Source organism: Cherax quadricarinatus, unplaced genomic scaffold (assembly GCF_038502225.1).
Source record: "Cherax quadricarinatus isolate ZL_2023a unplaced genomic scaffold, ASM3850222v1 Contig979, whole genome shotgun sequence".
Lineage (NCBI taxonomy): Eukaryota > Metazoa > Arthropoda > Malacostraca > Decapoda > Parastacidae > Cherax > Cherax quadricarinatus.
In genome coordinates, this window is record NW_027196005.1 from 36025 (window position 1) to 108113 (window position 72089).

Sequence of the window (72089 nt, forward strand, 5' to 3'; positions counted from 1 at the left end):
AGAACATAAGAAAGGAGGAACACTGCAGGAGGCCTGCTGGCCCATACTAGGCAGGTCCTTTACAATTCATCCCACTAACAAAACATTTGCCCAACCCAATTTTCAATGCCACCCAAGAAATAAGCTCTGATGTGAAAGTCCCACTCAAATCCAACCCCTCCCACTCATGTACTTATCCAACCTAGATTTGAAACTACCCAAAGTCCCAGCCTCAATAACCCAACTAGGTAGACTGTTCCACTCATCAACTACCCTATTTCCAAACCAATACTTTCCTATGTCCTTTCTAAATCTAAACTTATCTAATTTAAATCCATTACTGCGGGTTCTCTCTTGGAGAGACATCCTCAAGACCTTATTAATATCCCCTTTATTAATACCTATCTTCCACTTATACACTTCGATCAGGTCTCCCCTCATTCTTCGTCTAACAAGTGAATGTAACTTAAGAGTCTTCAATCTTTCTTCATAAGGAAGATTTCTGATGCTATGTATTAATTTAGTCATCCTACGCTGAATGTTTTCTAACGAATTTATGTCCATTTTGTAATACGGAGACCAGAACTGAGCTGCATAATCAGGGTGAGGCCTTACTAATGATGTATAAAGCTGCAGTATGACCTCTGGACTTCTGTTGCTTACACTTCTTGATATAAATCCCAGTAATCTATTTGCCTTATTACGTACGCTTAGGCATTGCTGTCTTGGTTTAAGGTTGCTGCTCACCATAACCCCCAAGTCCTTTTCGCAATCTGTATGGCTAAGTTCTACATCATTTAATTTATAAGTACTAGGGTTATGGGCACTCCCAAGCTTCAGAACCTTGCATTTATCTACATTGAACTGCATCTGCCACTTTTCTGACCAAGAATAGAGTTTGTTTAAATCCTCCTGAAGTTCCCTAACATCTACGTTTGAATCAATTATCCTACCTATCTTTGTGTCATCGGCGAATTTGCTCATATCACTAGTAATTCCCTCATCAAGATCATTGATATATATTATAAACAACAACGGGCCCAAGACTGATCCCTGTGGAACGCCACTTGTTACAGATCCCCACTCGGATTTAACCCCATTTATGGACACTCTCTGCTTCCTGTCAGTGAGCCATGACTCGATCCACGAGAGCACTTTTCCCCCAATGCCATGAGCTGCCACTTTCTTTAACAGTCTATGGTGCGGAACTCTATCAAAAGCCTTACTAAAATCTAAGTAAATAATATCAAATTCTTTATTGTGGTCAACAGCCTCAAAAGCTTTACTGAAGAAAGTTAATAAATTAGTTAGACAAGACCGGCCTCTTGTGAATCCATGCTGAGTATCATTAATCAAGCTATGCTTATCGAGATGGCTTCTTATAATCTCAGCTATAATTGACTCTAGTAATTTGCCTACAATTGAGGTCAGGCTTATTGGGCGGTAATTTGACGGTAACGACTTGTCCCCTGTTTTAAAAATAGGAGTTACATTAGCCATCTTCCACATATCAGACACTACACCTGTTTGAAGAGATAAATTAAAAATATTAGTTAATGGTTCACAGAGTTCCATTTTGCATTCCTTAAGAACCCTTGAAAAAACCTCATCAGGACCCGGCGACTTATTTTGCTTCAGTCTGTCTATCTGCCTCACAACCATCTCACTAGTGACTGTGATGTTACATAATTTATCTTCTTCTAGCCCACTGTAAAAATTAATTACTGGAATATTGTTAGTGTCTTCCTGTGTAAAAACTGAGAGAAAATAATTATTTAAAATCAAGCACATTTCATTCTCATTGTCAGTAAGGTGCCCATAGTTATTTTTAAGGGGACCTATCTTATCTCTAACTTTTGTTCTATAGACCTGGAAAAAACTTTTTGGGTTAGTTTTAGAATCCCTAGCAACTTTAATTTCATAGTCCCTTTTAGCTTTTCTTATCCCCTTTTTAATGTCCCTCTTAATGTCAATATACTGATTCATAAGATGACCCTCACCTCTTTTGATACGCCTATAAATTCCTTTCTTATGCCCTAGTAGATATTTGAGCCTATTATTCATCCATTTTGGGTCATTTCTATTTGATCTAATTTCTTTATATGGGATAAACGCTCTTTGAGCAGCATGTATAGTGTTCAGAAAACTGTCATATTGATAGCTCTCTTCGTTACCCCAGTCAACAGATGATAAGTGTTCTCTAAGCCCATCGTAATCTGCTAAGCGAAAATCTGGGACTGTTACTGAGTTATCGCTACTATCGTACTTCCATTCAATGCTAAATGTAATTGATTTGTGGTCGCTAGCACCCAGTTCCTCTGAAATTTCTAAATTATTAACAAGGGATTCATTGTTTGCCATAACTAAGTCAAGCAGGTTATTTCCCCTTGTAGGTTCTGTCACAAACTGCTTCAAAAAACAATCCTGAAATACTTCTAAGAAGTCGTACGATTCTAAATTCCCAGTCAAGAAATTCCAATCAACATGACTAAAGTTAAAGTCTCCTAGAATTACTACATTATCGTGCCTTGTGGCCTTAACAATTTCCTCCCATAGTAGTTTCCCTTGGTCCCTATCTAAGTTAGGGGGACGGTATATCACTCCTAAAATCAGTTTTTCATGCCCCTCTGAAAATTCTATCCAAACAGACTCTGTATGTGTTACTTCAGACTTAATACCCGTTTTTATGCAACAGTTCAAGCGATCTCGGACATACAATGCCACCCCACCCCCCCTCCCAATACTTCTATCTTCTTGGAACAATTTAAAACCCTGAATATGACATTCCGCAGGCATGTCCCGACTTTTTGAATTAAACCACGTCTCAGTTAAGGCAAATACATCAATGTTACCTACACTAGCAACTAATCTCAACTCGTCCATCTTATTCCTAGCACTACGGCAATTAGCATAATAAACATTGAAAGACTCTCCTTTCTCTTTACCCTTCCTGCTCATTTCTATTTTTCTACTAAACCTATTACTGTCCTTATCACCCAAGGTCCCTGGCTTTTCAATATCTATCTCGTTCTTATTATTACTAGTTCCCCTAGAACTCGTAATATTACTACACTGGGACTTCACTGTTTTCCTGCCAAAACCCATACCACTAACTATTCCTAGTTTAAAGTCCTAACTGCTCCCTCCACTGCAGTTGCCAGTGCTCCCACCCCACACCTAGATAAGTGAACCCCATCCCTAGCATACATGTCATTTCTGCCATAGAAGAGGTCCCAGTTGTCAATGAATGTTACCGCATTTTCCTTACAGTATTTGTCCAGCCAGCAATTGACACCAATTGCCCTGGACAACCATTCACTTCCAACTCCCCTCCTTGGCAAAATACCACATATGAGAGGGTTCCCACCCTTACTTCTAATTATTTCTATTGCTGACCTATACCTGCTAATCAGGTCCTCACTCCTACGTCTGCCAACATCGTTGCCTCCAGCACTGAGACAGATAATAGGATTGCTCCCATTACCTCTCATGATGTCATCCAGACGGCTAACAATATCCTCCATCCCAGCCCCAGGAAAGCAAACTCTCTGTCTCCTACTCCTGTCCTTCAAGCAGAACGCCCTATCCATATACCTAACTTGGCTATCCCCAACAACAACAATATTCTTACCTTCCTTAATGTCTTTCGTCGTGTCGTTCCCAGTAGTCAACTCACATTCGTCGGGTAGCACTGAGAATGTATTGGATGTTTCCACAACAGTTTCCACGGCAGTCTCTTTCTTCTTCATCGTTTCTACCTTTCCATTCGTCTTCTTGATCGTCAACTTCTTTCCCTGCTGTCCAGCCACTGACCAGTTTCCCTTCTTGACCTGAGGACTCAAAACAGGAGGACTACTACGAATCTTCTTGTTTTCCTCGGTCAATCGCCGAATTTCCAAATTCGCCAACCTCAATTCTTCCTTAAGCTGTTGGTAAAGTTGCTCGATGGAGGGCATCTTGCTTCAATTCTAGAGAGCGCGCAAACAGGTCTTCACAGAGCCAAGTACACGTCAACACTGCGCAAATGCCAACTCAATCAGGAGCTACTGCGCAGCACGTCCGCACGGCCCAATAGCGATGCGAACACGAGCCTCAGAGTACATGATGAGAGTGGCAGACAATAGCAGTGTAGGTTAATACTTTTATTATGCACCTCATACCCATTGTGTGGGTGATAGTCACCATAAATCCATGGATGGAGTGGTACTCACCCCATACCCAAGAAGTGGGATTTCGTCACACCACACCCATAGTGTAGGTGCTGGTCACCCAACATCCCTGGTGTGGGTGGTAGTTCGCTCATTTCCATGGTATCAGCGAAAGTCACCTCAACCCATGTTGAGGGCGGTGGTCACCCCTTACCCATGGAGTGGGTGGTAGTCATCACATTAATCATAGTGTGGGTGGAAATTTAATGAGTAAAGTGGAACATAATGGGTCCAGTGAATGGGCCACAAAATTGTCATAGCTAAAAAATTTACAGTGGTAATGAACATATTTATATCTGGTTACCAGTGAAGTGCCACACTACGCCAGAGGAAATATTTGATGTACCGACACATGCAGGAGACTCAGAAGAATAAACAAAGGGACACCAGTGGAAAAAGTGTCTTTGTCTGACTTTCTTTTTTGTTACCCTAGACGATTTACACGTATGTTACTATGTGTGATAATTATACGTTTGTTTACCTGTACCTAAATAACTAACTAAACATAGATTGACCAGCACGAGAAGAACCTGAGCTAAGACAGGTGAAACTGAATGCAAAGTAAGTATATTTAGGCACTGGTACACATCAGTACAGTTATCATACATACTGTAAATTACATAGGAAAAACCATAAAAGTCAGAGTGACTTATTTCTATTGGTGTCCTTGAAGCGCAAGACTACAGTTCTACAACCTCACAGAGGTAGAGATCGTGGATCACATTATAAATCAACACAGCAGTCAGCACACGAGAAGTTGATGCGAATCCCAGAATTAAGGCACAAAATGTGAAAGCTCAACAAAATAACTTCAAGTAGATAATCGCACACTGTTATTGCTAAGGGGGTGTAGCTCAGTGGTAGAGCGTTCGCTTTGCCTGTGAAAGGCCCCGGGTTCGATCCCCTGCACCTCCAGTCACGGGGATGTAGCTCAGATGGTAGAGCGCTCGCTTAGCATGCGAGAGGTACGGGGATCGATACCCTGCATCTCCAGATTTAAAAAAAAGATTAAGCACTCAGGAGGCTGAGCATCAGTTGAAAATGGTTTACTGAAGCTATGCTAATTTAAAATGCGTACAATTTTAATTTTGCACCAGAACTACCCAAACAACCAACCTAAGTTATCGTAAGTCACGCTGGCGAATCCACAGGTAACACACAACACTTAAGATAATAACTCTGCTTCTGTGACTGAAGAACAAATATTTATTTACCCAAATAAATGCTTGAAACAGGTTAAGTATCACACACTCAAGTTGGTATTGATGAACCACTGGAAGAAAATATTGTTTCTCAAAGATTAAGTAAAAACTCAAGACATCTGCATTTGTTGCAATGCTTGAATTGGGCCACTAATGCTGATCAGATAACTTATTCCAAGGAAGCTGTTGAACAGCAAATGAAAGAATGGAGGGAATTAATCACGAATTAGCGGTCATTTTTACAGAGGGTATTAGAAGGTACGAAAACCTGAATGTTCAAGTCTGGGACTCCGATGCTCGCACGATTCCAGTTTAATAAGATGATTTTTTTTTCTTTGGCAGGTGAGAATGATTGTGGAACAGGTGGAAATATTGATCTGTACATTGAAGAATATCTCCAGAAGAGTCTCAGAGTAAACGATAACGGTGGCAGAGACACCAGCAGTTTAGTTTAATATCTTCATTATGCACCCTGTACCCATGATGTGGGTGGTGGTCACAACATACCCATGGTGTGGGTAGTGGTCACACCATACCCATGGGGTGGGTGGTAGTCACCCCATACCCATGTTGTGGGTGGTAGTCACCACATACCCATAGTGTTGGTGGTGGTTACACCATACCCATCCTGTGGGTGGTAATCAAACCGTACCCATGGTGTGGGCGATAGTCTCCACATACCTATGGTGTGGGTGGAAATATAAAGAGTACTGTAGTACGTAACACTATATAACAAAATTTCACTTTTGTGGTGTTCCTGGGAAATAATCATCATTTCCCAACTCTTTATAGCTAAACAAATTTAAAAAATACAATTTTGATCCCAGAACTTTGTTTTTTTTGGTCAGGACACTTCTGGAACACTGTCAAGAAAGATTTACATAAAACTATTATGTTCTAGGGTTTTGCTTGGCTAATATGAAAACAGGAGCTTACGAACCACCAGTCAGTTCAGCTCTGGCTACGTGAGACGACATATCAGAAGAAGTGAAATGGCATCAAGAGGATGCAATTATTCTCCAGATGGATTCTGATATATATATATGTGTGTTGTACACACTGTAGGGCTCAGTGTTTTATTTTGAACATTGCAAACTGTAATGAAACATTCACTTAATATTATATCTCCAGCATCGTCATTAAATAGCTAAAATGAAGATGGTCGGCGATATATTATCAGTTCATCATCATCATTATCTTTATTATAATTAGCTAAGTATTATAGGTAGGATGTTTCCTTGGTTAAATAAGGAAAATAACTATTGACGGTAGGGAACCGTCTTGCCAACAACTGTTATGAGTTTTAGTGGTCCAGCCATCACAATCACGTGAGTCACGTGACCCTTACCTGACGTTTGGGTTGGAGAACGTGTGATCAGGCAGTCTGGTTCAGCCTTGAGCTGGAAAAACATCTCTCTCTTCTTGAGTGGTCTCATAGAAGTCTCAAAGATCTTTAAAGGACAGAGTCTTCCATGACTCTTGTTATACTGGGTTGTCTCACAAGAAGTGTCTTGTAGACTTTCTTTCGCTGTAAGACACAGGTCTTCATATTGGTTTTAAGTCTGCTAAGGCTTAAAACGTCATACCAGTATTGTGTTTAAAGACTCGGAGTTCTATAGAAAGATGTATAGTTGCTTTCGTTAATTTCTTCTGTTGTTGGCTTTCAAGAGTTTTGCTTGACTCATTACCCGAGCTTAGGATCTTTTGGATCACGGTTGAACTGTATTATTAGATTTACCAGGATAAGGATAATGTGAATTTTCTAGTATAATTATCATGTATGTAAATTCATATACCTTAAGTTGTTTACGAAGTCAATCGTGAACTTGTACTTTCTGTATATAGCTCCTGTCATATAAATTAATAAGAGAGAAGAAAAGAAAGTATTGTAATAAATATTTTATATTAAAGATCGTAAATATTTTACATGTTGGATTTTGTCTTCTAAGTGGATTAAACCTGTGATACTCTGAAGACTTTCTAAAGTCCCGCTTGTAATCCAACGTCTTGTTACGAAGAAGCGATCTTATACTCTTTACCCGGAAAAAAGCTTAAAAGCACAAAATAAACCCGGACTCGTAACAATGTGTTCAGTTCATTAAGACAAGAGCAAAGAAGTTCTCTGTAACAGCATCTAAAAAAAAACATATTATGTCATGCCAGTTGGGCACCAAGACAAGACCTGGGCATCTCATGTTGCTTGTCAACATCGTAAGAAAACATTGGAAGGTAATAGTCATTAGTTATGTGAAGGGTAAAATCTTGAATAGCAACATTTTTTTAAATGAAATGTATGTAACAGAAACTAATTCTTTTGTTCTTTTACAGGATGGAATAGAGGAAAAAATAAAATGCCAGGAAGTTTGCTGTTCCTAGAATATGACGTGAACCCACTGATCACTCAACCAACTGTTGCTTCTGTCTGGTGGATCCTTCCAAACACCGAACTGGGAAAAATGCACCTACTATTTATTATCCAGACCTTCTTCTCTTCTATTGCACCAGTACCACACAGTGTTGATCTTCCTGTACCTACACCTCCAGAAAGAAGTCAACCATCAGAAGAAATCAGCAAATCAGAAAATGAGGAGTACGGTGAACAAGACTATGATCTCACAGACGTAGCTGTTGAGAGGAATCCTTACTACCCACACCAGACTTCAGTGACCTTATCAGAGATCTTAGTTTGACAAAGTCAAATGCTGAGCTTTTAATTTCAAGGCTCAAGGAGTGGGACTTGGTGGATGAAAGTGTGCAAGTGACAAGCCAAGGAAAACGTAACCAACATTTTTCAAGCTTCTTCACTAATGAAGAAAGATTGTCCTACTGTAATGATGTATCAGGCCTGTTTTATGCAACTGGAATTGCATGCAATCCAGATGAATGGAGACTCTTCATTGGCCACAAGTCAGGAAAATCATGGAGCGCTCAGAATTTCCAAAGAAGCTCACAGAGAAGGAAAAGGAAGCCTGGGAGAGTTTTGTTGCTGTAGCACAGGACTTTCTGGGCAACAACAAGGCTCATAATTATGTGGAACTTGCTGAGACCTTGGTAAAAAAAACTATGGTCAGATGGCCTGTAGGATGTCCCTTAAGGTCCATATCCTTGATAATGATCTTGACAATTTCAAGGAGAATATGGGAGCATACTCAGATGAGCAAGGGGAGCGCTTCCACCAAGATATAACGGACTTTGGACACAGATATCAAGGATCTTATAATGAAAACATGATGGGATACTGCATTTGGGGGCTTAAACAGGAAAGTGATTTGTTGCTGCTCGCAAAATTAGAGAAACTGCTCATTTTTGTCTTTTTAAGTGTTTTTTTTTATTCTTCTTATTGGCCGGTACTCTCCCGGCCCGGGTCTTTTCCAAGTAGTGGTGACCCGGCCTTGGCTCCCTATCTGGGGAGTGTCTCGAGACCTAAGTCTACCATGTTTCAGAAAGTTTAAAATAAAATGTGTGTAAATTTTATTTTATATAAATTTTATTTATAATTTTTTTTATTATTTTCATGTAAAAACTAGCAAAAAATATTGAAATTTAGCCATTTTTTTGTAATAAATTCAAACTGTAAGCCACAAAAAGCAAAGTTTAAAAGGAGTAATGGGCATTTTTAATTGTTTTGCCATAAAAGGAGTTGGAAAATAACACAAATTAGGCAGGAACAAAAATTTTGTTACATACTGTATGGGGCCAGAGACTGGGCCGCAAAATCGCCATAGATAAAAAATTTAAAAGTGGTAATGAACATATTTATATCTGGTTACCAGTGAAGTGCCACACAACGCCAGATGAAATATTTAATATGTTGACACATACAGGAGACTCAGAAGAATAAACAAAGGGACATTGTGGAAATAAGTCACTTTGACTTTATTTGGATTATCCTAACTAATTTACACATATGTTCCTATATATGACAATTGTTCTTTTGTTTACCTGCACCTAAATCACTTACAAAACATAGCTTGACCACCACGACCAGAACCAGAACTAAGACACGTGAAACTGAATGCAGTGAGTTTATTTAGGCATAGGTACACATAACTACAGTTATCATACATAGTGTAAATTACAACGGATATCCGAGAAAAGTCGGAAAAAGTGAGATTTCCATTGGTGTAGTTGAAACATTAGATAACAGTTCTACAACCTCACAAAGGTAGAGATCGTGGATCTCATAAGTCAACACAGCAGTCAGCACACAAGCAGTTGATGCGAATCCCAGAATTAAAGCGCAAAATGTGAAAACTCAAGAAAATAACTGAAGTAGAAAATCGCACACTGTTACTGCTATGGGAGTGGAGCTCACTGGTAGAGCGTTCGCTTTGCGTGTGAAAGGTCCTGGGCTCGATCCCCGGCACCTCCAGTCACGGGGATGTAGATCAGAAAGTAGAGTGCTCGCTTAGCATGCGAGAGGTACGGGGATCGATACCCCGCATCTCCAGATTTTATAAAAAGACTAAGCACTCAGGTGGCCGAGCATCGGTTGAAAATGGTTTACTGAAGCTATGCAAATTTATAACTAGTACAATTTTAATTTTCCACCAGAACTGCCCAAACAACCAACTTAAGTAATTCTAAGTGATGCTGGCGAATCCACAGATAACACACATAACACTTAAAATAATAACGCTGCTTTTGTGACTGAAGAACAAGTATTTATTTACCCAAATAAATGCTTGAAACAGGTTAAGTATTACACATTCAAGTTGGTATTAATGGATCACATGAAGAAAATATTGTTTCTCAAAGATTAAGTGAAAATTCAAGAGATATGCATTTATTGCAATGCTTAAATTGGGACACTATGGCCGATCAGGAAACTTATTCCAAGGAAGCTATTGAACGCCAAACGAAAGAATGAGGGAAAATAATCATGAACAAGAGGTCATTTTCCAAGAGGGTACTAGGAGATACGAAAACCTGAATGTGACCACCATGTTCCGACAATACGAACATAATTCGGCGAAATTCTTATTCTTTGGCAAGTGAGGATGATTGTGGAAAAGGTGGAAATATTGATCTGTACATTGACAATACCTCCAGTAAATGATGAAAGTGGCAGAGAAAATAGCAGTTTATGAAATATCTTAATAATGCACTCCATACGCTGGGTTCGATTCCCAGGGAGGGTAGAAACATTGGACGTGTTTCTTTCCACCTGTTGTCTATGTTCCCCATCAGTAAAATGGGTACCTGGGTGTTAGTCGACTGGTGTGGGTCGCATCCTGGGACACTGACCTAAGGAGGCCTGGTCACAGACCGGGCCGCGGGGGCGTTGACCCCCGAAACTCTCTCCAGGTAAACTCCTCTCCTCTCCAGGTAAACTCCATACCCATGGTGTCGGTGGTGGTTGCAACATACCCATGGTGTGGGTCGTGGTTGCAACATACCCATGGTGTGTGTGTGTTGGCCACAACATACCAATGGTGTATGTGCTCACAACATACCCATGGTATAGGTGGTAGTCACACCATATCCATAGTGTAGGTGGTGGTCACAACATACCCATGGTGTGGGTGGTGGTCACAACACACCCATGGATTGGGTGGTGGTCACAACATAACCATGATGTGGGTAGTCGTCACAACATAACCATGATGTTAGTGGTGGTCAAAATACAACCACGGTGAGGGTAGTGGTCACAACATAACCATGGTGTGGGGGGTGGTAATAACATATCCAGTATGAGGGTGGAGATCACAACATACCCAAAGCGTGGGTAGTGGTTGCAACATTTCCATGGTGCAGGTGGTGGCCACAATATACCCATCGTGAGGGTGGTGGTCAGAATACAACCTTGGTGTGGTTGGTGGTCAGAACATAACCATGGTGTGGGTGGTTGTCACAACATAACCTTGGTGTGGGTGGTAGACACAACATAACTATAATGTGGGTGGTGCTACTAATATAGCCATCATATTGGTGGTGGTCACAACATAACCTTGGTGCGGGTGGTGGTCACAACTTACCCGTGATGTGGGTGGTGGTTGCAACATACTCATAGTGTGGGTTTTGGTTGCAACATACACATCGTGTGGGAGGTGACCACAACATACCCATCGTGTAGGTGGTGGTGGTCACAACATAACCATGATGTAGGTGGTGGTCACAACATAACCATGATGTAGGTGGTCACAACTTACCCATGGTGTGGATGGTGGTAGCAACATACCTGCGGTGTGTGTGGTGGTTGCAACATAACCATGGCGTGGATGGTGGCCGCAACATACCTATGGTGTGGGTGGTGGACACAACATATCCATGGTGTGGGTGGAGGTAGTAACATATCCATGGTGTGGGTGGTGTTCACAACAAACCCATGGTGTGGGTGGTGGACACAACAAACCCATGGTGTGGGTGGTGTTCACAACAAACCCATGGTGTGGGTGGTGGACACAACATATCCATGGTGTGGGTGGAGGTAGTAACATATCCATGGTGTGGGTGGTGTTCACAACAAACCCATGGTGTGGGTGGTGGACACAACAAACCCATGGTGTGGGTGGTGTTCACAACAAACCCATGGTGTGGGTGGTGGACACAACATATCCATGGTGTGGGTGGAGGTAGTAACATATCCATGGTGTGGGTGGTGTTCACAACAAACCCATGGTGTGGGTGGTGGACACAACAAACCCATGGTGTGGGTGGTGGTCACAACAAAATCCATGATGTGGGTGGTGTTCACAACATATCCACAACTGGAGAATACACTAGACCTCATCTTCACTAACAATGATGATCCGATACGAAATGTCACCATATCAAAAACAATATACTCAGATCACAACATAATCGAGGTTCAGACATGTATGCACGGAGCCCCAGACAGACATAATGAGATTAGTCACGAGGGAGCCTTCACCAAATTCAACTTCAATAACAAGAACAAAAATTGGGACCAAGTAAACCAAGTCCTAAACGATATAAGCTGGGAAGATAGACTAAGCAACACAGACCCCAACTTATGCCTAGAACAGATTAACTCGGTGGCACTCGATGTATGTTCAAGGCATATTCCTTTAAGAAAGAGGTGGAGTAGATGTAAAATAGAATGAGACAGGCGCTCCCTTTACAGGCGACGGAAAAAAATAACAGCGGCTAAAAGAAGCCAATATATCTGAAATGCGTAGGGAGACACTGGTCAAAGAAATAGTAAACATCTTAAGGAATCTTACAGGAATCAAGAAACGCAGGAATAACTAAAAGCCATAAATGAAATTGAAAGAAACCCAAAATATTTTTTTCCTTATGCCAAATCAAAGTCGAGAGCAACATCTGGTATTGGGCCCCTACTTAGATGAGATGGGTCTTACACAGATTACAGCAAGGAAGTGCGTGAGCTACTCAAATCCCAGTATGACTCGGTTTTTAGTGAGCTGCTAACCAGACTGAGAATCGAAGACCTAAATAATTTTTTTACGAGCGAGACAGAATTTGGTAGACTCAAACCTATCTGATATTATCCTGGTGCCAAATGACTTCGAAAAGGCAATAAATGACATTCTCTTGCACTCTGCCCCAAGCTCAGTCTCATGAAAGTCCGTGTTCATCATGAACTGCAAGAGGCCCTTATCACATGTTTTTAACATCCTATGGAGAGGAAGCATGGACACAGGGGTTGTCTCACAGGTGTTAAAAACAACAGACATATCCCCACTCCATACAAGGGAAAGTAAAGCAATAACAAATAACTACTGACCGAGAGCACTAACATCCCATTTCATAAAAGTCTTTGAAATGGTTCTAATAAGCATGATCGCCACCCATCTAGATTCCCATCAGTTACACAACCCAGGGCAACATGGATTTAGAGCAGTACACTCCTGCCTGTCTCAACTACTGGACCACTATGACAAGGTCCTGGATGCTCTAGAAGACAAGCAAAACGCAGATGTAGTATACACAGACTTTGCAAAAGCCTTTGACACATGCGACCATAGTGTAATATCGCACAATACGTGTGTTAAAGGAATAACAGGAAGAGTTGGTAAATGGATATATAATTTCCTAATAAATAGAACACAAAGAGTAAAGTCTGAGGATGTGAAGGCTTACTCAGCCCTGTAACAACTTCAGACAGTATTACCAAGGCTGGCTCCTCCTCAGGAAAATTAATGAATAGAAAAAGAAATAATAACAGACAAACATAAACACTTTATTATATAGAAAATATAAAATATAAAACACTTAAATATGAAATATTAATCCTACATTAAAGAAAATGAAAAATGAAAAATATAAATGATAACTGAATTCAACGCTAATATATATAGGGGTGTCTGGTGTTGGTGACACTGTGTTGTTGAAATCGTAGCCGTTGCTGATGATGAGGGGGGGGTCGCAGGTTTGGTTACGACCCACTGGCTAGATCTTCACAGTATAGCCTTGAGTATTATATCCCGATGACAGGAAAGCAGGTTCTTTACCGCTGCAATGATGAGGGGTTACGTCCTGCAATTTCATACAGATACACAGGTAATTAAATCCAAAAAGGGGAAGTCTCAGGACGTTAGTCCATATCCATCAGTTCTTCTCGTTGACTGACAGGTGACCCTCTCTGTCATCCAAGCTGAAAAGATAGACAGGTTACCCACTGCTTAAATAATCGCTCTCCATGATAAGGACTATACCTAAAAGATGTGGTGATTATTACAACAGTCAACTTAGAGCAAGACTGAAAGGACTAAGTTTATTATTGGTCAAAAGTGAAGCTTTCAACCCATAAATCCACTAGAATACAAGGCAGGCATGTACTTACAGTAGTGTTGGGAGCTGTGAGTCGAGTGATTTACTGTTTGACCAGAGCCCCACACGTCACCTTTCGGGGGGGGAGGAAGAGGAAGGGGAAGGGATAGCGGGAGCTAGACTGACCCTACCGTAACAAGCAGCCGGCAGTCAAACTATCACTTTCGGGGTGGGGGAAAAAAGGCGGGAATAGCGGGAGCTTGACTTACCCTACCTTAACAAGTAGCCGGCAATGAAACTATTGTTACTATATACTCCCTCGCTACTCCTATCTATTGAACTTTTCCCTCACACTCCCCCATACCAAGACTTATAGTCAAGGAGTATAAGAAGAATAGGCGAGGAAAAAGTTCTAACATGTGGAAGTCGCGTAAGGCAACAAATCTTCTACTGACTGTCACGACTTAACCAGTCAGAGAAATAATTGGATGAACCATTGATATACACAATATGGAACTTAAAAGCCTGGAGTGCCAATGTCCACCTCAAGAGGCGACTGTTGGTTCCCTTAAAAGTTTCTAGGTATATCAAAGGTTTGTGGTCCGTTTCTAAAATGAATTCTTTTCCCAGCAAATAAAATTTAAGTTTGGAGATACCCCACACAAGGGCTAAACATTCCTTTTCTATTGTGGAGTATCTTGTTTCTGCGGGAAGGAGTTTCCGGCTTAGGAAGCATACAGGGAAGGGAGTACCATCATGGTATTGTAGTAACACCGCACCTAAGCCAGTATTGGAGGCATCAGTTCTTAAACAAAATGTTTTATTAATATCTGGAATCTTAAGTATAGGGTCTTTCGAAAAGATACTTTTAATCTCATTAAACTTTTCCCGAGCTACGTCGGAAAGTTCAAGAGGTTCCTTCACAGACTTTTTAAGGAAGTCGGATAAGATGCCTGTAAGATCAGTAAGGTTCGGGATAAACCGTGCATAAAAATTTACAGAACCAAGAAAGCTACGCATGAGCTTCTTGGTTTTGGGGAATTTAAATTCTAATAAAGCTTTGATCTTACTGGGGAGAGGCTGCAGAGAGTTATTAGAAAGTATCAGTCCAAGATATCTAATCTTGTTATACCCAAGGAAGCATTTCTTCGGCTTGGCAGTGAGGCCATGTGAGCGTAACCTACGCAAAACTGATGTTAATGTTTGGATATGTTCGCCCCACGTGGATGTCATTACGTAAATGTTATCAAAATAAACTGAAACATTTGGCATATTACCCAAGACCTTTCTCATCAGTCTCACGTAGGTAGCACAGGCAGTTACCAAACCGAAGGGCATAGTTCTATATTGCATCAGTCCTTGGTGTGTAGGAAAAGCGGTGTACTGCTTAGAAGAAGGATCTAACATTACTTGATGATATGCCTGCGCAATATCAATCTCTGAAAAGAAGGAAGCGTCATAAAATTTGTGTAGATCGCTATCTATTAAGGGCATAGGCTCAGCATCCCACCGAGTTATAGCATTAAGGCCTCTGAAGTCAATAGCAAGTCTATATGAATTATCCTCCTTCTTAACCATGACTACTGGTGAACAATATGAAGATACTGAAGGTTCAATGATCTTTAGTTTTAATAATTTGTCTACCTCTCGGTCAAATGCATCCCTAAGGTGAACTGGAACTGGGTATAATTTTCGTTTGATAGGATTGTCCGTCACTAAGTCAATCTTATGGACTACCGTGGAGGTAACACCTGGAATATCAGTAAAGACGTCTGAAAAGTTACTCACACATTGAAGTAGTTCATGTCTCTTATGGTCATCCAAAGATTCATTAATATTAATGTTGGTTGCGTCCGAGTGGTCAAGAGTCACCAAGTCATGTAGTTCTTCATCATAGTCTAAGTTAGAGGTGTCAATTACGCACACTTTACATTCTTCAGTTGTCTTATCAAGTTCGTGTGGAAAAACTAAGTCAAAGTTATTAAGGCAGTTAACCGAATTTCTTCGGTAATATTTCTTAAGGATGTTGATATGATAAAGCTTAGGTTTCCCCTTGACTTCTATGAGGTAGTCAACTTTCCCACAAATTTTTAATACTTTATATGGACCTTTCCATGCTACTAATAATTTATTTGACTTGATAGGCAAAAGTACAAGAACTTCATCTACTTTAAAACTTCTCCTCTGACTTTTGGAATCAAAATAGGTTTTGTACTGGTCCATTGACAAGCTTAGGTTTTTCGAAACTATGTCAGAGGTCTCCTCAAGTTTGGATCTAAGGTCAAGGAGAAACTGGTAAGAAGACTGAACCTCAGCATTTACCTCCTCATTAGTCCATAAGTCATGAAGGATGGACAATGGGCCTCTGGCCTGTCTACCATAGAGAAGTTCAAAAGGTGAAAACCCCAAAGAGTCACTGGGAACTTCCCTCATGGCAAACAAAGCACAGGGTAGGTAACGATGCCACTCCTTAGGTTTAAGGGAGCAAAGTTTCCTTAAAATGGACTTGAGAATCGAATGCTGGCGCTCAATCCTCCCATTACAGCTGGGATGATAGGGTGTGGTGAAGAGAGGCTTCACTCCCAGAAGTTGGTATAGATGTTGCATTAAGTCAGATGTGAATTGTGTCCCACGGTCAGACAAAATTTCTCTAGGGATGCCCACTCTGGAGAAGATGGACAAAAGGGCTTCAGCCACCTCTGTAGTAGTTATGGTCTTTAAGGGTATGGCTTCAGGGAAACTCGAAGCATAATCAACTAATGTTAATATATATCTATGTCCCCCAGATGAAAGTGGAGATAAAGGACCAACGATGTCAATAGCTACTCTTTCAAACGGTACCGTAAAGACTGGCATTTTGACCATAGGTACTCGCCTGGTACCTCGGGAGGATGACAGTTGGCAAACTTTACACGATCTACAATAGGTAGTGACATCTGAGGACATTTTTGGCCAAAAATAGGTTTCCCTAATTTTATTTAAGGTTTTACGATGCGAGAAATGTCCGGCCACTGGCAGGTCATGAGCCATTTTAAGAACAGTCTCTCTGCATTGACTTGGAACAACTAAGATGGAATAGTCTATCTCATCTGAATTTAATTTGAATACTGACTTGTACAAGATACCTTTTATATATTCAAATTTATATGAAAAGTTTTTCCTTTGGATAACTTGATTTTGTTTAGCGGCATTATGGCAATTCTGAAGAGAAGGGCAATTACGTTGTAAATTGACAAAGGAGTCCTTCGATATATCTAAAGGCTTAAAGTCAGGGAAAATCAAAGGATGGACAGTAGGAGAAGCCTGGGCTTTGGTCTGAGCCCTAGTCAAGACATTTATGGTATCGGAGGTGATATCTTCACTTTCATCTAACAAGTGAACCGGTGATCCTACTACCTCGCTTTCGAGAGTAGCATCACTGGTTTTTAATCCCACATGAATCTCACGAGACATTGTCTCATCTGAACTTTCGAGGGGCTTCTCTGACTCTACAGGAAGAGGATCTGAAACACTTATGTCCATCTTTGGTGATGAAAGGTCAACCTCAGAAGGAAGAATGGCACCTTTTACATTACCTATTAGTACGGAGCAAGAAGTGATGGGAGCTAGTACGGCTTCAGACCAACCTGTGAACCATTTAGACCTAATGTAACAACGGATGGTAGGAAAAGTGTCCGTACGGCCCAAGTAGTCTGAAAGTATAGCAGAGGAATGAGTTTCTTTAAGGTTAGGGAACAGCTTATCAGAAATGACTATACATGTGCATCCAGTGTCTCGTAAAATGGTAGATACATTAAGTCCATTAACTGTTCCTGAACAGAAGGGTGCTTGGTCATTACAGTCTTTAAAACATCTTCCAACTTTTTGGACCTTCTTAGAAGGACAATCTGGACGTTTATGTCCCTTAACACCACACAAATGACAAACAGGAATAAAAGAAGTCATTTTACTTTCCACTAGAGGCTTTGATTTCTTAAGGTCTGATGAACCCTTGCCCTTAGGGTTCGATCCCTTTAGGTCTTTATAGGAATTGTGAGCCTCAGCATACAGGTCAGCAGCCTCAGCAACTTCCTCAGCTTTAATCAGGTTACGTTCTCTGATGAATGTTCGTATCTGATGGGGAAGAGCTGTCAGGAACTGGTCAGCAACCATGAAGTCTCTAAGAGATTCATAACTGTGATCAATTCCTGAACTCTCTATCCAAAAGTCGAACAAACGAAAGAGTGTTACCTGTAACTGCTGAAAGTTCTGGCCAGGCTGTAAGGTGGCATACCTGAAATCTTTCCTGTAAGAATAGTGGTTTTTTGATATGCTTTAAGGATTGCCTTCTTCAGTAGGTTATAATTACATATGATATCCTGCGACAAAGTTGCATAGATATTCAAAGCTGTACCAGAAAATAACATTCCTAACCTGGTAGCCCAGGTGTCAGCAGGCCATTCACAGAGGGTAGCGGTATTTTCAAACTTGATAATGTATGAAGTTATGTCTTCCCCCTCTGTGAAGGGAGGTAAATTAGGTGTTGGAATATGTGCACTAGCTGCACGTTGTTCCATTACTCCTTCCTCTAATTGTTGTTGTGTAAAAGTTAACTTTTTATTCTCTAATTCAAGGCGAGATTTTTCGAGCTCGCGATCCTTTTCTCTCTCTATTAACTCAAGTTCTCTAGCTTTTTCCTCACGTTCTCTAGCTTTTTCCTTTCTCTATCCTTTGCTCTTTCCTCAAGTTCTCTTAATTTAACCTGTTCCTCACGTATCTTCTGTTCCTCTTGTTCCTCACGTACTCTAGCTCTCTCACGATCAAGTCTATCCTCACGATCAAGTCTATCACTCTCTGTCTTTTTGGTCTCTCTCTCAATTCTCTTTCTCCTTTTTCTCTCTCTTTCAAGGTTCTCTCTTCTCCTCTCTTCTCTTTTTCTCTTCTCTTTTTCTCTTCTCTCTCTCTCTCTCTTTCTTCTTCTCTTTCCCTTTCTAACTGTCTTTCTTCTCTCTCAATTCTCTCTCTTTCAAGTCTTTCCTGGATCTTAGCACTAATGAAAGATTCTAAATTTTTCCCTGTTATTCCTAACTTACTTCCAGCATTCATCCAAAACTGGTATTCCTCCATGCTTGCAAGAATAACTTAAACTATCAGGGGAAATGAAACGGGTATTAAAGAAAACGGAGGGTTCAATTCCTGCTCCGCTCAAACTGTAAATAAACCAGAGGGCTCGATCCCTGCTTCAATTAAACAATATGTATTAATTAAAACGAAGGGTTCTATGCCGGCTCCGAGCAAACAGTAAGTAGAATGGGGTCACTTGACCATCCAATCTTCTCACCAACAAATCAAGAGTGTCCTATGACAGTTCCCTTGATATAATAAAGAGCTCAATGAAACAAATTGTCACTGGAAAATCTCGGGTCCCTAGAGTCTAATCCTCCAAAGTGTTTCAAGCTCACAAAAAAGGTGGCAGAATTAACTATTATATCCTGCCTGACTTGACTTACAATAAATTGAGACTATAACAATCACCAAATCTTTTAAATACCTGTACTGTAGTCCTACCATAGAGAATGATTACTCATGGCTGGTGGTAACCGTCTGTGGTATGCGGCGTTGAAGTTCCAATGGTAGATTCGAGATGGAGTTGAATCTTGATTCAGTAGAGTTGATCCTGGCAAGGTCGCCACTTGTGAAGGCTTACTCAGCCCTGTAACAACTTCAGACAGTATTACCAAGGCTGGCTCCTCCTCAGGAAAATTAATGAATAGAAAAAGAAATAATAACAGACAAACATAAACACTTTATTATATAGAAAATATAAAATATAAAACACTTAAATATGAAATATTAATCCTACATTAAAGAAAATGAAAAATGAAAAATATAAATGATAACTGAATTCAACGCTAATATATATAGGGGTGTCTGGTGTTGGTGACACTGTTGTTGAAATCGTAGCCGTTGCTGATGATGGGGGGGGGGGGGTCGCAGGTGTTGGTTACAACCCACCGGTTTGTTCTTCACAGTATAGCCGTGAGTATTATATCCCGATGACAGGAAAGCAGGTTCTTTACCACTGCAATGATGAGGGGTTACGTCCTGCAATTTCATACAGGTGCACAGGTAATTAAATCCAAAAAGGGGAAGTCTCAGGACGTTAGTCCATCTCCATCAGTTTCTCTCGTTGATTGACAGGTGACCCTCTCTGTCATCCAAGCTGAAAAGATAGACAGGTTACCCACTGCTTAAATAATCACTCTCCATGATAAGTACAATACCTAAAAGATGTGGTGATTATTACAACAGTCAACCTAGAGCAAGACTGAAAGGACTAAGTTTATTATTGGTCAAAAGTGAAGCTTTCAACCAATAAATCCACTAGAATACAAGGCAGGCATGTACTTACAGTAGTGTTGGGAGCTGTGAGTATAGTGATTACTGTTTGGACCGGAGCCCCACACGTCACCTTTCGGGGGGGGGGGGAAAGAAGGAGGAAAAGGGATAGAGGGAGCTAGACTGACCCTACCTTAACAAGCAGCCGCCAGTTAAACTATCACTTTCGGGGTGGGGGAAAAAAGGCGGGAATAGCGGGAGCTTGACTTACCCTACCTTAACAAGTAGCCGGCAATGAAACTATTGTTACTATATACTCCCTCGCTACTCCTATCTACTGAACTTTTCCCTCACAGTCGGTACCTGACCAGCCGGGCTGTGGCTCGTACGTTGGAATGAGTGCACCCAGCAGTAACAGCCGGGTTGATCAGGCTCTGATCCACCATGAGGCCTGGTCAAAGACCGGGCCGCGGGGGCGTTGACCCCCGGAACTCTCTCCAGGTAAACTCCAGGTCTCCAGATGTGGGTGGTGGTCATAGCAAAACCATGGTGTGGTTGGTGGTCGCAACATACCCATGGTGTGGATAGTGCTCACAACATACCCATAATATGGGTGGTTGTCACCACATACCCAAGGTGTGGGTGCTAGTCATCCAGAAACCTATGGTGAGGGAGGTAGTCACCACATACTTATGGTGTGGGTGGTAGCCATCCAATACCAATTGTGTGGGTGGTAGTCGCCATATACCCATGATGTGGGAGGCAGTCACCCAATGCCCATGGTGTGGGTAGTAGTCACAACATACCCTTGGTGTGGGTGGAAATTACAGTCACATAATGGGCAGCAAAGTTTGGTAGCTAAAAAATGTAACAGTGGTAATGTACATATTTATATCTGGTTACCACTGAAGTCCCACACTACAGCAGAGGAAATTTTAAATATATTGACACATGTACTCAGTGGAGCGCAGGCGAGAAAGATACATCATAATCTTCACCTGGAAGATTCCACAGGGACTGATCCTTTTATCTGCACACAGAAATCACTCCTTACAAAAGCAAACGACTTGGCAGCCGATGCAACATACTCCCAATGAAAAGTAGGGGCGCCATTACTACACTAAAATAAAACACAATAAGTGTCCGGGACACAAGACTGTTCAAGAGCCTCCCACCAGCCATAAGGGAAATTACCAATAGATCCCTGATTGTCTTCAAGAGGGAGATGGACAGATATCTAAAGTCACTGCAGGATCAGCCGGACTGTGGCTCGTACGTTGGAGTAAGTGCGGCCAGCAGTAACAACCTCGTTGATAAGGCCCTGATCCACAGGAGGCCTGGTCATGAACTGGGCCGAGGGGGCGTTGGTCCCCGGAATACGGAATACCCTCCAGGTAGACTCCAGGTAGTGGAATAGGCCACTTCGTTAGACTTTTTTTATAATTATCCTATCTAATTTAAACATACATTTATGTTACTTCGTGTGATAATTATATTTATATGCACCTGTAGCTAAAAAAATTAGTAAACACAGACTGACCACCACGAGCAGAACCAGAAATAGGACACGTGAAAACTGAAGAATGCAAAGTTAGTAAGTTAATTTAGGCACAGGTACACATGAGTAAAATTATCATACGAGTGGAAATTACTTCGGAAAATCCAAAAAAGTCAATTGTTGTTACAATTGTTGTTCTACAACCTCACAAAGGTAGAGATCGTGGATCCCATTATAAGTCAACAAGCAGTCAGCACACAAGAAGTTGATGCGAATCCCAGAATTAAGGCACAAAACGTGAAAGCTCAGCAAAATAACTTCAAGTAGATAATCGCACACTGTTATTGCTAAGGGAGTGTAGTTCAGTGGTAGAGCGTTCGCTTTGCATGTGAAAGGTCCCGGGTTCGATCCCCGGCACCTCCAGTCACTGGGATGTAGCTCAGATGGTAGAGCGCTCGCTTAGCATGCGAGAGGTACGGGGATCGATTCCCTACATCTCCAGATTTTATAAAAAGATTAAGTACTCAGGAGGCTGACCATCAATTGAAAATGGTTTACTGAAGCTGTGCTAATTTTATATTATGTAAAATTTTAATTTTGCATCCAACAACCAACCTAAGAAAGGTCAAGGACCGGTCCGCGGGGGCGTTGACCACCGGAACACCACCAGGTAGACTCCTCCAGGTAGGTTATCTAGCTAACAATTACCTTCAGTTAGCCGCTTTACCTGAGGAAAGTGATGCTGGCGAATCCTTAGGTGACACACACAACACTTAATAACTCTGCTTCTGTGACTGCAGAACAAGTCTTTATTTACCCAAATAAATGCTTGAAACAGGTTAAGTATCTCAAACTCAAGTTGGTAACGATGGATCACAGGAAGAAAATATTGTTTCTCAAACCTTAAGTGAAAATTCATGAGAACTCCATTTATTGCAATGATTGAACTGGGACACTATTGCTGATCGGATAATTTATTCCAAGGAAGCTGTTGAACGGCAAGTGAAAGAATGAACGGAAATAATCATTAGCTGAGGTCGTATTTCCAGAAGGTATTGGAAAATACCAAAACTGGAAAGTTCAAGTATGGGACTCCGATGCACGAACCATTCCACTTTAATAAACTGATTTTTTCTTTGGCAGGTGAGGATAATTGCGGAACAGGTGGAAATATTAATCTGTACACTGTAGAATACCTCCAGAAGAGACTCAGAGTAAATGATAACGGTGGTAGACACACCAACAGTTTAGTTTAATATCTTCATCATGCAGCTTATGCCCATGTTGTGGGTGGTCACGACGTACCCATGGTGTGGGTGGTTGTGACAACATACCCATGGTGAGGGTGGTCCTCGCAACATACCCATGGTGTGGCAGGTGGTCACAACATACCCATTGTCTGGGTTGTAGCCACCCCATACCCATTGTGTGGGTAGTCACAACATACATATGGTGTGGTTGGTGGTCACAGCATACCCATAATGTCGATTGGGGTCATAACATACCCACGCTGTGGGTGGTGGTCACATTATACCCATTGTGTGGGTGGTAGTCAGCACATATCGATGGGGTGGGTTGTGCTCACACCATACCCATGGTGTGGGTGGTGGTCACAACTCACCCACGGTGTGGGTGGTCACAACATAACCATAGTGTGGATAATCACAACATACCCATGGTGTGGGTGTTGGTCACAGCATACCCATGGTGTGGGTGGTAGTCACAACATACCCTTGGTGTGGGTGAAAATTTAAAGATTACAGAAACACATAATGGGCCGCAAATTTTGGTAACCTAAAAAATGAAACTGGTAATGTACATATTTATATCTGGTTACCACTGAAGTGCCACACTACGCCAGAATAAATTTCAAATATGTTGACACACATGTACTCTGTGGAGCTCAGGCGAATGAGATACATCATAATCTTCACCTGCAATGTTCTGGATTGAATGATCCCTTTATTTGCACACAGAAATCACTCCCTACGAAAGCAAACGACTTTGCAGGCGTTGCAACATATCCCCAGTGCAAAGTAGGGGCGCCATTAGTACACTAAGAGAAAACATAGTAAGTGTCCGGGGCCCAAAACTGTTCAACAGCCTCCTACCAGCAATAAAGGGACTTAGGAATAGATCCCTGAATGTCTTCAAGAGGGAGATAGATATATACCTAAAGTCACTGCCGGATCAGCCAGGCTGTGGTTCGTAAGTTGGAGTGAGTGCGGCCAGCAGTAACAACGTCGTTGAAAAGGCCCTGATCCACAGGAGGCCTGGTCATCAACCGGTCCGCGGGGGCGTTGGTCCCCGGAATACGGAATACCCTCCAGGTAGACTCCAGGTAGTGGAATAAGTCACTTTGACTTTTTTTCAATTATCCTAGCTAATTTACACATATGTTACTACATGTGATAATTATACTCCTATGAACCTGTACCTAAAAAACTTAGTAAACATAGACTGACCACCACGAGCAGAAGCAGAACTAGGACACGTGAAAACTGAATGCAAAGTGAATAAGAGAATTTAGGCACAAATACTCATGAGCAAAATTATCATACTAGTGCCAATTACTCCGGAAAATCCCAAAAAGTCAATTGTTGTTACTGAAGCGTAAGACTATAGTTCAACAACCTCACAGAGGTAGAGATCGTGGATCACATTATAAGTCAACAAGCAGTCAGCACACAAGAAGTTGATGCGAATCTCAGTACTAAAGCAGCCAGCAGCAACAGCCTGGTTGATCAGGCTCTGATCCACCAGGAGGCCTGGTTACAGACCGGGCCGCGGGGGCGTTGACCCCCGGAACTCTCTCCAGGTAAACTGCAGATAATCGCACACTGTTATTGCTAAGGGAGTGTAGCTCAGTGGTAGAGCGTTGGCTTTGCATGTGAAAGGTCCCGGGTTCGATCCCCAGCACTTCCAGTCACGGGGATGTAGCTTAGATACTACAGCGCTCTCTTAGCATGCGAGACGTACGGGGATCGATACCCCGCATCTCCAGATTTTATAAAAAACATTAAACACTCAGGAGGCCGAGCATCAATTGAAAATGGCATACTGAACCTATGTTAATTTTATATTAAGTAAAATTTTAATTTTGCACCAAACAACCAACGTAGGAAAGATCAAGGACTGGGCCGCGGGGGCGTTGACCCCCGGAACACGCTCAGGTAGACTCCTCCAGGTAGTTCATCTAGCTAAAAATTCCCTTTAATTAGCCGCTTTACTAGATGATAGTGTTGCTGGCGAATCCTTACTTCACCCACACAGCACTTAAGATAATAACTCTGCTTCTGTGATTGCAGAACAAATTTTTATTTACCCAAATAAATGCTTGAAACAGGTTAAGTATCTCAAACTCAAGTTGGTATTGATGAACCACTGGAAGAAAATATTGTTTCTCAAAGATTAAGTAAAAATTCATGAGATCTGCATTTATTGCTATGCTTGAATTGGGACACTATTGCTGATTAGATAACTTATTCCAAGGAAGCTGTTGAAAGGCTAATGATAGAATGAAAGGAAATAATCATGAATTAGCAGTCATTTTTACACAGGTTATTAGAAGGTACGATAACCTGCATGTTCAAGTATGGGACTCCGATGCTCGCACGATTCCAGTTCATTAAGCTGATTTTTTTTCTTTGTGGAATAGGTGGAAATACTGATCTGTACATTGAAGAATACGTCCAAAGAGTCTCAGAGTAAATGATAAAGGTGGCAGAGACACCAAGTATAGTTTAATACCTACATTATGCACCATATACCCATGGTGTGGGTGCTGATCACAACATACCCATGGTGTGGGTGCTGATCACAACATACCCATGGTGTGGGTGGTGGTCACAACATACTTATGGTGTGGGTGGTGGTAACAACACACCCATGGTGTGGGTGGCAGTCACACCATACTATTGGTTAGGGTGGTAGTCACACCATACCCATGGTGTGAGTGGAAGTCCCACTATACCCACAATGTGGGTGGTAGTCGCAGCATACCCATGGTGTGGGTGGTAGTCACATCATACACATGGTGTGAGTGGTAGTCACACCATACCCATGGTGTGGGTGGTGGTCACAACATTCCCATGGTGTGGGTGGTTGTCACAACATACCCATTGTGTGGGTGGTAGTCACACCATACGCAAGGTGTTAGTGGTGGTCACAACATACCCTATGCGTGAGTGATAGTCACACCATACCCAAGGTGTTGGTGGTGGTCACAACATACCCATCGCGTGGGTGGTGCTCAAAACATACCCATAGTGTGGGTGGTAGTCACAACATACCCATGGTGTGGGTGGAAATTTAAAGATTACAGAGGCACATAATGGAACGCAAAGTTTTGAGAGCGAGAAAACTTACAATAGTAATGAACATATTAATATCTGGTTACCAGTGAAGTGCCACACTACGCCACAGGAAATATTTAATATGTTGACACATGCAGGAGACTCAGAAGAATAAACAAAGGGACATCAGTGGAAATAAGTCACTTTGACTTTCTTTGGGTTATCCTAGCTAATTTACACATATGTTGCTAAGAATGATAATTATTTTTATATGTACCACCTAAACAACATAGACTGACCAGCAAGAGGAAACCAGATCCAGGACACGTGACAATTGAATGCAAAATCAGTTTATTTAGGCTCATGTACACATAAATACAGTTATTATAAATAGTGTAAATTACGTAGGATAACCCAAAAAAGTCAAGGTGTCTTATTTCCATTGGTGTCCTGAAAACGTAAGACTAGAGATCCACAACCTCACAGAGGTAGACATCGTGGATCACATTATAAATCAACACAACAGTCAGCACACAATAAACTGATGCGGATCCCAGAATTAACCCTTTAGAGAGCACTGTTATTGCTAAGGGAGTGTAGTTCAGAGGTAAAGCGTTCGCTGTGCATGCGAAAGGTCGCGCGTTCGATCCCCGGCACTTCCAGTCACGGGGATGTAGCTCAGATGGTAGAGCGCTCGCTTAGCATGCGAGAGGTACGGGGATCGATACCCCGCATCTCCATAATTTACAAAAATATTAAGGACTCAGGACGCCTATCAATTGAAAATGGTTTACTTAAGATATGCTAATTTATAATAAGTAGAATTTTAATTTTGCAACAGAACTTCCCAAACAACCAACCTACCCAGCTAAAAAAGTTCCTTTAGTTCACCACTTTACTTGAGAAAAGTGATACTGACGAATCCTCAGGTGACACATACAACACTTAAGATAATAATTCTGCTAATGTGACTCCAAAACAAGCTTTATTTACCCATATATATTTAAAACAGGTTAAATACCACACTTCCAAGTAAAGACTTGAAACAACTTGAATGAATGAATATGGACTCACAGGTAATGACTGCAAGTGGCGAGGGGGAAGTGGGCATACTTCGAAGAATAGATGGTGAGAGGGATGTCTTGAGTCGAAGAGAGAAGAGTCAGGACTAAACACAACTGCTAAGCCGGGAGAAACACTGACGAAGACGAAGTAGAAGGCACACGAACTCTGCAGGTGCTGACTGCATCTCTCTTGATGGAAGAAATTGAGACTTGCTGGCGATAGGTGTCTGAAGGCGGCAAGGGAGGAGCTCATCATTGATTAGTCAGTTCATGGAGTTGGGGTTCACTTCGAATTATGTCGTTGTTTTGCCATAACTTCATTCTTGTTGATTACAGCTCCTTTCACAATGCGTTTGAATCGTTGGGTCGGGATGATAATGAAACGTGTTAACAGGGGTTGATTGCAGGGAATCTCAGAGTTACCTTGAATATGCTTTAATATAGATGCAAGTGTATTGATACGAGCTGCTTTGAGTGATCGATGGTAAACTTGACTGTCTTTTTGGTAAGGTGACTGTGTAGTTCAGATAACAGCATATCTTGAGCATAGTGAGCTGTGCTGTAGAAAGTGATTCCATTCCATGGACAAAAAGAATCAACTTCATCAGCTTGAATTGTATCATGTCGAGATAATTATCACATGTTACTACATGTGAAAATTATACTCTAATGAACCTGTATCTATAAAACTTAGTAAACATAGACTGACCACCACGAGCAGAAGCAGAACTAGGACACGTGAAAACTGAATGCAAAGTTAGTAAGTTAATTTCGGTATAAATACTCATGAGTAAAATTATCGTACTAGTGGAAATGACTTCGGATAATCCGAAAAAGTCAATTGGTGTTAGTGAAGCGTAAGACTACAGTTCAACAACCTGAGAGAGGTAGACAACCGTGGATCACATTATAAGTCAACAAGCAGTCAGCACACAAGAAGTTGATGCGAATCCCAGAATTAAGGCACAAAACGCGAAAGCTCAGCAAAATAACTTCAAGTAGATAATCGCACACTGTTATTGCTAAGGGGGTGTAGCTCAGTGGTAGAGCGTTCGCTTAGCATGTGAAAGGTCCCGGGTTTGATCCCCGGCACCTCCAATCATGGGGATGTAGCTCAGATGGTAGAGCGCTAGCTTAGCATGCGAGAGGTACGGGGATCGATACCCTGCATCTCCAGATTTTATAAAAAAAACATTAAACACTCAGTAGGCCGAGCATCAATTGAAAATGGCATACTGAACCTATGTTAATTTTATATTATGTAAAATTTTAATTTTGCACCAAACAACCAACCTAGGAAAGATCAAGGACTGGGCCGCAGGGGCGTTGACCCCCGGAACACCCCCATGTAGACTCCTCCAGGAAGGTTATCTAGCTAAAAATTCCCTTTAACTAGCCGCTTTACTTGAGGAAAGTGATCCTGGCGAATCCTTACTTGACACACACAACACTTAATAACTTTGCTTCTGTGACTGCAGAACAAGTCTTTATTTACCCAAATAAATGCTTGAAACAGGTTAAGTATCTCAAACTGAAATTGGTATTGACGAACCACTGTAAGAAAATATTGTTTTTCAAAGATTAAGTGAAAACTCATGAGATTTTCATTTATTCCATTGCTTGAATTGGGACACTATCGCTGAGCAGATAACTTATTCCAAGGAAGCTGTTGAACGGCTAATGAAGGAATGAAGGGAAATAATCATGAATTAGCGGTCCCTTTTACACAGGTTATTAGAAGGTACAATAACACGCATGTTCAAGTATGGGACTCCGATACTCGCACGATTCCAGTTTATTAAGCTGATTATTTTTCTTTGTGGAATAGGTGGAAATACTGATCTGTACATTGAAGAATACGTCCAAAGAGTCTCAGAGTAAATGATAAAGGTGGCAGAGACACCAAGAGTTTAGTTTAATACCTTCATTATACACCCTATACGCATTGTGTGGGTGCTGGTCACAACACACCCATGGTGTGGGTTCTGGTCACAGCATATCCATAGTGTGGGTAGTATTCACAATATACCCATGGTGTGTGTGGTGTTCACAACATATTTATGGTGTGGATGGTGGTAACAACATACCCGTTGTGTGGGTGCTAGTTACACCATAATAATGGATAGGATGGTAGTCACACCATACCCATGGTGTGAGTGGAGGTCACACCATACACATAGTGTGAGTGGTAGTCACACCATACCCATCGTGTGGGTGGCAGTCACACCATACCCATGGTGTGGGTGCAGGTCACAACATACCCTTGGCGCGGGTGGTAGTCACACCAAACCCATGATTTGGGTGGTAGTCACACCATACCCATAGTGTGGGTGGTATTCACATCATACCGTTGGTGTGGGAGGAAATTTAAAGCATACAGAGGCGCATAATAGAACGCAAAGTTTGACAGCGAGAAAACTTACTATAGTAATGCACATATTAATATCTGGTTACCAGTGATGTGCCACACTACGCCGCAGGAAATATTTGATATTTTGACACATGCAGGAGATTCAGAAGACTAAACAAAGGGACATCAGAGGAAATAAGTCTGACTTTCTTTGGATTATCCTAGCTAATTTACACATATGTTGCTATGAATGATAGTTATTCTTATATGTACCACCTAAATAACTTAGTAAACATAGACTGACCAGCAAGAGGAAACCAGATCCAGGACACGTGACAATTGAACGCAAAATCAGTTTATTTAGGCTTATGTACACATAAGTGCAGTTATTATAAATAGTGTAAATTAGGTAGGATAACCCAAAAATTGTCAAAGTGTCTTATTTCCATTGGTGTCCTGGAAGCGTAAGACTACAGTTCTACAACCTCACAGAGGTAGAGATCGTGCATCACATTATAAATTAACACAACAGTCAGCACACAAGAAGTTGATGCGAATCCCATAATTAAAGCACAAAATGTGAAAGCTCAAAAAAATAACTTCAAGTAGATAATCGCACACTGTTATTGCTAAGGGAGAGTAGTTCAGAGTTAAAGAGTTTCCTGTGCATGCGAAAGGTCCCGGGTTCGATCCCCGGCACTTACAGTCACGGGGATGTAGCTCAGATGGTAGAGCGCTCGCTTAGCATGCGAGAGGTACGGGGATCGATACCCCGCATCTCCATAATTTACAAAAATATTAAGGACTCAGGACGCCGATCATCAATTGAAAATGGTTTACTGAAGATATACTAATTTATAATAAGTAGAATTTTAATTTTGCAACAGAACTTCCCAAACAACCAACCTACCCAGCTAAAAAAGTTCCTTTACTTCACCACTTTACTTGAGAAAAGTGATACTGACGAATCCTTTGGTGACACATACAACACTTAAGATAATAATTCTGCTAATGTGGCTCCAAAACAAGCTTTATTTACCCATATAAATTTTAAACAGATTAAATACTACACTCCCAAATAAAGACTTGAAACAACTTGAATGAATGAATGAATGAGGACTCACAGGTAAGAACCGCAAGGGGCGATGGGAAAGTGGGTATACGTCGAAGAATAGACGGTGTGAGGAATGTCTTTAGTCGAAGAGAGAAGAGTCAGTACTAGACCCAACTGCTAAGCCGGGAGAAACACTGACGAAGAAGATGTAGAAGGCACTGGAACTCTGCAGGTGCTGACTGCATCTCGCTTGATGGAAGAAATTGAGACTTGCTGGTGATAGGTGTCTGAAGGCGACAAGGGAGGAGCTCATCTTTGATTGGTCAGTTCATGGAATTATGTCGTTGTTTTGCCATAACTTCATTCTTGTTGATTTCAGCTCCTTTCGCGATGCGTTTGAATCGATGGATCGGGATGATCATGAGACGTGTTAACAGGTGTTGATTGCCAGAAATCTTAGAATTATCTTGAATATGCTATAGTACAGATGAAAGTGTAATGATACCAGCTCCTTTGAAAGAGGGATCGATGGTAAACTTGACTCTCTTTTTGGTAAGGTGACTGTGTAGTTTAGATAACAGCATATTTTGAGCATAGAGAGCTGTGGTGTAGAAAGTGATTCCATTCCATGGACAAAAAGAATCAACTTCATCAGCTTAAATTGTATCAAGTCGAGATTCATAAGATGGTGTTGTTGGCATATGTGTAACTCTTGGCATGCGGTGATAAAGGTGGTGTAGATTCAATGTTGGCTGCAGTGGACGAATAGGAAGCTGTTCCTGGTGGAAAGGTCTCTGATTGGTTGGTGTCAGTGGGAAGTGATGGAGGTGGAGGCTTCTCATTGGTTGTCGTTGGAGTGACGTCACTAGTTGGTAGAGACGGAGGAGTTATTGGAGAAGCAGAGGAGGAGGTTAAGTCTTTCGTAAATTTAAGAATATCGGCAGATGGTGGAGAGGCTGGAAATTCAAACAATGGCATGCTGTTCAAGGCGAATAGCTCGTTGATGGTGGTGTTAAAGGAGCCAGGTACTGCCATATTGAAACAACTTAAATAACGGCTCACCCAAGGAAAGGCTTCAACGATGTTAAATACCACATACTCAAATAAAGGCTTTCAAAAGGTTAAATAACAAACACCCAAATATGTGCTTGAATCAGGTTAAGTATCACACACTCAAGTTGGTATTGATGGACCACAAGAAGGAAATATTTCTCAAAGATTAAGTGAAAATTCAAGAGATCTGCATTTATTGAAATGCTTCAATTGCGACACTATTGATGATAGAATAACTTATTCCAAGGAAGCTGTTGAACAGCAAATGAAAGAATGAAGGAAAATAATCATTAGCTGGAGGTCATTTTCCCAGAGGGCATTGGAAAATACCAAAATTGGAATGTTTAAGTATGGGACTCTGAAGGTCGCACGATTCCAGTTTAATAAGCTGATTTTTTTCTTTGGCAGGTAAGGATGATTTTGGAACAGGTGGAAATATTCATGTGTACATTGAAGAATATCTCCAGAAGAGTCTCAGAGTAAATGATAACGGTGGCAGAGACACCAACTGTTTAGTTTAATATCTTCATTATGCACCCTGTACCCATGATGTGGGTTGTGGTCACAACATACCCATGGTGCGGGTGGTGGTCACAACATACCCATGGTGTGGGTGGAGGTCACAACATATCCATAGTGTGGGTGGTCACAACATACCCATGGTGTGGGTGGTCACAACATACCCATGATGTGGGTGGTGGTCACAACATACCCATGATGTGGGTTGTCACAATATATCCATGGTGTAGGTGGTGGTCAGAACATACCCATGGTGTTGGTTGTGGTAACATTTCCATGGTGTGGTTGGCGGTAACAACATACCCATGGTGTGGGTAGTGCTCACACCATACCCATGGTGTGGGTTGTGGTAACATTTCCATGGTGTGGGTTGTGGTCACAATATATCCATGGTGTGGGTGTTGATCAAAACATAACCATGGTGTGGGTCGTGGTCACAACATTCCCATGGTGTGGGTGGTGATCAGAACATGCCCATAGTATGGGTGGTGGTAACAACATATCCATGGTATGGGTTGTGGTCAAAACATACTTATGGTGTGGGTGGTGGTCACAACATTCCCATGGTGTGGGTGGTGGTTACTACATATCCATGGTGTGGGTAGTGATAACAACATAGCCATGGTGTGGGTGGTGGTCACAACATAACCTTGGTGTGGGTGGTGGTAACAACATATCCATGGTGTGGGTGGTGGTCACAACAAACCCAAAGTGTCCTTGGTGGTCGCAACATACCCATGGTGTGGGTAGTGCTCACAATATAAACATGGTGTGGGTTGTGGTAACATTTCCATGGTGTGGGTGGTGGTCACAACATATCCATGGTGTGGGCGGTCACAACATGCCCATAGTAAGGGTGGTGGTAACAACATACCTATTGTGTGTGTCGTGGTCACAGCTTACCCATGCTGTGGGTGGCCACAATATATCAATGGTGTGGGTGGTGGTCACAACATACCCATGGTGTGGGTTGTGATAACATTTCCATTCAGTGGTTGGTGGTCACATTAAACCCTTGGTGTGGGTGGTGGTCAGAACATATCCATGGTCTGGGAGGTGGTAACATCATATCCATGGTGTGGTTGGTGGTCACAACAAACCCTTGGAGTGGTTGGTGGTCAGAACATATCCATAGTGTGGGTGGTGGTCACAACATACCCATGATGTGGATGGCGGTAACATCATATCCATGGTGTGGTTGGTGGTCACAACATACCCATGGTGCGGGTGGTGGTCAAAACATACCCATGGTGTGGGTGGTGGTCACACCATACCCATGGTGTGGGTGGTGGTCACAACATACCTATGATGTGGGTGGTCACAATATATCCATGGGGTAGGTGGTGGTCACAACATACACATGGTGTGGGTTGTGGTAACATTTCCATGGTGTGGTTTGTGGTCACAACATACGCATGATGTGATTGGTCAACACATACCCATGGTGTGGTTGGTGGTCACAGCATACCCATGGTGTGGGTGGTAAACACATACCCATCGTGTGGGTGGTCAACGCATACCCATGGTTTGGGTGGTGGTAACAACATATCTATGGTGTGGGTGGTGGTCACAACATACCCATCTTGTGGGCGGTGGTCAGAACATTTCCAAAGAATGGGTGGTGGTAACAACATATCCATAGTATGGGTGGTGGTCACAACATATCCACGGTATTGGAGATGGTAACAACATATCCATGGTGTGGGTGGTGGTCACAACATATCCACGGTATTGGAAATGGTAACAACATACCCATGGTGTGGGTAGTGGTCACAACATATCCATGGTGTGGGTGGTGGTCACACATACCCATGGTGTGGGTGGTGGTGACAATGAACCCATGGTGTGGGTGGTGATCACAACATAGCCATGGTGTGGGTAATGGTAACAACATATTCATGGTAAGTGTCGTCTCAACATACCCATGGTGTGGGAGCTGGTCATAACATACCCATGGTGTGGAAGGGGGTCACAATAAACCCATGGTGTGGGTGGTGGTGATAACATGTCCAGAGTGTGGGTGGTCACAACATACCCATGGTGTGGGTGGTGGCCACAACATACCCATGATGTGGGTGGTAACAATATATCCATAGTGTGGGTGGTCACAACATATGCATTGTGTGGATGGTGGTCACAACAAATCAATTGTGTGGTTGGGGGTCAGAACATATCCATGGTGTGGATGGTGGTAACAACATATCCATGGTGTAGGTGGTGGTCACAACAAATCCATGGTGTAGGTGGAGGTCAAAACAAACCCATGATGTCGTTGGTGGTCGCAGCATACCCATGGTGCAGGTAGTTCTCACAACATACCCATGGTGTGTGTGGTGGTCACCACATACCCATGATGTGGGTGGTAGTTACAAAATGGCAAGGGGTTTGGGTAGTAGTCACAACATACCCATGGTGTGGGTGGTGGTCACCACATACCCATGATGTGTGTGGTAGTCACCCAATGGCAAGGGGTTTGGTAGTAGTCACAACATACCATTGGTGTGGGTGAAAATTTAAAGATTACAGAGTCACATAATGGTCCGCAAATTTTGGTAGCTAAAAAATGAAACAGTGGTAATGTACATATTTATATCTGGTTACCAATGAATTGCCACACTACGCCAGAATAAATTTTAAATATGTTGACACATGTCACTGGAGCTCAGGCGAGTGAGATACATTATAATCTTCACCTGCAAGGTTCTACATGGAATGAATCCATTATCTGCACACAGAAATCACTCCCTACGAAATCAAACGGCTTGGCAGGCGATGCAACATATCCATAGTAAATGGTAGGGGCGCAATTAGTGCATTAAGAGAAAACATAATAAGTGTCCGGGGCCCAAGACTCTTCAACAGCCTTCTGCCAGCAATAAGTGGACTGACGAATAGATCCCTGATTGTCTTCAAGAGGGAGATGGACAGATGCCTAAAGTCAATGCAGGATCTGCCGGGCTGTGGTTCGTAAGTTGGAGTAAGTGCGGCCAGTAGTAACAACCTCGTTGATCAGGCTCTGATCCATCGGAAGCCTAATCATGAACCGGTCCGCGGGGGCGCTGGTCTCCGGAATATGGAATACCCTCCATTTGGACTCCAGGTACTGGAATATGTCACTTTGACTTTTTTTTTTAATTATCCTAGCTAATTTACACATGTTACTACATGTGATAATTATACTCCTATGAACCTGTACCTAAAAAACTTAGTAAACATAGACTGACCATAACGAGCAGAAGCAGAACTAGGACACGTGAAAACTGAATGCAAATTTAATAAGTTAATTTAGGCAAAATACTCATTAGTAAAATTATCATACTAGTGGAAATGACTTCGGATAATCCAAAAAAGTCAATTGGTGTTACTGAAGCGTAAGACTACAGTTCAACAACCTCAAAGAGGTAGAGATCGTGGATCACATTATAAGTCAACAAGCAGTCAGCACACAAGAAGTTGATGCGAATCCCAGAATTAAGGCACAAAACGTGAAAGCTCAACAAAATAACTTCAAGTAGATAATCGCACACTGTTATTGCTAAGGGGGTGTAGCTCAGTGGTAGAGCGTTCGCTTTGCATGTGAAAGGTCCCGGGTTCGATCCCCGGCACCTCCAATCATGGGGATGTAGCTCAGACGGTAGAGCGCTCGCTTAGCATGCGAGAGGTAGGGGGATCGATACCCTGCGTCTCCAGATTTTATAAAAAACATTAAACACTCAGTAGGCCGAGCATCAATTGAAAATGGCATACTGAACTTATGTTATTTTTTGTATTATGTAAAGTTTTAGTTTTGAACCAAACAATCAACCTAGGAAAGATCAAGGACTGGGCCGCAGGGGCGTTGACCCCCGGAACACCCCCAGGTAGACTCCTCCAGGTAGGTTATCTAACTAAAAATTACCTTTAACTAGCCGTTTTACTTGAGGAAAGTGATCCTGGCGAATCCTTACTTGACACACACAACACTTAATAACTCTGCTTGAAACAGGTTAAGTATCTCAAACTCAAGTTGGTATTGATGAACCACTGGAAGAAAATATTGTTTCTCAAAGACTAAGTAAAAATTCAAGCATAGCATTTATTGCTATGATTGAATTGGGACACTATTGCTGATTAGATAACTTATTCCAAGGAACCTGTTGAACGGCTTATGACGGAATGAAGGGAAATAATCATGAATTAGCGGTCATTTTTACACAGGTTATTAGAAGGTACGATAACCTGCATGTTCAAGTACGGGACTCCGATGCTCGCAAGATTCCAGTTTATTAAGCTGATTTTTTCTTTGTGGAATAGGTGGAAATACTGATCTATACATTGAAGAGTTCGTCCAAAGAGTCTCAGAGTAAATGATAACGGTGGCAGAGACACCAAGAGTTTAGTTCAATACCTTCATTATGCTCCATATACCCATGGTGTAGGTGCTGGTCACAACATACCCATGGTGTGGGTGATCACAACATACCTATGGTGTGGGAGCTGGTCACAACATACCAATAGTGTGGGTTGTGGTCACAGCATATCCATGGAGTGGGTGGTATTCACAATATACCCATGGTGTGTGTGGTATTCACAATATTCCCATGGTGTGCGTGGTGTTCACAACATATCTATGGTGTTGGTGGTGGTAACAACATAACCGTTGTGTGGGTGGTAGTCACCATACTAACGGTTGGGATGGTAGTCACACCATACCCATGGTGTTGGACGAAATTTAAAGCAAACAGAGGCGCATAATGGAACGCAAAGTTTGACAGCGAGAAAACTTACTATAGTAATGAGCATATTAATATCTGGTTACCAGTGAAGTGCCACACTACGCCGCAGGAAATATTTGATATTTTGACACTCGCAGGAGATTCAGAAGACTAAATAAAAGGACATCAGTGGAAATAAGTTGGACTTTCTTTGGGTTATCCTAGCTAATTTACACATATGTTGCTATGAATGATAGTTATTCTTATATGTAACCCCTAAATAGCTTAGTAAACATAGACTGGCCAGCAAGATGAAACCAGATCCAGGACACGTGACAATTGAATGCAAAATCAGTTTATTTAGGCTCAGGTACACATAAGTACAGTTATCATACATAGTGTAAATTACGTAGGATAACCCAAAAAAAAGTCAGTGTCTTATTTCCATTGGTGTCCTGGAAGCGTAAGACTACAGTTCTACAACCTCACAGAGGTAGAGATCGTGCATCACATTATAAATTAACACAACAGTCAGCACACAAGAAGTTGATGCGAATCCCATAATTAAAGCACAAAATGTGAAAGCTCAAAAAAATAACTTCAAGCAGATAATCGCACACTGTTATTGCTAAGGGAGAGTAGTTCAGAGTTAAAGAGTTTCCTGTGCATGCGAAAGGTCCCGGGTTCGATCCCCGGCACTTACAGTCACGGGGATGTAGCTCAGATGGTAGAGCGCTCGCTTAGCATGCGAGAGGTACGGGGATCGATACCCCGCATCTCCATAATTTACAAAAATATTAAGGACTCAGGACGCCGATCATCAATTGAAAATGGTTTACTTAAGATATGCTAATTTATAATAAGTAGAATTTTAATTTTGCAACAGAACTTCCCAAACAACCAACCTACCCAGCTAAAAAAGTTCCTTTAGTTCACCACTTTACTTGAGAAAAGTGATACTGACGAATCCTCAGGTGACACATACAACACTTAAGATAATAATTCTGCTAATGTGACTCCAAAACAAGCTTTATTTACCCATATAAATTTAACACAGATTAAACACCACACTCCCAAATAAAGACTTGAAACAACTTGAATGAATAAATGAATGAGGACTCACAGGTAAGAACCGCAAGGGGCGATGGGAAAGTGATTATACGTCGAAGAATAGACGGTGTGATGAATGTCTTGAGTCGAAGAGAGAAGAGTCAGTACTAGACCCAACTGCTAAGCCGGGAGAAACACTGACGAAGACGATGTAGAAGGCACTGGAACTCTGCAGGTGCTGACTGCATCTCGCTTGATGGAAGAAATTGAGACTTGCTGGTGATAGGTGTCTGAAGGCGACAAGGGAGGAGCTCATCTTTGATTGGTCAGTTCATGGAATTATGTCGTTGTTTTGCCATAACTTCATTCTTGTTGATTTCAGCTCCTTTCGCAATGCGTTTGAATCGATGGATCGGGATGATCATGAGACGTGTTAACAGGTGTTGATTGCCGGAAATCTTAGAGTTATCTTGAATATGCTTTAGTACAGATGAAAGTGTAATGATACCAGCTCCTTTGAAAGAGGGATCGATGGTAAACTTGACTCTCTTTTTGGTAAGGTGACTGTGTAGTTTAGATAACAGCATATTTTGAGCATAGTGAGCTGTGGTGTAGAAAGTGATTCCATTCCATTGATAAAAAGAATCAACTTCATCAGTTTGAATTGTATCATGTCGAGACTCATAAGATGGTGTTGTTGGCATATGTGTAACTCTTGGGATGCGGTGATCAAGGTGGTGTAGATTCAATGTTGGCTGCAGTGGACGGATAGGAAGCTGTTGCTGGTGGCAGTCTCTGAATGGTTGGTTTCAGTGGGAAGTGATGGAGGTGGAGGCTTCTCATTGGTTGTCGTTGGAGTGACGTCACTAGTTGGTAGAGACGGAGGAGTTATTGGAGAAGCAGAGGAGGAGGTTAAGTCTTTCGTAAATTTAAGAATATTGGCAGATGGTGGAGAGGCTGCAAATTCAAATAATGGCATGCTGTTCAAGGCGAATAGCTCGTTGATGGTGGTGTTGAAGGAGCCAGGTACTGCCATATTGAAACAACTTAAATAACGGCTCACCCAAGGAAAGGCTTAAACAATGTTAAATACCACATACTCAAATAAAGGCTTTCAATAGGTTAAATAACAAACACCCAAATATGTGCTTGAATCAGGTTAAGTATCACACACTCAAGTTGGTATTGATGGACCACAAGAAGGAAATATTTCTCAAAGATTAAGTGAAAATTCAAGAGATCTGCATTTATTGCAATGCTTCAATTGCGACACTATTGATGATAGGATAACTTATTCCAAGGAAGCTGTTGAACAGCAAATGAAAGAATGAAGGAAAATAATCATTAGCTAGAGGTCATTTTCCCAGAGGGCATTGGAAAATACCAAAATTGGAATGTTTAAGTATTGGACTCTGAAGGTCGCACGATTCCAGTTTAATAAGCTGATTTTTTTCTTTGGCAGGTGAGGATGATTGTGGAACAGGTGGAAATATTCATGTGTACATTGAAGAATATCTCCAGAAGAGTCTCAGAGTAAATGATAACGGTGGAAGAGACACCAACAGTTTAGTTTAATATCTTCATTATGCACATTATACCCATGATGTGGGTTGTGGTCACAACATACCCATGGTGTGGGTGGTGGTCACAACATATCCATAGTGTGGGTGGTCACAACATACCCATTGTGAGGGTGGTCACAACATACCCATGATGTGGGTGGTGGTCACAACATACCCATGATGTGGGTTGTCACAATATATCCATGGTGTAGGTGGTGGTCAAAACTTACCCATGGTGTGGGTTGTGGTAACATTTCCATGGTGTGTTTGGTGGTCACAACATACCCATGGTGTGGATGGTCAACACATCCCCATGGTGTGGTTGATGGTAACAACATACTCATGGTGTGGGTAGTGCTCACACAATACCCATGGTGTGGGTTGTGGTAACATTTCCATGGTGTGGGCTGTGGTCACAACATATCCATGGTGTGGGTGGTGGTCACAACATACCCATGGTGTGGGTGGTGGTCAGAACATGCCCATAGTATGGGTGGTGATAACAACATATCCATGGTATGGGTTGTGGTCACAACATACTCATGGTGTGGGTGGTGGTCACAACATACCCATGGTGTGGGTGGTATTCACAATATACCCATGGTGTGTGTGTGGTATTCACAATATACCCATGGTGTGTGTGGTGTTCACAACATATCTATGGTGTTGTTCGTGGTAGCAACATAACCGTTGTGTGGGTGGTAGTCACCATTCTAATGGTTAGGACGGTAATCACACCATACCCATGGTGTGAGTGGAAGCCACACCATTCACATAGTGTGGCTGGGAGTCAGACCATACCCATGGTAATGGTGGTAGTCGCACCATACCCATTGTGTGGGTGGTAGTCACATCATACACATGGTGTAAGTGGTAGTCACATCATACCCATCGTGAGGGTGATAGTCACACCATACCCATGGTGAGGTGGAGATCACAACATACCCTTGGCATGGGTGGTGGTCACACCAAACCCATGGTTCGGGTGATAGTCACGCCATACCCCTGGTGTGCGTGGTAGTCACACCATACCCATCATATGGGACGAAATTTAAAGCAAAAAGAGGCGCATAATGGAACGCAAAGTTTGACAGCGAGAAAACTTACTATAGTAATGAACATATTAATATCTGGTTACCTGTGAAGTGCCACACTACGCCGCAGGAAATATTTGATAATTTGACACTCGCAGGAGACACAGAAAACTAAACAAAGGGACATCAGTGGAAATAAGTCTGACTTTCTTGGGGTTATCCTAGCTAATTTACACATATGTTGCTATGAATGATAGTTATTCTTAAATGTACCACCTAAATAGCTTAGTAAACATAGACTGACCAGCAAGATGAAACTAGATCCACGACACGTGACAATTGAATGCAAAATCAGTTTATTTAGGCTCAGGTACACATAAGTACAGCTATCATACATAGTGTAAATTATGTAGGATAACCCCAAAAAAGTCAGTGTCTTATTTCCATTGGTGTCCTGGAAGCGTAAGACTACAGTTCTACAACCTCACAGAGGTAGAGATCGTGCATCACATTATAAATCAACACAACAGTCAGCACACAAGAAGTTGATGCGAATCCCATAATTAAAGCACAAAATGTGAAAGCTAAAAAAAATAACTTCAAGCAGATAATCGCACACTGTTATTGCTAAGGGAGGGTAGTTCAGAGTTAAAGAGTTTCCTGTGCATGCGAAAGGTCCAGGGTTCAATCCCGGCATTTCCAGTCACGGGGATGTAGCTCAGATGGTAGAGCGCTCGCTTAGCATGCGAGAGGTACGGGGATCGATACCCCGCATCTCCATAATTTACAAAAATATTAAGGACTCATGAGGCCGACCATCAATTGAAAATGGTTTACTGAAGATATGCTAATTTATAATAAGTAGAATTTTAATTTTGCACCAGAACTACCCAAACAACCAACCTACCCAGCTAAAAAAGTTCCTTTAGTTCACCACTTTACTTGAGAAAAGTGATACTGACGAATCCTCAGGTGACACATACAACACTTAAGATAATAATTCTGCTAATGTGACTCCAAAACAAGCTTTATTTACCCATAAAAATTTAAAACAGATTAAACACCACACTCCCAAATAAAGACTTGAAACAACTTGAATGAATGAATGAATGAGGACTCACAGGTAAGAACCGCAAGGGGCGAGGGGAAAGTGGGTATACGTCGAAGAATAGACGGTGTGAGGAAAGTCTTGAGTCGAAGAGAGAAGAGTCAGTACTAGACCCAACTGCTAAGCCGGGAGAAACACTGACGAAGACGATGTAGAAGGCACTGGAACTCTGCAGGTGCTGACTGCATCTCGCTTGATGGAAGAAATTGAGACTTGCTGGTGATAGGTGTCTGAAGGCGACAAGGGAGGAGCTCATCTTTGATTGGTCAGTTCATGGAATTATGTCGTTGTTTTGCCATAACTTCATTCTTGTTGATTTCAGCTCCTTTCGCAATGCGTTTGAATCGATGGATCGGGATGATCATGAGACGTGTTAACAGGTGTTGATTGCCGGAAATCTTAGAGTTATCTTGAATATGCTTTAGTACAGATGAAAGTGTAATGATATCAGCTCCTTTGAAAGAGGGATCGATGGTAAACTTGACTGTCTTTTTGGTAAGGTGACTGTGTAGTTTAGATAACAGCATATTTTGAGCATAGTGAGCTGTGGTGTAGAAAGTGATTCCATTCCATGGATAAAAAGAATCAACTTCATCAGCTTGAATTGTATCAAGTCGAGACACATAAGATGGTGTTGTTGGCATATGTGTAACTCTTGGGATGCGGTGATAAAGGTGTTGTAGATTCAATGTTCGCTGTAGTGGACGAATAGGAAGCTGTTGCTGGTGGCAAGGTCTCTGATTGGTTGGTTTCAGTGGGAAGTGATGGAGGTGGAGGCTTCTCATTGGTTGTCATTGGAGTGACGTCACTAGTTGGTAGAGACAAAGGAGTTATTGGAGAAGCAGAGGAGGAGGTTAAGTCTTTCGTAAATTTAAGAATATCGGCACATGGTGGAGAGGCTGGAAATTCAAACAGTGGCATTCTGTTCAAGGCGAATAGCTCGTTGATGGTGGTGTTGAAGGAGCCAGGTACTGCCATATTGAAACAACTTAAATAACGGCTCACCCAAGGAAAGGCTTCAACGATGTTAAATACCACATACTCAAATAAAGGCTTTCAATAGGTTAAATAACAAACACCCAAATATGTGCTTGAATCAGGTTAAGTATCACACACTCAAGTTGGTATTTATGGACCATAGGAAGGAAATATTTCTAAAAGATTAAGTGAAAATTCAAGAGATCTGCATTTATTGCAATGCTTCAATTGCGACACTATTGATGATAGAATAACTTATTCCAAGGAAGCTGTTGAACAGCAAATGAAAGAATGAAGGAAAAAAATCATTAGCTAGAGGTCATTTTCCCAGAGGGCATTGGAAAATACCAAAATTGGAATGTTTAAGTTTGGGACTCTGAAGGTCGCACGATTCTAGTTTAATAAGCTGATTTATTTTATTTGGCAGGTGAGGATGATTGTGGAACAGGTGGAAATATTCATGTGTACATTGAAGAATATCTCCAGAAGAGTCTCAGAGTAAATGATAACGGTGGCAAAGACACCAACAGTTTAGTTTAATATCTTCATTATGCACCATATACTCATGATGTGGGTGGTGGTCACAACATACCCATGGTGCGGGTGGTGGTCACAACATATCCATAGTGTGGGTGGTCACAACATACCCATAGTGTGGGTTGTCACAACATACCCATGATGTGGGTGGTGGTCACAACATACCCATGATGTGGGTGGTGGTCACAACATACCCATGATGTGGGTTGTCACAATATATCCATGGTGTAGGTGGTGATCAGAACATACCCATGGTGTAGGTTGTGGTAACATTTCCATGGTGTGGTTGGTGGTCACAACATACCCATGGTGTGGATGGTCAACACATCCCCATGGTGTGGTTGGTGGTAACAACATACCCATGGTGTGGGTAGTGCTCACACCATACCCATGGTGTGGGTTGTGGTAACATTTCCATGGTGTGGGTTGTGGTCACAACATATCCATGGTGTGGGTGGTGATCACAACATAACCATGGTGTGGGTCGTGGTCACAACATACCCATGGTGTGGGTGGTGGTCAGAACATGCCCATAGTATGGGTGGTGGTAACAACATATCCATGGTATGGGTTGTGGTCACAACATACTCATGGTGTGGGTGGTGGTCACAACATTCCCATGGTGTGGGTGGTGGTTACTAAATATACATGGTGTGGGTGGTGATAACAACATAGCCACGGTGTGGGTGGTGGTCACAACATATCCTTGGTGTTGGTGGTGGTAACAACATATCCATGGTGTGAGTGGTGGTCACAACAAACCCAAAGTGTCCTTGGTGGTCGCAACATACCCATGGTGTGGGTAGTGCTCACAACATAAACATGGTGTGGGTTGTGGTAACATTTCCATGGTGTGGGTGGTGGTCACAACATATCCATGGTGTGGGCGGTCACAACATGCCCATAGTAAGGGTGGTGGTAACAACATACCTATTGTGTGTGTCGTGGTCACAGCATACCCATGCTGTGGATGGTCACAATATATCAGTGGTGTGGGTGGTAGTCACAACATACCCATGGCGTGGGTTGTGATAACATTTCCATTCTGTGGTTGGTGGTCACATTAAACCCATGGTGTGGGTGGTGGTCAGAACATATCCATGGTCTGGGAGGTGGTAACATCATATCCATGGTGTGGTTGGTGGTCACAACAAACCCATGGAGTGGTTGGTGGTCAGAACATATCCATAGTGTGGGTGGTGGTCACAACATACCCATGATGTAGGTGGTGGTAACATCATATCCATGGTGTGGTTGGTGGTCACAACGTACCCACGGTGTGGGTGATGGTCAAAACATACTCATGGTGTGGGTGGTGGTCACACCATACCCATGGTGTGGCTGGTGGTCACAACTTGCCTATGATGTGGGTGGTCACAATATATCCATATTGTGGGTGGTGGTCACAACATACCCATGGTGTGGGTTGTGGTAACATTTCCATGGTGTGGTTTGTGGCCACAACATACCCATGATGTGATTTGTCAACACATACCCATGGTGTGGTTGGTGGTCACAACATACCCATGGTGTGGGTTGTAAACACATACCCATCGTGTGGGTGGTCAACGCATACCCATGGTGTGGGTGGTGGTAACAACATATCTATGGTGTGGGTGGTGGTCACAACATACCCATCTTGTGGGCGGTGGTCAGAACATGCCCAAAGAATGGGTGGTGGTAACAACATATCCATAGTATTTGTTTTGGTCACAACATATCCACGGTATTGGAGATGGTAACAACATATCCATGGTGTGGGTGGTGGTCACAACATACCCATGGTGTGGGTGGTGGTCACAACATACCCACGGTGTGGGTGATGGTGAAAATAAACCCATGGTGTGGGTGGTGATCACAACATAGCCATGGTGTGGGTAATGGTAACAACATATTCATGGTAAGTGTCGTCTCAACATACCCATGGTGTGGGAGCTGGTCATAACATGGTGTGGAAGGTGGTCACAATAAACCCATGGTGTGGGTGGTGGTCACAACATATCCATGGTGTGGGTGGTGGTAACAATATATCAATGGTGTGGGTGGTGGTGACAACATATCCATAGTGTGGGTGGTCACAACATACCCATGGTGTGAGTGGTGGCCACAACATACCCATGATGTGGGTGGTAACAATATATCCATAGTGTGAGTGGTCACAACATATCCATTGTGAGGGTGGTGGTCACAACAAATCAATTGTGTGGTTGGGGGTCAGAACATATCCTTGGTGTGGGTGGTGGTCACAACAAATCCATGGTGTGGGTGGAGGTCAAAGCAAACCCATGATGTCGTTGGTGGTCGCAACATACCCATGGTGCAGGTAGTGCTCACAACATACCCATGGTGTGGGTGGTGGTCACCACATACCCATGATGTGGGTGTTAGTCACCCAATGGCAACGGGTTTGGGTAGTAGTCACAACATACCCATGGTGTGGGTGGTGGTCACCACATACCCATGATGTGTGTGGTAGTCACCCAATGTCAAGGTTTTTGGTAGTACTCACAACATACCCTTGGTGTGGGTGAAAATTTAAAGATTACAGAGTCACATAATGGTCCGCAAATTTTGGTAGCTAAAAAATGAAACAGTAGTAATGTACATATTTATATCTGGTTACCAATGAAGTGCCACACTACGCCAGAATAAATTTTAAATATGTTGACACATGTCACTGGAGCTCAGGCGAGTGAGATACATTATAATCTTCACCTGCAAGGTTCTAGAGGGAATGAATCCATTATCTGCACACAGAAATCACTCCATACGAAATCAAACGGCTTGGCAGGCGATGCAACATATCCATAGTAAATGGTAGGGGCGCAATTACTGCACTAAGAGAAAACATAATAAGTGTCCGGGGCCCAAGACTCTTCAACAGCCTTCTACCAGCAATAAGTGGACTTACGAATAGATCCCTGGTTGTCTTCAAGAGGGAGATGGACAGATGCCTAAAGTCAATGCAGGATCTGCCGGGCTGTGGTTCGTAAGTTGGAGTAAGTGCGGCCAGTAGTAACAACCTCGTTGATCAGGCCCTGATCCATCGGAAGCCTAATCATGAACCGGTCCGCGGGAGCGCTGGTCCCCGGAATAGTGAATACCCTCCATGTAGACTCCAGGTACTGGAATAAGTCACTTTGACTTTTTTTTTTAATTATCCTAGCTAATTTACACATGTTACTACATGTGATAATTATACTCCTATGAACCTGTACCTAAAAAACTTAGTAAACATAGACTGACCACCACGAGCAGAAGCAGAACTAGGACACGTGAAAACTGAATGCAAAGTTAGTATTTTAATTTAGGCACAAATACTCATGAGTAAAATTATCATACTAGTGGAAATGACTTCGGATAATCCAAAAAAGTCAATTGGTGTTACTAAAGCGTAAGACTACAGTTCAACAACCTCAAAGAGGAAGAGATCGTGGATCACATTATAAGTCAACAGCAGTCAGCACACAAGAAGTTGATGCGAATCCCAGAATTAAGGCACAAAACTTGAAAGCTCAACAAAATAACTTGAAGTAGATAATCGCACTCTGTTATTGCTAAGGGAGTGTAGCTCAGTGGTAGAGCGTTCGCTTTGCATGTGAAAGGTCCCGGGTTCGATCCCCGGCACCTCCAATCATGGGGATGTAGCTCAGATGGTAGAGCGCTCGCTTAGCATGCGAGAGGTACGGGGATCGATACCCCGCATCTCCAGATTTTATAAAAAACATTAAACACTCAGTAGGCCGAGCATCAATTGAAAATGGCATACTGAACTTATGTTAATTTTATATTATGTAAAGTTTTAGTTTTGAACCAAACAATCAACCTAGGAAAGATCAAGGACTGGGCCGCGGGGGCGTTGACCCCCGGAACACCACCAGGTAGACTCCTCCAGGTAGGTTATCTAGCTAAAAATTACCTTTAATTAGCCGTTTTACTTGAGGAAAGTGATCCTGGCGAATCCTTAATTGACACACACAACACTTAATAACTCTACTTCTGTGACTGCAGAACAAGTCTTTATTTACCCAAATAAATGCTTGAAACAGGTTAAGTATCTCAAACTCAAGTTGGTATTGATGAACCACTGGAAGAAAATATTGTTTCTCAAAGACTAAGTAAAAATTCAAGCATAGCATTTATTGCTATGATTGAATTGGGACACTATTGCTGATTAGATAACTTATTCCAAGGAAGCTGTTGAACGGCTTATGAAGGAATGAAGGGAAATAATCATGAATTAGCGGTCATTTTTACACAGGTTATTAGAAGGCACGATAACCTGCATGTTCAAGTATGGGACTCCGATACTCGCAGGATTCCAGTTTATTAAGCTGATTTTTTTCTTTGTGGAGTAGGTGGAAATACTGATCTATACATTGAAGAGTACGTCCAAAGAGTCTCAGAGTAAATGATAACGGTGGCAGAGACACCAAGAGTTTAGTTCAATACCTTCATTATGCACCATATACCCATGGTGTGGGTGCTGGTCACAACACACCTATGGTGTGGGTGCTCGTCACAACATACCCATGGTGTGGGTGATCACAACATACCTATGGAGTGGGAGCTGGTCACACCATACCAATAGTGTGGGTTGTGGTCACAGCATATCCATGGTGTGGGTGGTATTCACAATATACCCATGGTGTGTGTGGTATTTACAATATTCCCATGGTGTGTGTGGTGTTCACAACATATCTATGGTGTTGGTGGTGGTAACAACATAACCGTTGTGTGGGTGGTAGTCACAATACTAATGGTTAGGATGGTAGTCACACCATACCCATGGTGTGAGTGGAAGTCACACCATACACATAGTGTGTGTGGTAATCACACCATACCCATGGTAATGGTGGTAGTCGCACCATACCCATTGACTGGGTGGTAGTCACATCATATGCATGGTGTAAGTGGTAGTCACATCATACCCATGGTGTGGGTGGTAGTCACACCATACCCATCGTGTGGGCGATAGTCACACCATACCCATGGTGAGTGGGAGATCACAACATACCCTTGGCATGGGTGGTGGTCCCACCAAACCCATGGTTCGGGTGATAGTCACGCCATACCCCTGGTGTGCGTGGTAGTCACACCATACCCGTGGTGTGGGACGAAATTTAAAGCAAACAGAGGCGCATAATGGAACGCAAAGTTTAACAGCGAGAAAACTTACTATAGTAATGAACATATTAATATCTGGTTACCAGTGAAGTGCCACACTAAGCCGCAGGAAATATTTGATATTTTGACACTCGCATGAGATTCAGAAGACTAAATAAAGGGACATCAATGGAAATAAGTTTGACTTTCTTTGGGTTATCCTAGCTAATTTACACATATGTTGCTATGAATGATAGTTATTCTTATATGTACCACCTAAATAGCTTAGTAAACATAGACTGGCCAGCAAGATGAAACCAGATCCAGGACACGTGACAATTTAATGCAAAATCAGTTTATTTAGGCTCAGGTACACATAAGTACAGTTATCATACATAGTGTAAATTACGTAGGATAACCCAAAAAAAGTCAGTGTCTTATTTCCATTGGTGTCCTGGAAGCGTAAGACTACAGTTCTACAACCTCACAGAGGTAGAGATCGTGCATCACATTATAAATTAACACAACAGTCAGCACACAAGAAGTTGATGCGAAACCCATAATTAAAGCACAAAATGTGAAAGGTCAAAAAAATAACTTCAAGCAGATAATCGCACACTGTTATTGCTAAGGGAGGGTAGTTCAGAGTTAAAGAGTTTCCTGTGCATGCGAAAGGTCCCGGGTTCGATCCCCGGCACTTCCAGTCACGGGGATGTAGCTCAGATGGTAGAGCGCTCGCTTAGCATGCGAGAGGTACGGGGATCGATACCCCGCATCTCCATAATTTACAAAAATATTAAGGACTCAGGACGCCGATCATCAATTGAAAATGGTTTACTGAAGATATACTAATTTATAATAAGTAGAATTTTAATTTTGCAACAGAACTTCCCAAACAACCAACCTACCCAGCTAAAAAAGTTCCTTTACTTCACCACTTTACTTGAGAAAAGTGATACTGACGAATCCTCAGGTGACACATACAACACTTAAGATAATAATTCTGCTAATGTGACTCCAAAACAAGCTTTATTTACCCATATAAATTTAACACAGATTAAACACCACACTCCCAAATAAAGACTTGAAACAACTTGAATGAATAAATGAATGAGGACTCACAGGTAAGAACCGCAAGGGGCGATGGGAAAGTGATTATACGTCGAAGAATAGACGGTGTGATGAATGTCTTGAGTCGAAGAGAGAAGAGTCAGTACTAGACCCAACTGCTAAGCCGGGAGAAACACTGACGAAGACGATGTAGAAGGCACTGGAACTCTGCAGGTGCTGACTGCATCTCGCTTGATGGAAGAAATTGAGACTTGCTGGTGATAGGTGTCTGAAGGCGACAAGGGAGGAGCTCATCTTTGATTGGTCAGTTCATGGAATTATGTCGTTGTTTTGCCATAACTTCATTCTTGTTGATTTCAGCTCCTTTCGCGATGCGTTTGAATCGATGGATCGGGATGATCATGAGACATGTTAACAGGTGTTGATTGCCGGAAATCTAAGAGTTATCTTGAATATGCTTTAGTACAGATGAAAGTGTAATGATACCAGCTCCTTTGAAAGAGGGATCGATGGTAAACTTGACTCTCTTTTTGGTAAGGTGACTGTGTAGTTTAGATAACAGCATATTTTGCGCATAGTGAGCTGTGGTGTAGAAAGTGATTCCATTCCATGGATAAAAAGAATCAACTTCATCAGTTTGAATTGTATCATGTCGAGACTCATAAGATGGTGTTGTTGGCATATGTGTAACTCTTGGGATGTGGTGATCAAGGTGGTGTAGATTCAATGTTGGCTGCAGTGGACGAATAGGAAGCTGTTGCTGATGGCAAGGTCTCTGATTGGTTGGTTTCAGTGAGAAGTGATGGAGGTGGAGGCTTCTCATTGGTTGTCGTTGGAGTGACGTTACTAGTTGGTAGAGACGGAGGAGTTATTGGAGAAGCAGAGGAGGAGGTTAAGTCTTTCGTAAATTTAAGTATAACAGCAGATGGTGGAGAGGCTGGAAATTCAAACAATGGCATGCTGTTCAAGGCGAATAGCTCGTTGATGGTGGTGTTGAAGGAGCCAGGTACTGCCATATTGAAACAACTTAAATAACGGCTCACACAAGGAAAGGCTTCAACGATGTTAAATACCACATACTCAAATAAAGGCTTTCAATAGATTAAATAACAAACACCCAAATATGTGCTTGAATCAGGTTAAGTATCACACACTCAAGTTGGTATTGATGGACCATAGGATGGAAATATCCCTCAAATATTAAGTGAAAATTCAAGAGATCTGCATTTATTGCAATGCTTCAATTGCGACACTATTGATGATAGAATAACTTATTCCAAGGAAGCTCTTGAACAGCAAATGAGAGAATGAAGGAAAATAATCATTAGCTAGAGGTAATTTTCCCAGAGGGCATTGGAAAATACCAAAATTGGAATGTTTAAGTATGGGACTCTGAATTCGCACGATTCCAGTTTAATAAGCTGATTTTTTTCTTTGGCAGGTAAGGATGATTTTGGAACAGGTGGAAATATTCATGTGTACATTGAAGAATATCTCCAGAAGAGTCTCAGAGTAAATGATAACGGTGGAAGAGACACCAACAGTTTAGTTTAATATCTTCATTATGCACCATATACTCATGATGTGGGTTGTGGTCACAACATACCCATGGTGTGGGTGGTGGTCACAACATACCCATTGTGTGGGTGGAGGTCAAAACATATCCATAGTGTGGGTGGTCACAACATACCCATGGTGTGGGTTGTCACAACATACCCATGATGTGGGTGGTGGTCACAACATACCCATGATGTGGGTTGTCACAATATATCCATGGTGTAGGTGGTGGTCAAAACTTACCCATGGTGTGCGTTGTGGTAACATTTCCATGGTGTGGTTGGTGGTCACAACATACCCATGGTGTGGATGGTCAACACATCCCCATGGTGTGGTTGATGGTAACAACATACTCATGGTGTGGGTAGTGCTCACACAATACCCATGGTGTGGGTTGTGGTAACATTTCCATGGTGTGGGCTGTGGTCACAACATATCCATGGTGTGGGTGGTGGTCACAACATACCCATTGTGTGGGTGGTGGTCACATCATACCCATGGTGTGGGTGGTGGTCAGAACATGCCCATAGTATGGGTGGTGATAACAACATATCCATGGTATGGGTTGTGGTCACAACATACTCATGGTGTGGGTGGTGGTCACAACATACCCATGGTGTGGGTGGTGATAACAACATATCCATGGTGTGGGTGGTGGTCACAAGATATCCATGGTGTGGATGGTGGTAACAACATATCCATGGTGTGGGTGGCGGTCACAACAAACCCATGGTGTCCTTGGTGGTTGCAACATACGCATGGTGTGGGTAGTGCTCACAACATAAACATTGTGTGGGTTGTGGTAACATTTCCATGGTGTGGGTGGTGGTCACAACATATCCATGGTGTGGGCGGTCACAACATACCCATTGTGTGTGTCGTGGTCAAAGCATACCCATGCTGTGGGCGGTCACAATATATCAATGGTGTGGGTGGTCACAACATACCCATGGTGTGGGTTGTGATAACATTTCCATTGTGTGGTTGGTGGTCACAGTAAACCCATAGTGTGGGTGGTGGTCAGAACGTATCCATGGTGTGGGAGGTGGTAACATCATATCCATGGTGAGGTTGGTGGTCACAACAAACCCATGGAGTGGTTGGTGGTCAGAACGTATCCATAGTGTGGGTTGTGGTCAGAACATATCCATAGTGTGGGTTTTGGTCACAACATACCCATGATGTGGGTGGTGGTCACAACATATCCATAGTGTGGGTTGTGGTAACAACGTACCCACGGTGTGGGTGGTGGTCAAAACATACTCATGGTGTGGGTGGTGGTCACACCATACCCATGGTGTGGTTGGTCACAACATACCTATGATGTGGGTGGTCACAATATATCCATATTGAGGGTGGTGGTCACAACTTACCCATGGTGTGGGTTGTGGTAACATTTCCATGGTGTGGTTGGTGGTCACAACATACTGATGATGTGGTTGGTCAACACATACCCATGGTGTGGTTGGTGGTCAAAACAAACCCATGGTGTGGGTGGTAAAAACATACCTATGGTGTGGGTGGTGGTTACAACATATCTATGGTGTGGGTGGTGGTCACAACATTCCCATGGTGTGAGTGGTGGTCAGAACATGCCCAAAGTATGGGTGGTGGTAACAACATATCCATAGTATGGGTGGTGTTCACAAGATTCCCATGGTGTGGGTGGTGGTCACAACATACCCATGGTGTGGGTGGTGGTGACAATAAACCCGTGGTGTGGGTGGTGGCCACATGTCCATGGTGTGGGTAATGGTAACAACATATCCATGGCATGTGTCGTCTCAACATACCCATGGTGTGGGAGCTAGTCACAACATACCCATAGTGTGGAAGGTGGTCACAATAAACCCATGGTGTGGGTGGTGGTCACAACATATCCATGGTGTGGGTGGTGGTAACAATATATCCATGGTGTGGGTGGTGGTGACAACATATCCATAGTGTGGGTGTGAAGGCTTACTCAGCCCTGTAACAACTTCAGACAGTATTACCAAGGCTGGCTCCTCCTCAGGAAACTTAATGAAGAGAAAAAGAAATAATAACAGACAAACATAAACACTTTATTATATAGAAAATGTAAAATATAAAACACTTAAATATGAAATATTAATCCTACATTAAAAAAAATGAAAAATGAAAAATATAAATGATAACTGAATTCAACGCTAATATAAAACTTGGGTGTCTGGTGTTGGTGACACTGCTTGTTGAAATCGTAGCCGTTGCTGATGATGGGGGGGGGTCGCAGGTGTTGGTTACAACCCACTGGCTAGTTCTTCACATTATAGCCTTGAGTATTCTATCCCTATGACTGGAAAGCACGTTCTTTACCGCTGCAATGATGAGGGGTTACGTCCTGCAATTTCATACAGGTGCACAGGTAATTAAATCCAAAAAGGGGAAGTCTCAGGACGTTAATCCACCTCCATCAATTCTACTCGTTGACTGGCAGGTGACCTTCTCTGTCATCCAAGCTGGAAAGATAGACAGGTTACCCACTGCTTAAGAAATCACTCTCCATGATAAGTATAATACCTAAAAGATGTGGTGATTATTACAACAGTCAACTTAGAGCAAGACTGAAAGGACTAAGTTTATTATTGGTCAAAAGTGAAGCTTTCAACCAATAAATTCACTAGAATACAAGGCAGGCATATACTTACAGTAGTGCTGGGAGCTGTGAGTCTAGGGATTACCGTTTGGACCGGAGCCCCACACGTCACCTTTCGGGAGGGGGGAAGAAGGAGGGGAAGGGATAGCAGGAGCTAGACTGACCCTACCTTAACAAGCAGCCGGCAATCAAACTATCACTTTCGGGGTGCGGGAAAAAAGGCGGGAATAGTGGGAGCTAGACTTGCCTTACCTTAACAAGTAGCCGGTAAGCAAACTATCACTTTCGAAGAGGGGGAAAAAAGGTGGGAATAACGGGAGTTTGACTTACCCTACCTTAACAAGTAGCCGGCAATGAAACTATTGTTACTATATACTCCCTCGCTACTCCTATCTATTGAACTTTTCCCTCACACTCCCCCATACCAAGACTTATAGTCAAGGAGTATAAGAAGAATAGGCGAGGAAAAAGTTCTAACATATGGAAGTCGCGTAAGGAAAGAAATCTTCTACTGACTGTCACGACTTAACCAGTCAGATAAATAATTATATGAGCCATTGATATACACAATATGGAACTTAAAAGCCTGGAGTGTCAATGTCCACCTCAAGAGGGGACTGTTGGTTCCCTTAAAAGTTTCTAGGTATATCAAAGGTTTGTGGTCCGTTTCTAAAATGATTTCTTTTCCCAGCAAATAAAATTTAAGTTTGGAGATACATCACACAAGGGCCAAACATTCCTTTTCTATGGTGGAGTATCTCGTTTCTGCGGGAAGGAGTTTCCGGCTTAGGAAGCATACAGGGAAGGGAGTACCATCATGGTATTGTAGTAACACCGCACCTAAGCCAGTATTGGAGGCATCAGTTCTTAAAAATGTTTTATTAATATCTGGAATCTTAAGTATAGGGTCTTTCGAAAAGATACTTTTAATCTCATTAAACTTTTCTTGAGCTACGTCGGAAAGTTCAAGGGGTTCCTTCACAGACTTTTTAAGGAAGTCGGATGAGATGCCTGTAAGATCAGTAAGGTTCGGGATAAACCGTGCATAAAAATTTACAGAACCAAGAAAGCTATGATGAGCTTCTTGGTTTTGGGGAATTTAAATTCTAATAAAGCTTTGATCTTACTGGGGAGAGGCTGCAGAGAGTTATTAGAAAGTATCAGTCCAAGATATCTAATCTTGTTATTGTTATATCTTTGAAATTGGTCATCCTGTGTTATTTAAATATTGTAAGAGCATGTGTTCATCACTTAATATTATAGCGCGAAAGTCCCCGTTTATAGCTAAAATAGAGATTTTCAGCATTATATTATTATCTGTTAATATATGAAAAATACCATGGTATTATCGCTATTATCGTTATTATCGCTATTATCGTTATTATCACTATTATTGTTATTACTAATTTTTACTATTATCACTATTATTTTACTATTATGGTTAGGTAGGATTTCTTGTGTATATAGAGTTTAAGTCTCGGAACCATCTGGTGAATTGTTCAATTCTTTATGTCCGGCTGGCTGACGTGGCTCAGCTGATCCAACCTGACGACACGTCAACAGACTGGCAAGTAGTCAGTCCGCTCCCTGCTCTAGCCCTGACAACTGATCGTATATTGGATCTTACGGTGTACAGTTGAATGGTTTTGAGAATTGGACTCTAGAGCTGACTCACTTTGTTCCTCATTACTTTGAAAGACTCTTTTGATATTTATATTCTTGGTCAGTTCAGTAATCCATAGATACTTTACGGCCAGATTCAAAGGTCTTGTTAAATCTCGTACGTTTTGTATTTTGAGTTTAAAGTCTTGTTAAGAAAGAGACGTAAATATTAATGAGGACTTAATTACAGGAAGAATAATTAAACTTCCTTATTAATGAGACATTTCCATGATTTGGAACTAAATGTATATGGTAATTTTATTGTACAAGTATTAAGTTAAATTAACTACAAAGAGAAGATAAAGTATTGTATTTAAATACTTTAATAAATTTGAATATTATTCTATGGAGTTTCCCAGTTGAAAATATTTCCCCTAGACTCTAAAAGACCTTTAAAGAACTCGGATCCAAAAATCTTGTTGCATAAGAAATAAATGGTAACAGGCCACATTCTGAAGTTCTTTAAAAAATTTCTTATTCGCAACAAATGGGGTACCCGTCCGGGATCTCTGTTGTTCTAAGACACTGATCAAAAGAACAATATTAAAGTTATATACTGGGAATTTATCTTTAGTTAATTTCAAAATATTGATCATGGAAGATCACATTAAAGAGTTATTTGAAGATTTAACATTGTCGAAGCTGGACTCCTTGAAACTTCAAACGTGCTGGCAGATAGCCCGTAAATTGGGAGTGCCATACGATAGATATTACACAGCCAATACCGTAAGGGCAATAATTAGAAACAAATTGTTTCCAGGGGCCTCTAACCATCATGTAGCAGGAGATTCTGACTCTGAAAGTTTAGTTTCTCAAGTAAGCTACCAGTCGAGAGATGAAGTACTGCAGGGCGCAGCCGCTGTTCGGCATTCGCCCGTTACTGAAGGAATTCCTATTAATGGTCAGCCTGGCCCTCACCAAGGTGCACGTCCAAAGGAATATCCACATACCGCCAGTTCAATTCCCTCATTTTCGATACCATCGGGGCATATTTCTCAAAGTCAGTTTAAGAAATTAGAGAGACTATTTATTTTACAGACTGCTCAAATTGAGGCTCAGCGTAAATTAAATGAAGAAGACTTTCAAAGGGAAACACTCCGCTATATAAGACAACGACAACAAGGAAATATAAGTGAAAGATGTACTGAATCCTCAAATGATTCTTTCAATATACAAAAAGCTGCATCTGTGGTTCCAAGATTTAATGACGGAGATTTAGATACTTATTTCGAAGTCTTTGAGAATCAAGCACGTGCTATGAGCTGGCCCCGACAACACTGGACAACCTTATTACATACTTCGTTGTCTGGTAAAGCTCAAAGTTGTACGGCTACGTTACCTTTTGAGAAATATGTGGATTATGATTCCGTTAAGAAGGCTATCCTAAAGGCTTATGATCTCCTCCCAGTAAGTTATCAAAAAACCTTTAGAGCATTAAAACGCCAGCCAACTCAGTCGTATGTAGATTTTGCACGTGAAAAGAAAATCGCTTTTGAGAGATGGTGTAGAGCTTCTAACTGTAAATCTATGGAAAGTCTTTCCCAATTGATCCTGCATGAGGATTTCTATAATAATTTACCAGAAGACTTGCATAGGTATTTGATTAGTTGCCCCATAGTAAATATACTAGAAACGGCCTCGCTCGCCGATAATTATGAAAAATCTCAACAATTGATTGGCGAAACAAAAAGTAAGGAAACGGTGACTAAATATGCCCCTAAGAAAGGACGATCCAATCTTAGAGATGCGTCGCATACAGAATCCTTACCAGACCTCCTATGATGCCTCCACGCCCATTAATAATAAATTTAGATCTAACTCTAGAAAAAGTTCAAAACCACTAAGGCATAACAGTGAGTTGAACTGCTCTTATTGTAATAAGAAAGGGCTTGTAAGGAACATTGTCCTCTTCGCTTCCGGGCCGAGTGGACGTGCTGCGCAGGCGCTCCCGATTCAGTTGATTTTCTGCGCAGTTTACCTGTTTTGAGCAATCAAAATGGCGGACAGACATGGACGCAGGGTGAATACTGTCTGTGTGGTGCTGGTACGTGGTGCCCTGAGTAGTTCTACAATGCAGGTGCTTCTGCCAAGTATTATCCGCGATGTGTATGGCATACCGAACGAAGAGTTGTATGGTGTAGCAGTGAATGGAGTGTACAGGATCTTCATCAAGTTCAAGAGTGCTGGGTTTTACGCCAGCATAGTCGACGCGTTTCAAGAAAAGAGGATGACCGTTAATTCTGCAGTGGAGGTCTGCCTACATGACGTATCAAGCTATGTAACGTGGGTAAAGGTGAGAAATGTCCCCTTTGAGGCCTTGGAATATGATGTTGTGGAGGTATTCCGTAGGTATGGCAAGATCCATTCGGCACAGTTGGGAGTGTGGAAGGATGGGCCTTATATGGGGCTGCCAGAGGGGTCTTTCACATTGAAGATGACATTGAGACAACCTATACCATCGTACGTTCTGATGGAAGAGTTCAGAACACAGGTTTATGTATATTATGCAGGACAGCGTCGGACATGTAGGCTGTGCGGGTCTTATGACCATATGGCGGCCCAATGTCATCAAAGGCAGGGACGGAGGGAACAGGTGCCAACAACTGTGGAACGACAGCTGCTCTCCTTGGCACCTGCGACAGGTGAAGCTGCAAGACAGGCGTCTGGAAGTTGGAGTGAAGAAGTAGACAGAGCGGAGTCGGAGATGGGAGCGTGCGACACGTTACCTGTGGGAACTGTGTCTGAGCGACCATCTACGGATGAGACTGTTGACAGAAGTGACTTACAACAGGATGGTCTGTTGGACGAGGTCTTGAAAGACTTCTTGGGGGAGGTGGAAGACAGTCAGGAAGGGGAGAAGGACGGGAGGGTATTGGAGGGGGTAGCAGCTGCACAAAAGTGTGAGAACACCTTGTGCAACGAGAGTAAGCAGCACACGGTGGAGGTTGAGGTGCACCAGGAGGACATGGATGCTGAGGCAACGTGTGGAGGTGGCACACGTAAGCGAGCAGCTGGGACGTCTGATATGGAAGATGTCTTAACGCCAGGGCAGAGATCTGGAAAGAAACCTTGGAAGACTGGGCTAGAGCTACCGGGGAATGGTGGCACCGGTTCTGTGGTGCTGCAAGGGTCGAAGGAAAAGGGGGGAAACGGAGGTCTGGATAGACCAAGTGACAAACGTGGCTATAGTCAACAACCACGTCTTTCAAGCAACCTTCAAAAGCGGCGGGGAAAGCCGCCTTTATTGTAATAATTCAAGGTGGTCACCATTAATGTTAACGGCCTGAGAGCTGAGATTAAGAGAGTGTGGATGGAATGGTTTTTAAGGAGATTTGATGTGGATATATGTTTCATACAGGAGCATAATTACAAGTTTGGATGTGAGTTGCGCTTGAAGGGTTATAAGTTATATGTGAGTGGATCGGTGAGGTTAAAAGGGGGGGTTGCTGTGGCTGTGAAGGAAACCAGTCCCTTGCGTGTGTTGGGGTGGGAGGAGGGTGGGGGTGGAAGGGTGGTGCGGGTAGAGGGAGAGTGGGGTGAGACAAGGGTTTGTTTTATAGGAGTATACATGCCGGCGGATGGAAATGCAGCAGTTAAGGTAACTTTCGTGAGGGATGTTTTGCTTTTTTATTTGAGGGGATTGCCTTTAGTTACTGTGATAGGAGGAGATTGGAATTGTGTCATACGACAGGGTGATGTGGAACCGAGGGGGGCGGGGTGTGTGTTGGGGTTTTTACGCAATGTGTTGGGGGATGTGGGAGTTTTAGATGTAGTGGGGAGGGGTGGTTGGAGGATTGAGTATACATTTGTACGAAGGGGTTATGCTGCACGTCTGGATAGGCTCTATGCTACGGAGGCAATAAGAGTTCTGGGAGTTAGGACCTTCGATGTGGGGTTTTCGGACCACAGGGCGGTTATTGCGGATCTTGATTGGGAGGGTATGGTTAGGATACACACTGGTTATTGGAAATTAAATGCGAGACTTGTGAAGGGGGAGGGGGTGAGTGAGGCTTTTGGGGATTGGTGGCACTCTTTTTGGGGATCAAGGGATGTGGGGTCGTGTGTCTTGGAATGGTGGGAGAAGCGAGCTAAGCCGGGTATTGCTGGATTCTTTAAAAATAGGGGACGGGAAGAGGCCAGGTGGAGGTATGGGTTACAGAATTATTTGGAATGTCAGCTGAACGAGTGTTATGAGGAGGAAGTGGGGAAGCAGTATGGGACCGTGGAGCAACTTAGAGGTAGACTGGCGGAGATACACAATGACAGATTTGATGCTGTGCGTGTGAGGGCAGGATTGGAGGCTGTATTGTGGGGGGATAAACCTTCGGGAAGTGTTTTAAGACGTTTTAGGGTAAGGCAGAAGGAGTCAACTATTTTGCAATTAGAGGTGAGTGAGGATATGGGTGGATATCATAAGGGACAGGTGCTTACTACTACAGAAGGCATGAGTAATTATACTGATTTCTGGTTTCGAGAGAAATGGAGAAAGGGGGGGGGGGAGGGCGATGCTTTTGAGGAAGTGTTGGAGGGGGGTGGGGTTAGGGCAGAAAGAAGTGGAGGGGATGGAGATGGGAGGAGCGATTAGTGTGGGGGAAGTTGAGGAGGCAGTGTTTAACATGAGTACTGGAAAAGCGCCGGGCATCGATGGGATTTCAAATGATTTTTACAGAGTTCATTGGGAGCATATTAAGACTTGTCTGGTGGAGGTCATGAATTGTATGCTGCGGGAGGGCAAGCTAAGTCAGACACAAAGTATTGGAGTGGTGGTGTTGGTTCGGAAAAAGCAAGTGGGGAGTGTTTTAAGTGCGTATAGAGCTATCTCACTAATGTGTTCTGACTACAAGATTTTTGCAAAGATATTAGGTAATAGGATGAAGAAGGTAATTGGTGCGGTTGTACATAGGGGACAGATGGGTATACCGGGACGAAGTATGAGAGTTGGGCATGGGCGCATAAGGGACTTTTTGGAGGGTTGCGAGGGGGGAGGACTTTTGGGTATTGATTGGGAGAATGCATATGACTGTGTGAATAGAAAATTTTTGAGGGCTTGTTTGTTGCGTCTGGGGTTTGGACTGGGAGTGGCGAGGTGGGTTGATACGCTATACTCAGCGGCTATGGTACGGGTCCAAGTTAATGGCAGATTGGGAAGGCTGGTTAAAATGGAGAGGGGATTACGGCAGGGGTGCCCTCTTTCACAAATTCTGTTTGCGTGCATGCAACATCCGTTCTATGGGCTCGTTGAGGGGGTGGGAGCTTTAAATGGGGAGAGGGAAGGGCGCTCAGGCATTGTGGGGTATGTGGATGATACCACTATCCTGATAGAAGGGGTGGAGGAATTGCGTATGGTGGGGAGGGTGTTGGGGATTTTTGGGGAGGTGTCGGGAATGAGAGTAAATAGGGCGAAATCGTGTTTACTGGAGGTGGGTGCTTGGGTGGGGGGGGGCTTGGGGTTGGAGTTTGGGTGGGCAGTGGTGGATAATTTGAAGATTTGTGGAGTTTTATACATGGCGAATGCGCAGGAGGCTAGGCAGGTAAATTCAGAGAGGGTAGTGGAGAAAGTAGTGAGTAGATTAAGGGGTTTACGGGCGGGAGATGTCACATTACAGCAGAGGGCGGTAATAGTTAATTCGCTGGTTTACAGTAAGGTTTGGGGTATAGCGGAAGTGTATCCTTTGAGAACACAGGACGTACAAGAAATACAGAGACGTGCTCTACGTTATGTTTGGGGTTTTGGGAGAGCATGGCTGAGCAAGGAAGTGGTGATGTCGAATGTACGCAGAGGGGGTGTGGGTCTTTTAGCACTGGGGCCGAGGGTGAAAGCGATATATGTAAAACAGTCATTCGTTAGGGCTGGAGGGGAAAGAGGGGTAAGAGTGGGGAAGGTGATGGGGGATGTGCGGAGATGGTGGGGAGGTAAAGAGTTAATTGAATGTGAGGATATGCTGAGGGTTTTGTTATTGGTTAAAGATGTTGAGCGACTTAAAGTGGGGCGTTTGGTATCATTGAGTGGGAGGAAGGAAATCCTGCAGGGCGTATCGGTCTATCCATTGTATGATTGGGGGACGATATGGGAAGACTTCAGGAGGCTCAGGTTAATGCCTAGGGTACGTGAGTTGGTATACAGATTCATGATGGGGATCCTAGCTTCAAAAGCAGTTTTGAGTTTAATGGGTTTGGTGAGGGAACCGTCCTGCAGTCAGTGTGGTGAGCTGGAAACGGCATTTCATGCGGTTTATTTTTGTGAAGAATTGAGGGAGGTACGGATGTGGTTGGCGAGGGTTTTTCGTCTGTTAGGTGGGGGTAATGTAGAGACCCTGCGAGCTTTAACATTAGAGGTAAAAGGGGTATCACGGGAGGTAAAAAGGGCGATTATGTATGTGGTAGTGGATTTTCTGTATATTTCCTGGGGAATGAGAGATGCTGGGGGTAGGATTCGAATTAAGGCAATTGCAGCGCGTATATACAGGACTGCTCGTAGGAACAAACTTATTTATGGGAGTCAGTGGGGAGCTTGTTTTCCAGAGAACTACAGAGAGATTACAGTCAGTCGTCTCCAGCAATTGGTACAGTGATAACCATGTAGGGGACTGGTATTCTTTGGTAGTCGGGTTTTCAGGGGTTTTCAGTGGTGGTGGCGTGTATGGGAATGGTTTTAGCGAATGACAAGGGTGGATGGTATGTAGTGTAATGGATTATGGTTGGGTGGTAACTAGTCTGATTCCGGTTGCTGTTGTAGGAATGGAACACGTAAAACTGTGTGCACGTGTGAATTGCTTTGGGTATGGAGGTGAATGTGTGTGAATGTAGTGTTTGTGTTAAAAGTAATGTATTATAAGATAGGAAAGCTCCCGGTGTGTGGCGTTATTATGAGGAAATCAAGATATGTCAGGTAAAATGGTGTTCAGGGTTAATTTAACTTTCTGGCTTAGATCATAATATATCAGATGAACGATTTCGTGGTTCTTAAACTTTCATGTACAGTAATTTGTGATTTTTTTTTTGGAGTGGTGAGACACTCCTGTGTCAAATTAGTAATGTATCATCTGATGGATGATGGTAAAAGTTTGTATATATGCCACAAACAATTACGAATAACAAGTGTTGTGTTGTTTCTGTGTACACAGTTTTATAGATAATATTTAAATTTGTATTCACTTAGCTTGTTTTTTAACTTTTGTGTTATGGTTGTGTGAATGTAATGGTGCAACGTTTAGTTGGTGCAGGGATGGCACAAGAACACCTGGGTGTTCAAGTGTGAATGTAATGGTGCAACGTTTAGTTGGTGCAGGGATGGCACAAGAACACCTGGGTGTTCAAGTGTGAATGTAATGGTTCAACGTTTAGTTGGTGCAGGGATGGCACAAGAACACCTGGGTGTTCAAGTGTGAATGTAATGGTTCAACGTTTAGTTGGTGCAGGGATGGCACAAGAACACCTGGGTGTTCAAGTGTGAATGTAATGGTTCAACGTTTAGTTGGTGCAGGGATGGCACAAGAACACCTGGGTGTTGAATGTAATGGTTCAACGTTTAGTTGGTGCAGGGATGGCACAAGACATGTAATGTAATGCAACGTTTAGTTGGTGCAGGGATGGCACAACCTGGGTGTTCAAGTTATGTTTCAACGTTTAGTTGTGCAGGGATGGCACAAGAACACCTGGGTGTTCAAGTGTGAATGTAATGGTGCAACGTTTAGTTGGTGCAGGGATGGCACAAGAACACCTGGGCAACGTTTAGTTGGTGCAGGGATGGCACAAGAACACCTGGGTGTTCAAGTGTGAATGGCTCTGGGTATGGAGGTGCATGTGTGTAAATGTAGTGTGTGGTGTATGAATGTAATTTTCTCAACGATAAGAAAGCTCCCTGTGTTTGGAGTTATTATGAGGAAAACATGATACAATGTACAGTAAACTGGTGACTAGGGTTAATTTATCTTTATGGCTGAGTTCATAATATATCAGATAAACAAGTTAGTGGTTATTAAACAACTCTCATGTATAGTAAATTTCTGTTTTTTTTTATTAGGGAAATATAATAATGTACATTCTTTAGGGGTGGTGATACACTCCATTGTCAAAATAGCAATGTAACATTTGATGAACTCTAGTAAAAGTTTATATATATCCCAATCTGTTGGTGATATTAGTTTCTTTGCTTCGGGGTGAAGGGGGAAGATTAGTAAAATTTTTCTGTCAGGATCAGATCTATCAAAATTAACGGTAATCGTGACAAGTGTATGGAAATATAAAATTAACAGTGTTACAGAATCAGTTATGTCATTTGTAAGGATTCTGTATGAAGGATATATAAATAACAAAGTGGAAAAAATAATGCAGATTGTAGTTTTGGGGTCATCTTTGGCTATAATAATAATAATGATGAATATTATGTCATCTTGTGTAATCTTAACTTAACATAGTAACATGGGATATAATGTATAGGGGATGAGGGACAGTTTGTGACAACACAACGTTAATCGTCTGTGTTCATTTAGACAATGAAATTTGTAATTTTGTGTAAGAACTGATACTGTGTTCTTTTATCTATTTAATGTATTGTGTTGTTTTAAATAAAATAAAAAAAAAAAAATAGAAGCTCGAAAAGAGGCTCCTACCTTATTTCCTCTCAATGTTATAACTAGAGCAATGTCTAGAGCGCCTCAAAATCCTTTGTCAACTGAAGTCCTAAGTGAAGGCGAAGATTTAGGTCTCGATTTATTATTCAGTCGATCCTTGCAACCCGGATCTTCAAATCTGAAATATTCTATGATCGGCCCTTTTCAAGATTCTGATATTAAAATGCTATCGAAAGAAGATTTAATAAGGGATCAGTTCCTTGATTCATCCCTAGAGAAAGTACGAGAGATAGCTATTACAGAAGACGACGCCCAAGACCTGGACAATTGTTACTTTCTTGCTAATGGTATATTAATGAGAAAGGAAAAGTCTCTTTTGTCTTCCGACGATCATCTGGCTACCAGCAAACATCTAGTAGTGCTACCTAGCACCTTTAAAGAATTGGCTATTAGTTTCGCCCACCACAGTCCCATGGGAGGACATTTGGGAGTAAAGAAAACGCTGGGCAAAATAGCCAAGCATTTTCATTGGCCCAGAATGAAGGAGACTGTGGAAAGCTATCTAAAAGGTTGTCAAGTCTGCCAAGTGACCGGCAAACCTTCGCACACACCTCCACCAGTTCCCCTCATTCCGATTCCCGTCAGTGGTGAGCCCTTCTCACGCCTGATAATAGATTGTGTTGGTCCGTTACCCAGGACTAAACAAGGGAATCAATATCTGTTTACCATTATGGATGTCGTTACTCGATATCCAGAGGCTATCCCTTTGAGAAAAATTAATTCTCGCATCATTGTTCGAGCTTTGCAAAAAATTTTCTCACAGGTGGGGATTCCCCGAATAATTCAATCCGATCAAGGTTCAAATTTTACCTCTAAATTGTTTCGTGATGCTATCTCGCCTCGGAATTAAGTCCGTATTTTCTGTTGCTTATCACCCTCAGTCGCAAGGAGCCCTCGAACGATTTCATCAAACATTAAAATCAATGATGAGAGCTTACTGCGAGCAGTTTTCCAGAGATTGGGACGAAGGAATATCATTCCTCTTGTTCGCCTTAAGGGAAAGCGAACAAGAAAGCACTGGGTTCAGTCCATTTGAATTAATTTACGGACACCAAGTACACGGCCCCCTCGCCGTACTAAAAGATTCATGGACCGGAAAATCAGAACCCTCGCTTTAAACAACTCTAACTCTAATGCAAAAGCGTTTGTCACAACTGAGGTAATTAGCCTCAAAAAACTTAGCTAAGGCCCAATCCAAGATGAAGCATTGTTATGACAAACACACACGCTCTCGTTTCTTCAAACCAGGTGACAGTGTGATGGCACAGAAATTCTTACCTGGACACGCTCTGCAACCTAGATACGAAGGTCCTTTGGAAGTGATTGAGCGGCTCAATAAGGTAAATTATATACTACAAATTCCAGGAAAGAGAAAAACAAAACGTACTTATCACATAAACCAACTTAAGGCTTACCACCCTAGTATCGTACCAGTTACGACAGTTCTTCCTTTAGCTGAAACTGAAAATGTAAGTCTGCCCAGCATCTCTAAAGCGATAGAAGTACGTTTAAAAAATTCAGAGACATTGCAATCTCTTGATACCTTTCTTATGGACCTTGATTTGAAGAATGCAAAAGATATCAAAGACTTGATATTACGTTATGAGGTTTTATTCGATGACATTCCTAGGTGTTGTACATTGGGAATTCACGACATAGATGTACAAGGAGCAAAGCCTTGCAAACAGTCACCTTATAGAGCAAGTCCACTCAAACAGGAAACATTAAACAAAGAAGTAGAATTTGTGTTGTCCCATGGACTCATAGAATGGAGTAAAAGTCCGTGGGCCTCGCCCTGTATATTAGTTCCCAAGCCTGATGGAACTTCTAGAATGTGCACTGATTATCGTAAGGTTAATGCTCTCACGGTACCAGATGGTTTCCCACTACCCCGTATTGATGATCTAATAGACAGAGTATCAGGAGCCGCCTATGTCACCCGCCTGGATTTATTAAGGGGCTATTACCAAGTGCCGCTTACCCAGCGAGCCCAAGAAATATCCACATTTACTATACAAGGCAGATTATTCAATTATCGTGTTATGCCCTTCGGGTTGTGTAACGCGGCCTCTACCTTTCAGCGCCTGATGAACCTGCTGACCAATGATTTAGAAGGAGTGGATGCATATCTAGATGATCTTGTTATATATAGCAATGAGTGGGAGCAACATTTAATTCGCCTGGAAACCTTATTTAAGAAGTTAGAAAAGTACAACTTCACCATAAATTTAGCAAAGTGTCAGTTTGGACAAGCCAAGATTAAATACCTCGGTTTTTGTATAGGTCAAGGTGAGGTACGTCCTGTTGATATAAAAGTTAGAGCCATTGCCGAGTTTCCTATCCCTCAAGATAGAAAGTCTATACAGAGGTTCCTTGGAATGACTGATTATTATCGACGTTTCTGTCCTAATTTTTCTCAGGTTGCATCTCCTCTTACTGAGTTAACCAGTAGTATTTTTATATTTTATTTAAAACAGTGCGATACAAATAGCAGAAATATATTAAAAGATACACGACAAAAGCTTACTGCACTAGAATTTCACTTAACCCGAAACCTAATATTGATACCATACTGCACAGTGGTAATACACACACACCCAACACACTGTATATTACAATGGTAATACACTCTCACACACAACACACCGTATATTACAGTGAATATACACTCACACTCAACACTATACATTACAGTGATATTGTTTTATTTGTTAAAGAACATCTCTAACAAGGTTACTTATACAAAACATCAAACACTGGAAATTATAAAGATTGTACAATAAAAGAAGAGATATAAAAAAAAAAAAACTAAACACGCACAATGACACACATACACAAGCACACATAGGTGAGGTTTCTGCCTGTCAACACACACGTATGAGAGACTAAATCTAAGATCTCAGGTGCTTAACAGAGCACCACGATACTCAAACATTAATTTAGGCGATTATCACAAGATCTTAACATACATAGGTATTTAGGATACAAAGAAGGAAACGGGATAATACTAAAAGTCACAATAAAAACATCCAATATAACAAAACAAAACTACGATGTGAAATTTTACATCTCAGCGGAACTAAGAAAAAATGATGCAAGTAGTTACATGTAATATAATATTACTGAAAAGCACACTGTAACACAGCATAAAATATAACAAAATAAGAACCAGTAGCTTATGCTAGGAAAAACTTTTTTTTTTTTTTTTTTTTTTTTTTTTTTTTTTTTTTTTTTATAAACATTACACTTGAATCAAAATCATTAAAGACACCTATAACATATTTGAGTCATTGAAAATTTTCATCATAAAGTCCTTGAAATGATTTATGCATGATAAATGATAATATGCAATCGTAGTACAACACATTTCTAAATGATAACTTTTTAGTTCCTGAAACCCTCGGGGCAATAACCATATTGCCCATAGATATCAAAACTCAATTATACATCCTTATAAACAGCACTCCATGCTCACACCCAAGTCTAGGAAAATAGCCCGTTGTGTCCCCTTACCCATTTTGCAAATCCCATAAATCCCTTAATGTGAAATTTCGATAACCCTCACTAAAATCTCTCTCCCATCTCCCTCCATACACCCCTTTATTCCTACACTGTGTCCTATAAAAAGTTGCTGCCAACGCATTAATTCTTGCACGCACGTCCGCCTCCCTCATAGCCCACATCATGTATATATAATCCGTAATCATATACCCAATCGCATTCTCAACCCTTTTATTCACCCCAGTTATATCTAAACTTAAAACCCTCAAGACCTGCAAACCCCCTCCCCCCACTAACCTTAAAACCTTACCCATCCAAACCCTTATAAGTTCAATACAATCGCAAAAATACACCGTATGATAAATAGTCGCCAATCCTCCACAATCCTTGCATTCCCCATCCTCTCGTATTCTCTTATAGAATAAAACCATTCCTGACGGCAATATTCCATGTAAAAATCTATACATAACTTCTCTGACTTTAGGTTTTAAACGCAATTTGTTTAAACGCCCCCAAATATTACGCCAATCATACATCGGATAAACTCCTTCTACCGCCGCTACCAAAGCCTTACCATCTGCCCTATCAAGATTTCTCAATTTAATATGTAAAGGATCCCTCACGTTTATAAATACCCGTAACATTGCCTCACCTATCATGAACTCCCTACCCCCCCACCACCGTCGCATATCCTGATGTATCCTATGAAGACCGTCTCCTTTCACCCCTCCCTCCCGCTTATAACTATGTTTTAAATACATACTTATTATCCTCTTTTCGACATCTATAAGACCCAGCCCTCCACGGCCAACCGGGAGTGTGACAACCGCTCTACTTAACCATTCGCTCCCTGTTCCCCAAATGAATCTAAAAACACTTTTTTGTAGCCTTTTTAACTCACAACGAAGTATCGGAAATATTACCGTAACATGCCATAGTTTACTATATAATAGCACATTCGTTGTAATCACCCTTTGTTGCAAACTTAAATTAGCAGCTCTTAAACCACTGAGGCGCTTCAGAACACTATCAACGATACGCACGGAATTTATTTGCTGTGCTAACTTGATATCATTTACATAAACGATCCCACATATCTTTATTTGGTCCACCCTTTTCCACCTTTCAGCAACCATTCCGTCCTCACGTGACCCTTTTCCAAGATTCATATACTTTGTTTTCCCCATGTTGATCGTCATGCCAGTAGCCTTTTCAAAAACTTTCACTAACGTTTCTACCCGAATCAAATCCATGTTTTCTCTCACCAAAATCGTCGTATCGTCGACATATCCAACAATGCCCGCTCCCCCATCCCTTACATTACCCATCCCCTTTGCTTCCAATAAAACCCTTATCCCTCTATAAAAGGGATCTTGAAAACAAGCAAAAAAAATTTGTGAAAGGGGACAACCTTGACGCAAACCCCTTCCCATCTGAATTCGATCTCCCAACCTCCCATTCACCTGCACACGCAAGGTTGCCTCCTGATACATTAATTTGGCCCATGATATAATTTCCGCCCCAAACCCCTGCCATCTCATGATCTTCCATAACGTCTCCCGTTCCACACTATCATATGCCGCCTCCCAATCTATAGCCAATACCCCCCCCTTTCCTAATCTTACTCTTTCTTCAATAAAACTTCTAATCATACCGTGACCTTCATACATAGACCTGCCCGGCACCCCATATTGTCCCTTGTCAATCACTCTGCCCAGGACTTTTTTTATTCTGTTAGCCAAGATCCTTCCAAAAATTTTATAGTCACCACATAATAACGAGATTGCACGATAATCTTTAACCGTTAATGGCTCGCCTTTAGGAACTAGGACGACCACAGCCAACCTTTGTTGTTCCCCTAAAACCCCATCCCGCTTCATTATATTGAATAAACGTACCAAAAACCCCTTTAAAACGTTCCAATTTTGAAGATAAAAGTCGCTGGGCAACCCATCAATTCCTGGCGCCTTACCCAATTGCGCCCCAGATAAAGCCTCCCAAGTCTCACACTCCGTTATCGGCCCTCCCAACATCAAACGATCATGCTCCTCCAGCTCACACTGCACAAACCTACCGATTGACTGCAATGCAATTTCACTTATTCCAACACTTTGCGTTTTCAATTTAACCCAAGCATCTATATACCCACTCATACCCTCCGTCGTCGTCAACTCCTGATTCACTCTATACCCCTGCATACCTACCTGAACATTCAACCCCATTAACTCCATTGCTTTGCGACGTCTGTGTTGATTCCTCAACACACACGCCGACGGCCGATCTCCCCACAAAACCTCTTCGATTCCACCCTTAAGCCTTTCCCCATCAAACCTTTCGTTTTGTAAATTTCGTAGTTGCTCCTTAATTCTTTCAATTTCTATAACAGGATAATTAGCATTCGCTTGTACATAGCAGTCGCGCAACTGCCCCTCTAAATATCGTTGGAAACCATATTGTAACTGACTATATCTCACTCCTTGACTAATATAATATTCCTTAATTCGCTTTTTGGCTATCGTTTCCCACCAATTAACCAAATCCACATCTCCAGGTGCTTCAACCACAAGGCGTTCCCACATATGCCCAAAAGACAAAAGACTTTCCTCCCTCTTCAATAACTTTACATTTAATTTCCAAAAAGATGGACCCCTTCTAGGCACACCCTCAATATCTACATCCATTACAACTCCTCTATGATCCGAAAAAACCACATTTATCACATTCACTCTCCGCACTGTAACCGCACTAGACACGTACATTCTATCCAATCTCGCCGCATAATCTCGTCTAATAAAAGTATGCTCCACCATGCCACCCCCCCCACACACATCCATTAAACCCACACTCGTCAATAAATCTCCCAGGAATCCCAAGCAACAACCTGCTCCTCGAGGCTCCACATCTTTTCGTCGTATTACACAATTCCAGTCGCCCCCTATTATCGCTACATTTGGTAAACTACGTAGATAATATACTAATACATCTTGTACAAAATGAGTTTTAAGTCGTACATCTCCCTCGGCCGGCCCATATACACATACAAAACTTATGTGTGCTCTACCCCATAAACCATCCACCCTAATCACTCTCCCCTCCCCCCTTTCACTATGGCGTACTACAAACGGGCTATTTTCCTTTACCAGAATGGCGACGCCTCCTTTTAACCTCGTCGCATATTCCATATACACATCATAACCATCCATTTCTAACTCATATCCAATTCTGTAATTGTGTTCTTGGATAAATACCACATCCACATCTAGACGCACCAAAAATTCATTAAACCACTTTCGCTTCCGCTCAGATCTCAAACCGTTAATATTTATTGTCAAAACCTTAAAGTCAATTAATGGGGTTTTCCTTTCGTTCTAGGTATAGACTTTTCACTTATACATTTTACACCACCTCTATCCCTCCCCCCTTTTTTGGGAACCACCTTGATAAACCCTTGTTTCGTGGATTCTCTGTTCCCTGTCCTCTGTACATCCGCCCAAGACTTTTTTCCTGGCCTTTGGGCAGGAGTAAGCACGTCGTCTGAGTCTGATGGGGTCGCAGTTCGCTTTCGCGTCCTACCCTCCACCTGCATTGGGATTTCTTTAGTACTATCGTGATGCACCTCCACTTCTGCTACATTTACCGTCATACCATGCGACACACTAGACTCAATGCTTCCATCCGTCGCCTCACCATGATGTTCAACCGATCCCAAAATTGCACCTGGATCCTCCACACGGTTGACGATCGACTCGTCTAACAAAACATCCAGTGCCTTCACTAAAGACGCCGCTACATCCTCTTCCCCCATAGTGGGCAGAGTCTCTTCAAATACTATATTTATGTCCAGTGACGGTGATTCTTCTTGCTGTTTTGCATCCTCCAAAGCATTCTCCTGCGCTTTTTCTACCTCTTCACTCCAAGATGACCGTTGTCGAGACGGGTTAGCATAAGACTGTTCTCGTCCCTCAACTTCTTCGACCTCTTCCGATTGTTGCTGTTGCGATATTTGGAGATTCCCACGACGCTTACCACACTGTGCCGCTATGTGGTCATACGACCCACACAGCCGACACGTACGACGTTGCCCCGCATATGTTACATATACTTGAGTTCGAAATGCTTGCAACATAATATAGGACGGTATGGGATGGCGTAAGGTCATTTTGACTGAATATGTTCCCTCCAAACTTCCAGCATAAGGTCCAGCGGCCCACCGACCTGCAGAGGCCATATGAACCGTACCATAATTACGTAGTTCATCTTTTATAACAAAATCAGTCGCTTCAAAAGGCACATTCTTGATTTTTACCCATGTGTAGTATCTTGATACATCATGAAGACGTACTGATACAGCTGAATTGACGGCTATAATGGTCTCTTGATACTTATCCACCACTGCTTCGTAGACATTTGCTGACGTCATTTTAACGAAAATCCGTGTCGTCCCATTAAGTGCTACACCACATATCTCTTCATTTGCGATACCGTAGGTATCACGGATAATCGCCGGTAGTAACAAATCCATCGTGGCTCCCGTGACAGCCCCACGGGTCAACTCAACGCAAACAGTGTTGATGCGCCTGTTGCTATGCAGCGCCATGTTGGAAAATGAGCAGCACACGTCCTCACTACTCAATGGCTGTTGACGAACTGATGTAGCTCGCCTGAAACAGCAGAGGGGTGCAGAGCACAACCGCACTCTACCGTGGTCAGGCAGCGAATGATAGCTAAAATAGAGACTTTCGGCA

At 42.3% G+C, this 72089-nt stretch overlaps 1 protein-coding gene and 13 non-coding genes across 14 annotated transcripts; all 14 read left to right on the forward strand.

The window, feature by feature from the left end:
* Nucleotides 1-5030: 5030 nt before the first annotated feature.
* On the forward strand, nt 5031-5102 carry TRNAA-UGC (transfer RNA alanine (anticodon UGC)). Its single transcript has one exon. It is a non-coding gene; the product is annotated as a tRNA-Ala (tRNA).
* Nucleotides 5103-5107: 5 nt separating this feature from the next.
* Nucleotides 5108-5180, forward strand: TRNAA-AGC (transfer RNA alanine (anticodon AGC)). The gene has a single exon. It is a non-coding gene; the product is annotated as a tRNA-Ala (tRNA).
* Nucleotides 5181-6798: 1618 nt separating this feature from the next.
* LOC128685641 (uncharacterized) lies at nt 6799-8644 on the forward strand. Its single transcript, XM_053772186.2, has 2 exons — nt 6799-7618; nt 7718-8644. Exons 1-2 carry the CDS (start codon nt 7546-7548, stop codon nt 8077-8079), a joined length of 435 nt encoding a protein of 144 aa, XP_053628161.2. The 5' UTR covers nt 6799-7545; the 3' UTR covers nt 8080-8644.
* Nucleotides 8645-22253: 13609 nt separating this feature from the next.
* On the forward strand, nt 22254-22325 carry TRNAA-UGC (transfer RNA alanine (anticodon UGC)). Its single transcript has one exon. It is a non-coding gene; the product is annotated as a tRNA-Ala (tRNA).
* A 2430-nt stretch (nt 22326-24755) lies between these two features.
* On the forward strand, nt 24756-24827 carry TRNAA-UGC (transfer RNA alanine (anticodon UGC)). Its single transcript has one exon. It is a non-coding gene; the product is annotated as a tRNA-Ala (tRNA).
* Nucleotides 24828-26864: 2037 nt separating this feature from the next.
* TRNAA-AGC (transfer RNA alanine (anticodon AGC)) lies at nt 26865-26937 on the forward strand. Its single transcript has one exon. It is a non-coding gene; the product is annotated as a tRNA-Ala (tRNA).
* A 1350-nt stretch (nt 26938-28287) lies between these two features.
* TRNAA-AGC (transfer RNA alanine (anticodon UGC)) lies at nt 28288-28359 on the forward strand. Its single transcript has one exon. It is a non-coding gene; the product is annotated as a tRNA-Ala (tRNA).
* A 1962-nt stretch (nt 28360-30321) lies between these two features.
* Nucleotides 30322-30394, forward strand: TRNAA-AGC (transfer RNA alanine (anticodon AGC)). Its single transcript has one exon. It is a non-coding gene; the product is annotated as a tRNA-Ala (tRNA).
* Nucleotides 30395-35776: 5382 nt separating this feature from the next.
* On the forward strand, nt 35777-35848 carry TRNAA-UGC (transfer RNA alanine (anticodon UGC)). Its single transcript has one exon. It is a non-coding gene; the product is annotated as a tRNA-Ala (tRNA).
* A 1792-nt stretch (nt 35849-37640) lies between these two features.
* TRNAA-AGC (transfer RNA alanine (anticodon AGC)) lies at nt 37641-37713 on the forward strand. The gene has a single exon. It is a non-coding gene; the product is annotated as a tRNA-Ala (tRNA).
* A 3571-nt stretch (nt 37714-41284) lies between these two features.
* On the forward strand, nt 41285-41357 carry TRNAA-AGC (transfer RNA alanine (anticodon AGC)). Its single transcript has one exon. It is a non-coding gene; the product is annotated as a tRNA-Ala (tRNA).
* A 5404-nt stretch (nt 41358-46761) lies between these two features.
* Nucleotides 46762-46833, forward strand: TRNAA-UGC (transfer RNA alanine (anticodon UGC)). Its single transcript has one exon. It is a non-coding gene; the product is annotated as a tRNA-Ala (tRNA).
* Nucleotides 46834-46838: 5 nt separating this feature from the next.
* On the forward strand, nt 46839-46911 carry TRNAA-AGC (transfer RNA alanine (anticodon AGC)). The gene has a single exon. It is a non-coding gene; the product is annotated as a tRNA-Ala (tRNA).
* A 2103-nt stretch (nt 46912-49014) lies between these two features.
* TRNAA-AGC (transfer RNA alanine (anticodon AGC)) lies at nt 49015-49087 on the forward strand. Its single transcript has one exon. It is a non-coding gene; the product is annotated as a tRNA-Ala (tRNA).
* Nucleotides 49088-72089: the final 23002 nt, after the last annotated feature.

Excerpts from the sequence above, each read along its gene's own strand:
- LOC128685641 (XM_053772186.2), top strand. The coding sequence starts at position 7,546 with ATGCCAGTTGGGCACCAAGACAAGACCTGGGCATCTCATGTTGCTTGT. Across the intron at positions 7,619-7,717 it reads TCGTAAGAAAACATTGGAAG|GATGGAATAGAGGAAAAAAT; the intron begins GTAATAGTCATT and ends GTTCTTTTACAG.